At 39.3% G+C, this 72,089-nt stretch overlaps 1 protein-coding gene across 1 annotated transcript; it reads right to left on the bottom strand.

Moving 5' to 3' along the window:
- Positions 1-24,102: 24,102 nt before the first annotated feature.
- LOC104227071 (vacuolar protein sorting-associated protein 24 homolog 1) lies at positions 24,103-40,433 on the bottom strand. Its single transcript, XM_070163008.1, has 6 exons — positions 40,009-40,433; positions 39,788-39,864; positions 38,798-38,900; positions 36,553-36,674; positions 24,465-24,656; positions 24,103-24,368 (listed from the first exon to the last, which is right to left on the bottom strand). The coding sequence occupies exons 1-6, from the start codon at positions 40,118-40,120 to the stop codon at positions 24,306-24,308; spliced, it is 669 nt and encodes a 222-aa protein (XP_070019109.1). The 5' UTR covers positions 40,121-40,433; the 3' UTR covers positions 24,103-24,305.
- Positions 40,434-72,089: the final 31,656 nt, after the last annotated feature.

Raw genomic sequence — 72,089 nt, 5'->3', positions numbered from 1 at the left:
ATAAAAATTTATTCCACTTATATAATTTTATTCGATTTCACAAGTTATTATGTTTTTATTTATATACTTCCTTCTTAGTTTTTAGGCACGTAATTTATGTGTGTACCATATATCAATAAATTTTAAAAATTAATAAATAATGCATTTGGATAACAAAATAAAATTAAAAAGTGTACGTTTATGAAAATAATGAAAGTTAATTCCATTTAGCTAGCTCAATCAAGGAAGAAATATATTTCATTATGAATTTTGGCGTTGTCTCTAATTATCCCAGTTATCTTATTTTCTTTTATACTCTTAATCATTTTTTGTTATTAATTGTTGAGTGTAGTTTTCAAATTTTATACATAAAAAAATCCTTGGAGAGAAAGCTATTTTTGTGTGTGATATAAAAATTGTACAAATATAATATCAACTGAATTAGAGCCATGTTATATTATTCAAAATTCTTAGCTTTGTAAACTTTTTAATATCAAGACTAACATAGTTCGAATAAGATAAGATTTAATAAATAAGTTATTAGTTTCTATTTTTACTTTTGGATATGAAACCAATTTTGTTTCAAAACCCCTACCTTTCAACTTCTTGATATTGATGTCCAAAATATCAGGACTTTCGAATAGTTCAATACAAAAGATTTAATAAGCAATAATTCTTTATTGATAGCAAAGTATTAAATATTATAAAATAATTAAATAATAAATTAATCAACGTGTAATATATATTTAAAGGGAAAAGACGACCAATATATAGATATGGATAAATCAATATTAATCAACATGGTTGCAACATAAATTGCATTACTGTATATACATTTCGTGTTGTGGCATATGATGAAGTCATTGTGATTTTCGATATTGTTTGAGTTAAGTGTAAAATTGTGCAATAGGTCTTTTTTTGTTTTTTTGTTTATCTGATTAAAAAATTTTAAAAAATCCTATCTCTTATTTCACTCTGTTATATCGCATGCTATTTCTGAATGATTGAGTTGATCGATAACATATTTGAATAAAATATTTAATAGTATATCCACATATATTTGTTTAGTAAAGATGGTGAATTTTGACTTCAAAACTAATACATATTGATTAATAAGTTCAAATATTAAGTATACAATTATCTTTAAACTTTTAAAAAAGTGTGAATATATATAAGTAAGTAACTTGTTTCTGCAGTGAACTAAAACTAATTTAAGCTAATTTTAATCTCCTAAAGAGTCATAAAATGAACGTGAAAGATATTAATTATACTTATGTTAGTACTTCAAACAAGGAAATAATTTATACGATGTAAAACTTAATCGATTATAAATTTCTAAATATTAGGAGTTTCTACCGAGTTCAAATAAGGAAGGATTTAAGGTCCAAAATTTTAGGTGATTTCAAATTCCTAACTATAGAAAAATAATGAAATGACTATTTTATCTAGTGTGAAATTAATCTTTAAAGGGTAAAAGGCGAACGACATTGCTAAGGGCCTTCGTGCTTTTGATATAGTATAGATTCGAAAGTTGTTTTACCAACATCAACTTATAATACGTACTGCAAATGTATAAGTCGCAATAAAGAATTGCAATTTATATATTGACTACTATATCAACAAATCCAAAATTTTCATAAGTGGAATCTGGGAAGGGTACAATATATGAAGTCTTACTCTCTATCTTGAAAGGCCAGAGAGGTTATTCTGGATAGACCCTCGGCTAAAGAAAAGATAAAAAGAATTAGTTGCAACAAGTAGTAACGATTGAAGCCAAGATAACAATTAAACGATTAAGCGATAGGTAGTAATAGCAATCTATATATAAATATAAGGCGTAATGGCTTCCTAGCCACTTAAACTTGTAGGGCTTTGAAAAACCGATACATAAACTTGCACCTTTCCCATTTGAACACTTCAACTTGATGTAATAAATATTAATAAACACATTTGACCGCTGACTGTGCCTATGTGGAAGCGTCGCAGCTGACATGGCTAAATTATGTGCAAATCACGCTGCAAAAGCGCGTGGATAATATTGTTTTTATTAAAAAAAATATGAGAACTGAAATAAAATACAAATGACACAGGAAAATCCCTTTCCCCTTCTAAATTCCCCTCCCTCCCACCTCTGTCGTCTTTCCCTTCTAAATTCAAAGTCAATAAGCCAAAATTTACTGAAGAGATTACCAAACCTAGAAAGGCCAAACATGTGGATGATCAAGGGAGGTGAAGATGTCATGGATTTTGGAGAGACGCTGCTCATAATCTCGCAAATCAATGAAATTGCCTTTTTTGAAATACCTTTACGAGCACGAGTCCTTCATCGTGTTTACACAAAATTGATTTCAAAAAGCGACCTCGACCTAGAACTTCTTTAAGCACCAGATTGTATGACGACGGCAAGTCGTGGGGGTAGTACCCATCGCCGACGCTTGTGTCGTTTTCGCTATCTTATTCCCTATTTTTACTCTTTCTTCTCCCTCTTTTTTTTGTCTTTGTTTTGTTCGACAATGAGTTTCGAGTTGTTTTTAGCTATTGTCTATTGTTTTGGGGGTTTTGGCAATGGGCTTGGAGAAGAATCAGTCGGAGTTCCGGCGAGGCTACTGTGAGAATTTGGGATGAGATGTATGAGAAAGAATGTAATTTGGCTATAATTGCAGGAGGCTAATAAAATCCTTAGATAACCTAGAACATACACGTGTCAACAAAATGTGACTGAATGAATGATGTGGCTATACAAAATATAAATTAAATCCATGTCAGCATCGATTGAGCAACACACACCATCACAAGTATTTATTAGTAGTCATATTTTCAAGTAAAGATGTTCAAATGGGAAACCCAAGAGTTCATATATCGGTTTTACAAACGGATGCAAGTTTAAGTGGCCAGAAAGCCATTTCGCCTGAATATAAAGCTGGGAAAAATATCAATGACGTGGCATCATTCCTAGACCACAAAATGTGATTTATCTTTTTTGCTGTTTTTTTTCTTTTTTCTCCTATTTTGTTGTAAAAACTGCTTTATTCAACTTAAATATCCAAGAAGGAATGTGACGGTTGCAATTGTTAATGTATAGGAATGCAACGATTGCAACTCTTAATTAATGAAAATAATAGTGATAATTAAGATTACAAACATATACTACCTTACAGTTACAAGTAGCAATTAAAGTATTAACAATTGCAATACTACACTCTTCCTCTTTAAACTCCATCTTTCGCTTCGTTTTTTGTGTGTGAGAGGTAAAGCTCAATAATATACTTACACTCAGCAAAGAAGAATTCATTTAAACTTGGAATTGATCTTCAAGAGAAGTCAATGTATAATTTGGGAGTTAAACTAAGGAGGACGATGAAGATTCTTATTATGCTCTTTGTGTAAACCAAAATTTCACAGGTATTAGAATTGTAACCTTTTTTGTTTCTTCTTTCCTTTTCTCATATTGTGCCTGTTTAGTGTATTTTTATTCTTGCGATGCGAAATTCCTTGTACTAAATTAATTGGGCTATAATTTCCATTTGTTCAGTCCTTGGGGTTAAAATTTTATTCTAATTTTGACTTCAGCAAATTACTTGACATGACAAGGTACCCGATTGACAAATATGTTGATGTTTTCAACTTTTATCTACAGAGATTGAAGCACTTTGTCACGATCCAAAATCTACTAAAAGTCGTGATGACGCCGGACACCGCTGTCAGACAAGCCAACCATAAATACTTAATTAAATTCTCTTTTTAATAATTTTGAAAACTATGATTTTCATTCACTTTAACAAATAAAAGATAATCTTTACAGAATAATTAAAAATGTTTACAATTTAGAATTGAACAATCCCATAACCATCCCAAAATCTGGTGTCACAAGTGCATGAGCAGTTTTTAGGAAATAATATAATACAACAACTTTCCGGAATACAAATTGGACAAAAAAAGAAAATACAGTACAATACTCTGAAGGAGACTCTGCTGGCTGCGGGTCGTCTCGAGAGGTGCAACTCACCTAAGTCTCGGTATCAACCATGTTGCTGCGCACAACTAGGCCACTAGACATACATGTGTCTGCGCAACAAAAATGCACAACAAATGTAGTATGAGTATAAAAACAACATGTACCTAGTAAGTATCCCGTCTAACCTCGAAGAAGTAGAGATGAGAGGTCGACTTTGACACTTACTAGTGGTCCAATAATAATATATTAATAATGCGAATAATTATGGATTTATTAAAAATGGCAGTAAACTCAAGTAAGTCAAGAAACAAGTAAACATTCCTTTTTATATTTAGAAATCTCCAAATTCATAATCCATTATTTATCAATTTATCTCAGACCAGGGAGCCAATATCAATTTGTAAATCTCAAGCAAGCATTACAAGCATGCGCAAATTATGCTGAGGTCGTACGGACTGATCCAACAAATATTTAAAATGTGCACTGCCAGAGGGTCAAATGGCGCAAACCATAGATGCATCTATTTAATTTGCCGAGGTGTTCGTCCCGTTCCAAAATTAAACACACACAGATAGTCAATCAAGAAGTCATCAGGGAACAATTATCCAAGGAAATGAAAATTTCTCTTTTAACAGTTAAAAAAATGAGGTTAAACCTTTTAGAAAATTCATTTACTAATTCGATATGATTTAAGAAATTAAAATTGTCAATAAGATTATAAATATTTCAGGTATAATATGCTTTTGCGTCCTAGACTACCCGAACTTAAACATAATAGTAGCTACGCACGGACTCTCGTCACCTCGCGTGTACGTAGCCCCCACAAATAGAAGCACATAACCAATTATTTCACCTATGGGGGCAATTCCCTCTTAAAAGGTTAGAAAGGAGACTTACCTCGCTCCGAAGTTCCATAATCAGCGTTCCACGCCCTTCCGAAGGCTCAAGTCGATGCACAACGCTCCAAAACTAGCCAATAATTACGCAAACTCATTAATTTATGCTAAATTACTCATAATAATCCAATTCATAACAATTTCGAACCCCGATCAAAAATTTGACAATATTGCCCTCGTGCCCACGTGCCCGGATTCCGAAATATTTCGAAGATAATCTTTAGCCATAACCTCACGAACTCAAGTATATAATTTACTCCCAATTTCGTGCCCAAAATCGTGGTAAAAATCCAAGAATACCAAATTTTTAGGTTTTTCTTCAAAACCCCAATTTTCACTATTTCCTATGATTTTCCATGTTAAAATTTAGATATAATCTAAGTAATTAACTTGCAATAGGTGGGAATCACTTACCTTGACATGGATGATGAAAATGGAGCTCCAAAATCGCTCCTAGGTCGGCTCCCATGGAGGAAATGAGATGACATGAGCCAAATCTATTTCTTTACACTTATACACTGCCCAGACGACTCTTCTTCGCGTTCGCGAGACCCCCATCGCATTCACGAAGAAGAAAATTCCCAAAAACCATTTTTCAAACTCTTCTTAGACAGCCTCTAGTATAATGGCCATAACTTTTTGTATAAACTTTAAATGATAAATGGTTTACCTTTTTAAAAACTATAAACCAAGATCTACAACTGTAATGTTTTGGTCATCTCCCAATTCCTTATAGATTTCGAGATATAAGCCTTCAAAGTCAGCCCTATGCAACAAAAATTTCTTCTTCATCTTCTCGGACAGCCTGTAGTGTACTAGTCATAACTTTTTATGCACAAATTCAAATGCTAAATGGTTTACCTTTATGAAAATTAGACACACACGGCTACAACTTTTCTTTTTGAATCATCTCCAAATTCTTTATAGATTGTGAGATATGAGCCTCCGAAGTCAGACCTGTGCAACAGAGAATTCCTTCTTTGCGAACGCGAGGATCTCTTCGTGAACGCGAAGAAGAAAGTCCTTGAAGCCAAATCCTTCTTCGCGAACGCGAGAGGATCCTCGTGAACGCGAAGAACAACACCAGACACCAACATTAGCTATTGTAAAACAGCCTGAAATGATCCGAAACCACCCCGAAACACACCCGAGGCCCCCGGAGCCCCATCGAATCACACAAACCAGTCCCATAACATAACACGGACCTCCTCGAGGCCTCAAATCACATCAAACAACATCGAAATCATGAATCGCACTCCAATTCAAGCTTAATGAACTTTAGAATTTCAAACTTCTATATTCGATGTCGAAACCTATCAAATTACGTCCGATTGACCTCAAATTTTGCACACAAGTCATATTCGACATTACAGACCTACTCCAACTTCCAGAATTAGAATCCGACCCTGATATCAAAAAGTCCACTTCCGGTCAAATTTCTCAAAAACCTTCAAATTTCTAACTTTCGCCAAATGACCCCAAAATGACTCATGGACCTCCAAATTCACTTCCGATCGAGCTCCCAATACCAGAATCACCATACGGAGCTATTCCCAGACTCGGAATCCCAAACGAACATCGATAACACTGAAATGCACTTCAACCCAAACTTATGAAATTCTTCCATAAATGCTAACTTCCACAATAGGTGCCGAAATGCTCACGGGTCATCCAAAACCAGATCCGGACATACGCCCAAGTCCAAAATTATCATACGAACCTGTTGGAACCTTCAAATCTCGATTCCGAGGTCGTTTACTCAAAAATCAAACCTTAGTCAATTCTTTCAACTTAAAACTTCGGAAATGAAAATTTTCTTTTCAAATCAACTCTGAACTTCCCGAAATTCAATTCTGACCATGCGTGCAAGTCATAATGCGTGAAGTGAAGCTATTCATGGCCTCAAACTGCCGAACGACGCACTAGAGCTCAAAACAACCGGTCAGGTCGTTACTTTCTCTCCCACTTAAACATAAGTTCGTCCTCGAACGTGCTGAGAATTGCGATGGAGTTATCCAAAATCACTGCTTAACACCTCAAGCACATACTCGTGCTACCACGACTCAGTTGAGCACATTAGCTCGAGCAAAATCTGAAGATATTCTCTATTATTCAAGCAAACAAGCTTAAAGCCCAATTCCAACATCTGGAATTCTTTGTTAGACCTGCTTCCAACATACGAGCACCGTGTCAATCACTACACGATGCACCGAGGCATGACTGCATACCTCTTCTGAATTCACACTATGCGCTGCATAACTCATATGACCATAATAACATCCTCTGATAACAATATCTGAAATTTCCACGATTCTGATGTTCCCATTGCACTTCATGACATACATAGATGTTGTTCTAACTCTTACAATACCGCCACGATGGAAGAAACATGTAAAATTCATAACCAACTGTCGAGTCAACAATCGTTGAGTCTGTACCCCTGACAAGAACCATTACCTCATTCTTAACCAAATAATGGTATTTGCTCTTTAATACACTTCATATAGTCCGATTGCACTGATCCTAGATCCAAAAATCTTGTCTCACCTAGTACGAACTGCTCAGGCAATAAGCCGCCCCGGACATGATCAAAAGTCCCATATGATGCCATAGCGTGCTAATAGGCTACAACCTCAAACGTGATACATGAAGAAAATGAAATCTGGAAGGGACTACTCAACTCGCAACTAATATGAGCTTTCCTCAGAAAATGGGAAACAAAACACACAAAAGATAAAAAAAATATAAACTGTATTCAACATCACACTGTTGGGGCGTGCAACCCGATCCAAACAACATACCCGTGGCGGCGTGCCACCGGATCCACACATGAAATTCGCATAAGGAGATCCACATCGACCTAAATTGCTCATTATTACAAAATACTAAATATCGATCACAAGCACGCTAAGTGCATATTACCAAACCTGGAGAGACATATAGTGTCATAAGCTACAAAACTCAAGCACAACTGAGGTGCGATATATGATTTGGATCTCAAGAGCCATCCTGCTCATATGACACTATCGCTACGCGAAACCTCAATGCATAAGAAATTTATCAAGTTGTTTCACAATTCACACGGCACAATGTAATAATACATGAAATAGCTGACGACGAAACAACATCCCACGTTCGAATACTCCTTCATAAGGAACGCTATGCTAAAATGAACACATCTAGCTTGATATAGAGCCCACATTCATATTTAAATCTATCCACAGACTTCAAGCCGATTCTGATCGCACCGCACTAGCCGTCAACATTAGAAACACATATTCAATCCTGAACGATCGTACCCCACGATATCTGATAGCCGCTTCTCCAATACTTTTGCACAATAACCTGCCTCAAAGGTGAATCGTGGAAGATCATAACACCTATGAACTTAGCATATCCAATCGAGGACGATGATACCATGTCGCAGATGAAAATTCCACCATACTTGAAAACACCAGTTTCGTTACTCCATCAATCCAAATCTAAACATTCATAGGCCAACAGCTTTTTCTCTGTCGAAAATGAAATACCGAATCTCTGAATCATGTACTGAGTAGACCTCCTTCCAAGTCATTCACTGCCCTAACACATAGGTAAGTATCATTATCACGTCAATACTATGTGATAACCAATCATGAGCAATCATAGCAATCTGCGCATAACCTATAAGCTCTCAGAAGTGCAACTACCGAGCTGAAATGACAGAATATCCTTCCGCCAGGTGACGACAATAGCCCAATCCACTATGTAGGGAGTATCTTGCTGCACCACATCTTGTAGTACCACTAAAATTATTCAATTCTCGATTTATAATAAGCGCTTCGCATCGCGTAAGATTGAGTAGGAAAGAAACAAGGGCATAAGCCTCAAAGGATCAAATCGCACGATGAGGAATCAAGAAGGGAAGTACTCTTAACAGCCCTGTAGCCTCTTGAAGATAAGTACAGACGTTCCCGTACTGATCCGCAAGACTCTACTAGACTCGCTCATGACTCATGAGACCTAAGGGAACCTAGTGCTCTGATACCATGTTGTCACGATCCAAAATCCACTAAGGGCCATGATGGCATCGGACACCACTGTCAGGCAAGCCAACCATAAATACTTAATTAAATTCTCGTTTTAATAATTTTGAAAACTATGATTTTCCTTCACTTTAACAAATAAAAGGTAATTTTTACAGAATAATTAAAAATGTTTACAATTTAGAATTGAACAATCCCATAACCATCCTAGAATCCGGTGTCACAAGTGCATGAGCAGTTTCTAGGAAGTAATGTAATACAACAACTGTCCGGAATACAAATTGGATAGAAAAGAAAATACAGTACAATACTCTAAAGGAGACTATGCTGGTTGCGGTCGTCTCAAAAGGTGCAGCTCACCTAAGTCTCCGTATCAACCATGCCGTTGCGCCCAACTAGGCCACTAGACATATATGTGCCTGTGCAACAAAAATGCACAGCAAGTGTAGTATGAGTACAAAAACAACGTGTACCCAGTAAGTATCTCGTCTAACCTCGAAGAAGTAGAGACGAGAGGTCGACTTCGACACTTACTAGTGGTCCAATAATAATATATTGATAATGCGAATAATCATGGATTTATTAAAAACGACAGTAAACTCAAGTAAGACAAGAAACAAGTAAACATTCCTTTTTATGTTTAGAAGTCTCCAAATTCATAATCCATTATTTATCAATTTATCTCAGACGAGGGAGCCAATATCAATTTGTAAATCTCAAGCAAGCATTACAAACATGCGCAAATCATGTCGAGGTCGTACGGCCCGATCCAGCAAATATTTAAATTGTGCACTGCCAGAGGGTCGAATGGCGCGAACCATAGATGCATCTATTTAATTTGTCGAGGCTTTTGGCCCGTTTCAAAATTAAACACACATAGACAGTCAATCAAGAAGTCATCAGGGAACAATTATCCAAGGAAATGGAAATTTCTCTTTTAACAGTTAAGAAAATGAGGTTAAACCTTTTAGAAAATTCATTTACTAATTCGATATGATTTAAGCAATTTAAATTGTCAATAAGATTACAAATATTTCAAGTATAGCATGCTTTTGGGTCCTAGACTATCCGGACTTAAACATAATAGTAGCTACGCACGGACTCTCGTCACCTCGCGCGCACGTAGCCCCCACAAATAGAAGTACATAACCAATTATTTCACCTATGGGGGCAATTCCCTCTTACAAGGTTAGAAAGGAGACTTACCTCGCTCAGACGTTCCATAACCGGCGTTCCACACCCTTCCGAAGGCTCAAGTCGATGCACAACGCTCCAAAACTAGCCAATAATTATGCAAACCCATTAATTTATGCTAAATCACTCATAATAGTCCAATTCATAACAATTTCTAAGCCCGATCAAAAAGTTGACAAAATTGCCCTCGTGCCCACATGCCCGGATTTCGAAGTTTTTCGAAGATAATCTTTAGCCATAACCTTACGAACTCAAATATATAATTTACTCTTTCGTGCCCAAAATCGTGGTCAAAATCCAAGAATACCAAATTTCTAGGTTTTTATTCAAAACCCCTATTTTCACTAATTTCCCATGATTTTCCATGTTAAAATTTAGATATAATCCAAGTAATTAACTTGCAATAGGTGGGAATCACATACCTTGACATGGATGATGAAAATGGAGCTCCAAAATCGCTCCTAGGTCGGCTCCCATGGAGGAAATGAGATGAAATGAGCCAAATCCATTTATTTACACTTAAACACTGCGCAAACGACTCTTCTTCGCGTTCACGAGACCCCCATCGCGTTCGCGAAGAAGAAAATTCCCAAAAACTATTTTCCAATCTTTCTTAGATAGCCTCTAGTATAATGGCCATAACTCTTTGTACAAAACTCCAAATAGAAAATGGTTTAACTTTTTGAAAACTAGAAACCAAGATCTACCACTTTCTTGTTTTGGTCATCTCCCAATTCTTTATAAATTTCGAGCTATAAGCCTCCAAAGTTAGCCCTATGCAACACAAATGTTTTCTTCATCTTCTCGGATAGCTTGTAGTGTACCAATCATTACATTCTGTACACAAATCCAAATGCTAAAAGGTTTTATTTTTCTAAAAACTAGGCACAAAGGGCTACAACTTTTATTTTTGGATTATCCCCAAATTCCTTATAGATTGCGAGATATGAGCCTCCAAAGTCAGACCTCTGCAACAGAGGTTTCCTTCTTTGCGAATGCAAGGATCTCTTCGCAAACGCGAAGAATAAAGTTCCTGAAGCCAAATCCTTCTTCGCAAACGCGAGAGGATCCTCGTGAAAGAGAAGAACAACACCAGACACCAGCATCAGCTATTGCAAAACAACCTTCAATGATCTGAAACTACCCCGAAACACACTCGAGGTCCTCGGGGCCCCGTCGAATCACACAAACCAGTCCCATAACATAACACGGACCTGTTCGAGGCCTCAAATCACATCAAACAACGTCGAAATCATGTATCGCACTCCAATTTAAGCTTAATGAACTTTAGAATTTCAAACTTCTATATTCGATGCCGAAACCTATCAAATTACGTCTGATTGACCTCAAATTTTGCACACAAGTCATATTCGACATTACAGACCTACTCCAACTTCCGGAATCAAAATCTGACCCCGATATCAAAAAGTCCACTTCCGGTCAAACTTCTCAAAAACCTTCAAATTTTCTAACTTTCGCCAATTGACTCCAAAATGACTCACGGACCTCCGAATTCACTTCCAATCGCGCTCCCAATACCAGAATCACCATACGGAGCTATTCCAATACTCGGAATTCCAAACGGACATCGATAACACTGAAATGCACTTCAACCCAAACTTATGTAATTCTTCCATAAATGCTAACTTCCATAATATGTGCTGAAACGCTCACGGGTCATCCAAAACCCGATCCGGACATACGTCCAAGTCCAAAATCATCATACGAACCTGTTGGAACCTTCAAATCCCGATTCTGAGGTCGTTTACTCAAGAATCAAACCTTAGTCAATTCTTTCAACTTAAAGCTTTTCGAAATGAGAATTTTCTTTCCAAATCAACTCCGAACTTCTCGAAATTCAATTCTGACCATGCGTACAAGTCATAATGCCTGAAGTGAAGCTACTCATGGCCTCAAACTGCCGAACGACGCGCTAGCGCTCAAAATGACCGGTCGGGTCATTACATTCTCTCCCACTTAAACATACGTTCGTCCTGGAACGTGCTGAGAATTGCGCTGGAGTTGTCCGAAATTACTGTTTAACACCTCAAGCACCTACCCGTACTACTACGACTCAGTTGAGCACATTAGCTCGAGCAAAATCTGAAGATATTCTTTATTATTCAAGCAAACAAGCTTAAAGCCCAATTCCAACATCCAGAATTCTCTGTCAGTCCTGCTTCCAACACACGAACATTGTGTCAATCATTACACGATACACCGAGACATGACTACATACCTCTTCTGAATTTACACTATGCGCCGCATAAAAAAGATTAATTTTACAAGAGTCGTATGGTACAAAGCGAGAATATCTCAAAATCAGATTAAATAGTCCAACACTCCATCTTGCAGTTATATCACCCAACTCATGTAATTCACTATTAATTCATGTAACTTAGTTATTTCTCAGTTTGTTCCAAGTGAAACCACATATTCTTAAAACCACTTATAAGTTTAATTGTTATCCAATTTTAAGGGTAAACAGTTTGGCGCCCACCATGGGGCTAAGGATAATAGTGATTGCCTAGTACAACTTTTCGTGACACACACTATTTTACGCTTGTTCTTTGAAGTGTCTTTGATTACAGGATTGAAAGATTTCAAACTCTCAGTCAGCACCTCAACATATTGACAATTATCTCAGACCCCACGGCGAGAATAAGAACATTGCATAGGAAACGTTGCACTCCCTACTGGCCTCGATGGAGTTTTGGCTGCAGACCTAATCAATGTCAGTTCACATGTAGCCATCAATGAAAATGTGCCCATAGATCCCACAAGCAGTGTTCGTGGGGGTACCCGATCAACTACTCAAAATGCCCATGGCGGTGAAGATAGCGGGATTAGCCTGCGAGTAATCTTCGAAATGTTGCAGGCTCAGCAGGCAGCAATAGCTCAGCTCCAAAATCAGAACCACACATCGAGAAAGATCGAACTCGAGTCATCCCAAGAAGTTGTGCACATGGTCGAATCGACTTCGAGAAAATCGAATGAGAAGGAATCGGAGACAAATCCCGCTATCCTAAAAATGCTCGAAGAGTTGACGAAGTGAATTGAGATAAGAGAAAAGAAGATCGAGGAAAATGATAAGAAGGTAGAAACCTATAACTTCAGGGTCAACCAAATCCTGGGGGCACCACCGATATTGAAAGGGCTAGATTCTAAAAAGTTTGTGCAAAAACCCTTCCCCTCAAGTGCGGCTCAGAAGCCAATCCCCAGAAGTTCTGTATGCCCAAGATTCCTAAGTATAACGGGACGACTGATCCAAATGAACACGTCACCTCGTATACGTGTGCCATCAAACTAAATGACTTGGAAGATGACAAAATTGAATCCGTATTGCTGAAGAAATTCGGGAAGACTCTATCGAAGAGTGCCATGATATGGGATCATAATTTACCGCCCAATTCTATTGATTCGTTTGCTATACTTGCATATTCTTTTATAAAGGCACATGCCAGAGCCATTAAGGTTGCAACAAGAAAGTCAGACCTTTTCAAGGTAAGGCAGAAAGATAACGAGATGCTTAGGGATTCGTATTTTGGTTCCAAATGGAGAGAATGGATTTTCCACCGGTCACCGATGATTGGGTTATTCATGCTTTCACTCAAGGTCTCAACATTCAGAGTTCCATAGCTTCAAAGTAGTTGAAGCAAAATTTGATCGAGTATCCAGCTGTCACTTGGGCTGATGTACATAATCGATATTAGTCGAGGATCAGGGTCAAGGATGATCAACTAGGGACTCTTTCTGGGTCTGTTTATCCTAACAGGCATGTAGATAGAATCAAGAGGGATATTGATTGAGAGCCAAGGTCGAATAGAGATTGATATCAACCATACAATGGAGACCATAGAGGCAGTGAGTTCGTACAAAACTTTGCACGGGATGAGAGGAGAAATGATCGAGGTCAAATTTCACGGGGGTTCATGATCAAGGGTGGTTTTGATAGGGATGTCGGGCCCAAAGAAGTTCCATGATTGTCGGAATATAACTTCAGTGTAGATGTATCAACCATCATATCAGCCATCAGATGTATCAAGGGTACTAGATGGCCTCAACCTCTGTAGACCGATCCGGCCCAGAGAAACCCCAACCAAATATGCAAGTATCATGTCACCCATGGTCATAAAACAGAAGATTGCAAGCAGCTAAGCGAGGAAGTGTCCCAATTATTTAACGAGGGGCATCTTCGAGAATTCTTAGGCGGTCGGGCCAAGAATCACTTCAAAAATAGAGATTCCAGTAGGCAGAACGAGTAGGAGGAGCCACAACACGTGATATACATGATCATTGGAGGGGTCGATATTCCTCAAGGACCAGTATTTAAACGCACCAAGGTTTCAATCACAAGGGAAAAGCAAACTCGGGACTACTTTCCGGAAGGGACCTTGTCTTTCAATGACGAGGATGCAGAAGGGATCGAACTACCCCACAATGACGCACTGGTAATATCTGTCCTTATGAGTAAAATTCAAGTTAAAATTGTTTTGATTGATCCAGGCAGCTCAGCCAATATTATTCGATCAAGGGTCGTAGAATAGCTCGGCCTACAAGATCAAATTGTGCCCGCAGCCCGAGTACTTAACGGCTTCAACATGGCAAGTGAAACCACCAAAGGTGAAATTGTTTTACCAATAAACGTAGCCAGGACCATCTAAGAAACAAAGTTCCATGTGATCAAGGGTGACAGGAGGTACAACGCACTGCTCGGAAAGCCTTAAATCCATAACATGAGAGAAGTACACTCGACCCTCACCAAGTTTTGAAGTTCCCGACATCGGAGGGAGTCAAAATAGTATACGGGGAACAACCCACCGCCAAGGAGATGTTTGCAATCGATAAAGTGATACCGGTATCGGCACTTTCATCAGCAAAGAGATCGGTTTTAAAGGGAAAACAAGAGGCCAAATAGCAACCAGAGTCACCAGCCTCGACCCAATCGGAGGAGCAGGAAACTTACGAGGATGATGACTATATGATACCTCGATCCTTCATAATCCCCAATGATTTTGATGCCACAAAATCAATAGTCGAAGAGCTAGAACAAATCATACTGATCGAGCATCTTCCCGATCAAAAGGTATACCTGAGCACGAGGTAAACTCCCGAGCTTAGGAAAAAACTTATTCAATTTCTTAAAGCTAATATGGATTATTTTGCCTGGTCTCATCTCGATATGATAGGGATCCCACTGGAGATCACTACTCATAAACTAAGCTTGGACCCGAAGTTCCACCTGATGAACAAAATAGGAGGCCTTAGTTCGAGGTAAAACACGCTTTCATCAAAGATGAGGTAACCAAACTTCTCAAAATAGGATACATCCGGGAAGTAAAATATCTTGAATGGTTAGTGAATGTGGTAGTAGTCCCTAAAAAGGGAAACAAACTTGGGATGTGCGTAGAATACAAAGACCTAAATAAAGCATGCCCTAAGGATTGCCTAATATCGATCGCATGATCAATGCCACGGCCGGCCACAAGATTCTCAGTTTTCTCGATGCCTACTCTGGGTACAACCAAATACAAATGAACCCGAAGGACCAGGAAAAGACCTCGTTTATCACTAAGTATGGCACCTACTGTTATAATGTAATTCCATTTGGACTAAAATATGTTGGTGCGACCTATCAACGCCTAGTAAATCGAATGTTCGAATGACAAATAGGGAAATCTATGGAAGTTTATATTGATGACATGCTAGTTAAGTCCCTACGAGCAGAGGGTCATTTGAAGCATTTGCAGGAGACTTTCAATATACTGAGGAAGTATAATATGAAGATGAACCCAGAAGAGTGCACGTTCGGGGTTGGCTCGGGCAAGTTTCTCGGCTTTATGGTGTCTAATCGGGAGACCAAGATCAACCCCGATAAATCAAAGTTATCAATGATATCACGGTCGTAGATAATGTAAAGGTTGTGCAGAGGCTAACGGGGCGCATACTCGTCCTAGGGCGATTCATTTCGAGATCCTCATATAGGAGTCACCGATTCTTCTCACTGCTTAGGAAGAGAGCAATTTTGCATGGACCCCAGAATGCCAGCAGGCCTTGGAGGAACTAAAGCGGTACTTATCGAGCCCGCCACTACTTCATACCCTGAAAGTGGACGAACAACTTTACTTGTACTTGGCAATCTCGGAGATAGCGGTAAGTGAAGTCCTGGTCCGAGAAGAACAAGGTATGCAAATTCCCTGTCTATTATGGTAGTCGGACCTTAGGTGAGGCCGAAACTAGGTATCCTCATTTAGAAAAGTTAGCGCTCGCTTTGATAAGCGCCTCTAGGAAATTAAAACCATATTTTCAATGTCATCCCATATGTATTGTAACAATTTATCCCCTTTGAAATATTTTGCATAAACCCTAGCTTTTGGGGCGATTGACCAAATGGGTCATGGAACTCAGCGGGTATGATATTGAGTATCGACCCCGAACAACCATCAAGTCTCAAATCTTGGCAGACTTCATGGTTGGCTTTACGCCGGCCCTAGTACCCGAGGTTGAAAAGAATTTTTAGTCAATTCAGGTACATTTTCGGGGATCTAGACCCTCTTTACGGATGGTGCTTCGAATGCAAAGGGGTCTGGACTCGGCATCGTGCTGAAACTACCCACAGGTAACGTGGTTAGATAATCTATTAGAACTGTAAAATTGACTAACAACGAGGCTGAATATGAGGCCATGATTGCAGGCCTCGAACTAGCCAAAGGCTTGGGAGCAAAGGTGATCGAAACCAAATGTGACTCCCTTCTCATTGTGAATCAGGTTAACGGGACCTTTGAAGTTCGGGAGGAAAGAATGCAAAGATACTTTGACAAGCTACAAGTAACTCTACACCGGTTCAAAGAATGGACTTTGCAACATGTGCCTCGAGAGCAAAATAGCGAAGCCGATGCCACCTAGGCTCGTCAGTCAAAGACAACTAACTCAATTCGGCGGCTATCGTACAACTCATGAGGTCACTAGTCGAAGAAGGCCATGCCGAGATCAATTCCACAAGCTTGACTTGGGATTGGAGAAACAAGTACATAAAGTATTTGAAGAACGGAATACTTCTTTCAGATCCAAAGGAATTGAGGGCCCTGCGAATGAAGGTAGCCTGATTTAGCTTGTAAGAGAATGGAACCTTACTCAGAAGGATGTTCGATGGTCTGCTAGCGATATGTCTGGACTGGGTGATACCGAGTATGTTTTGAGGAAAGTCCACGAAGGCATGGGTGGGAACCACTCAGGCGCCGAATCACTAGTTCGAAAGGTAATCAGAGCCTGCTATTACTAGATATGGAAAAAATGCAAAAACAGTTTGTGCAAAAATATGATAAATGTCAAAGACATGCTCCGATGACTCATCAACTCGGGAAGCTACTGCATTCGGTTTTATCCTCATGGCCATTCATGAAGTGGGGGATAGACATCGTCGGCCCTCTTCCATCGTCACCAGGTAAGGCTCAGTTTGTTTTATTTATGACTGACTATTTCTCTAAGTGGGTTGAAGAGCAGGCCTACCAGAAGGTCAGGGAAAAAGAAGTCATCGACTTCATTTGGGACCATATCATATGACGATTCGGGATACCATCCGAAATTGCTTTAATGTCGATACTTTAATGTCGGGGACTTGGTACTAAGGAAGGTAACGCTAAACACCCAAAATCCAAATGAAGGAAAATTGGGTCCAAACTGGGAAGGGCCCTACCAGATTCTTGAAATCACAGGAAAAGGATCCTATAGGCTCGGAACAATGGACGGAGCTCGGCTACCAAATAATTGGAACATAACTCATCTCAAATGATATTACTACTGAGGTACGATCCCATTTCAATTCTTTCTATATTTTGACTAACACTTACAAGTTATCGAGGAGGAGCGGTATGGAGCCTTTAGGTCAGAAAGCATGTGCTGCACTCTTTTTCCTTTGAACCATTTTTGTCCCAAATGGGTTTTTCAGCAAGGTGTTTAACGAAGTAACAGTGGATTGTGCTACCTTAGAATTGAAGACTGATCACGAATCAGTATCAAAGACTGTGTTTATAGTATCACAGATTTCTCTACAATCAACCTCGAATACTGGGGGGGATTACCCTCGGATACTGAATTGTTCTACCAAGGAATTTATTTCGAAATGAAGGGGTCTCAATAGGTAGGATTTATTGTAAGGGACAAACGGTCAAAAAAAACCGTGCCCACATAGATTGCCCGAGCCCTAGTGTAAAACATGTATGCATGTGTGATTATTTTTGACAAGAATAAAGAGAAATACTTTCCTTGCAACTATTTAATATCTTGGAAAATTTTCCACTTTACAACCTCATGCTTTCGATCTATTATGAAAATGACCCCAAGGGTTGATTGCAACCGGAGTTCGGATAATCACTACAATACTCGGGGACTGTCGGCCATAAAAACTCAAACAAATCGAGCCATTGAACATCGAGGGCATAAGACCTCTTAGGCAGCCCTTGAATTTTAAAGGCCACGGCCGTACCCACTCGGGGACTATTATCTTAGGCAAGCCTGGATAACTCGGGAAAGCAAGCTCACTAGGCTACACCGAAATCAAAGGCTACGGCCAATTTAACACTATTCGGAGACGTCCGAAATTCTTAACAAAAACAAGCCTTCAAAAAAGAAAAAAATTCTTTCGCAACCGATTCAAAAGGATACCCTCGGCGGAATCTTAAACTTAAGATATTTTTGGGAAAAAATTCGGTAACATCGAACCCCGATAACGCTTAGAAAGGCAATAAAAGCAAGGTTTTGTTCGAACCCTCAAACACAACCTCATTATCTCATGCTAAGGCATCACAACCTTTGTGAACACGAATGATAAAACAAAGGAAAAAATTTGAAAGCCGAAAAGGGTAGAAAGCCTTATATGTATGTTTAAACGATCATTTTACAAAGGCAGTTCGAGCAGGTCCTCACTCGACCATTAAGCTTAGGGTTACTTTTTACTTCGAGTTTGAGAAATCATCCTCACTCGACTAGAAAGCCTAAGGGCTACCTTATTTCGAGTTCGAGCAGGTCCTCAATCGACCATTAAGCTTAAGGGCTATATAAATTCAAGTTCTAATAATCATTCGGGGTCCATCGATCAAAAATGGTTGAGGGTAAGGCTTATTATCGGTCCTTACCATCCCGAACCTTATATCCCTGAATGCAACTTCATACTAAGGCGTTTAACCCTTACAAGAGACAACAAAAAAAGGGGCAATAGATTCATAAGCCATGGACCGATTGAGAATGTTTTACAAAGGCCAATCGGCCTCAACATAAAATCAAAAACTACAAAGCCTAAGCAGCATGATCCTTATCGGAAGAAGCTTCTTCTCCCTCGGAGTCTTCTCCACTACCAGAGTCGCTCAAATCCTTGGAATCTTCCTCGGAAAAATCCTGCTTTAGAGCCTTTGCTTCCTCTGCCTTGGCAACCTCGATTTCATCAGATATATCAAAACTCTGATCACGGGCCCCTTTGAGGGCCTTCCTTCAAGCTTGCCACCTCGCATGATCCACTATGATCTTGGCCTGCGCTAAGGTGGCTTCAGGATTGGCCTTGTATTGGGTCGCATTAGCCTGAGCCTTAACAATGGTTGTGGCCGCTTCAGATCTGGTCACCTCGAGCTCTTTGGCTAAGTTGGCTAAATTGGACTGAAGCTCCTCGATTTTATTTGCTTGTACCGAGGCCTTCTCCCTTGCATCTCGAAGTTGATACTCGGCTGACTCCAACTCTGCTTGGAGGGCCTCCTTTTGTGCAGCCAAAATGTCCATGCACCCCTTGAACTCTTCAGCCTCGGCTCGTACTTTATCTATTTGCCTTTGGAGGTCCTTGATATGTTCGAGCCTCTGTCGAACCTGCAGAATCGAATCATTAGCTGTTATCTCCAACTCTTCCTCACTATTATGAAGGACTCAAAATACCTGTTCTGCCATTTTAGCATGCCCATCTCGAGCCGTCACCAAGTCTACCTAAAGCTTCTCATTGAGAAGCTTGTAAGTATCGCATTTCTTAGTGAGGTCCTGAACCTCAGCCTTACGCTCCTCTCGGATTTGAAGGAAAGCCTCGTGATGTAACACTGAAGCCTACAAGTAAGGAAGAAAATGATGAAACCATTTAGAATTCAAAGTTTTAAAGAAATAATGGAATGGCCCTCGAACTTACCCGATTCAGAGCATGTTGGGCCTTGTAGAACAAGCAAGCAACCTCCACTTCATCCATCTTGGCTTGGTCCTCTTCAGTGACCGAGATGATAAGTGATCGCTTACGCCCGGGATTGACACTGGGGGCCGGGAATTGATTGGTCAGTTTAAAGCTCGAGGAAGCCTCACTTAAGCTCTTCCTCGGTACATCCAAGTCACCCAGACAGGTGTTATCTTCCACTTCAACAAAATAACTACAGAAAGGGTCTTCTGCTTCTTGGACCCCTTCACTGTGGCAAGTCTCCAACGCCTGAGCGTCTTTGATCATCGAATCAGAGAACGAAGGCAACGAGGGGGAATCTCCAATCCATATTTCCCCAAGTAAGTCTTTTGGGGCTCCACCTTCATCTCGAGAAGCCTCGAGCATGGTTTCTACACCAGTATCGACTGCTTCCTCGGTAGCCTCTCAACTCGAGGTGAAGTGTCTTTAGCTTTTACTAGCTCGGGGACTTCGTCAAGACAAGGCAAAGCAATTTCAGCTCTCGCCGGCCCAATAGTTCTTTGAATTTCGATGCCAGTTCGCACACGGGTCACCAGCCTGGAGTCGTCTTCTTCTTCGTCCCCTTAAGCCTCATCCCTCAGCTGTTTGACTGACTTCATAGTTAGGCAGATGACGTTCCCCTTGGGTTTATGGGGCCGGTCTTTTCTTTTCCGGGCCCGGAGAGCTTAGAGCCCCTTTTCTCTTCTTCTCCTTGGTCTGCTTTGGGGTAGGTGAAGGGGAAAACGCCTCTTCTCAGCAGAGGTAGGCCTCATTGCTACGTCCTTCCCAAGGCCTACAAAGGGAAAAAGATGAGTAAGTTCAGTGCAAAGCCCGAATGAGAACTATTCTAATAAAAGAAGATTACCATGGTTACGAGCCTCCCCTTGGCCCTTCGATATTTCCATCCAAGCACACTCGGAGTATGACCTCTGCTACACTAGGCCCTTGACTCATTGCTCGAGATCAGGGATCACTTCTGGCACGTGGGCCACAACTACAACACAAAAACTTAGATGAGGAAAAAAGATGAGAAGTAAAACATCAAAAATAGATGTTCAAGGCAAAGCAATACTTACGATTCATGTTCCATTTTTCAGGAAACGGCATGTCCTCGGCAGGAATCAGGTCCGAGGTCTTTATTCGGACAAATAGGCTCATCCAACCTCGATCTCGGGTCCCATCTATGCTTGAGAACGGGGGTTTTGTGGCTCGGCGGTAAAGCTTGATCAAGCCTCCACGATAAAGCCGGGGGCTGTAGAGACGCATAAGGTGACCGAGGGTAAAAAGATGACCTTTGATCTTGCTTACAAAAAATCGAAGGAGGATCACGATCCTCCGGAATGATGGATTGGATTTGGCCAAGAGTGACATCGTACCTCTTGCAAAAGGTGACGATGATGGGGTCTAAGGGACCTATCGTGAAGGGGTAAGTATAAACACTTAGATACCCCTCCATATGAGTGGTGACAGATTCCTCGGGGGTAGGAACTACTACATCTTTGCCTACCTAGTTACACTCCTCCTTCACCTTCTGGAGGAGACCATCGGTAATTGTAAATATGTATCTCGACATTAGTTCACATCGACCCGGTGAGTAGGGTGTATTCTCCACCTTAAAATCGGCTGCAGTGGGGCACTTTGTCGGAACGAAGTCCTCTAGGGGAGGATCCACCGCGGCTACGGAACCGACAGGCTTTGATGAAGAAGCGATTTCCTTGTGTGAGACAGTTTTTAAAGTCTTAGCCATTTTTATAAATGGGGAAGAACAAAACGGAGGAGGAACGCTTGGATATTTTGTGAAGAAACAAGTAAAGAAACCCATGAAACTGAAAACACAAAGATCCGAAGAGGGCAAAGAAATTGAAAGTAAAGTTTGAAAGAATGAAGAAGGTAGTATTTATTGGTTTCGCAACGACGGTTCAACACTGGTAGTAGCCGACCGTCGACTGACGCGCATTAAATGCCTAGGAAACTGAACCGACAAGACGTTTCGATCACCTCTACCACTTGCGTCACGATGCTTACATCATGGTAAACCGAGGGGAATTTCGAAGACTCAATTCGTTTCTTGTCATTACACTCCAAAAAACGAGGGGACTATCTGTATACGGTCAGAATCAGGCTTCCCTAATTTTGTATGGCTAATCGAAACCGGGGTGGCAGACCAAGGCTCGGCCTCGCATTACATCGAACCATGGCACGAAGATGGATTGCTAAGCTCATGAGTCGATGATCGATCAAGATCGAGACCGAAGCGAGATAGAGACCAAGCGAGATTGAAGGAAGCCTGCTAAACCAAATAACAGAAAGCCGAGATATCCGTGATCGAGCAAGTAGAATTCCTCTACTATATGAAGGGGGTTCTAATCATTTTGTAATGATAATATTCACGTATAACAAAGCAATACATTACATTTTCTCTCTTAAGCTCTGTTGTTCAGTTGATACTTTCTATTAGCATTCTCTATTGGTTCGAGGGCGATCTAGCTCGAAGGCCATAACCGCTCATTATATTGGTTTGCTTTATTTTACAGTTAATTTCTAACGTTAATTCTCATATTTCTCAGTTTGTGCCAAGTGAAATCACATATCCTTAAAATCACTTATAAGTTTAATTGTTATCCAATTTTAAGGGTAAATAATTTTATTAATAATAATAATAGTAGTAGTAGTAGTAGTAATAATAATAATAATAATAATAATAATAATAATAATAATAATAATATGTATATATCATTCGTGTCTGTAGTTGTCAAGGCGGAAGCTGTGGGTTCGAGCTCGCCAGTTTCAACGGTTTTCTTTATTTTCATCCATTCTTGACCATAAAATATTATAATAGAAAGGGTGTTGTTATTCAAGTCCGTCGGATAAAAATGGAATATTTGCTTGATTTTACGTCAGGGAATGGGAATCGTGTTGGAAGTTGCTTTGTATTTTTTTTAAAAAAATTAATAATTAATGCAATAAAACAAGAAACATGCCACAACCGAAGCATGATCTAATTTCAACTGTTTGTTTTATAGAAAGCCATAATTTAGGAGGACGATCTGCTCATTTAGAAGGCGATATGATCCTTTTGTTGTTATAGTGGTTACGAAGAGGGAAAAAAACCATATACATATTTTAAGGTAATTTTATTTTCTCTTGGAAAAAATATATAATCAGTCTTATATGAAGTACTTATAAAATTTGGATTTAATTATCGACTGATTTTCTTTAAACAATTATTTCACTTAAAAGCCAGCATGTTACAGTTTACAGTGTGCGTGAGTGATAACATGAAAAAGAAGGTAAGTAACCTATTGCGATGGATCTTGCTCTAAAAATTCTTTTACTATTTACTAAATACAATAAATCAAAGTTCGACTAAGAAAAGGAATCAAGATTATGAAGAGCTTTTACACAATTACATAGTTTTATTATTAGTTGTAGCGTGTGATTAACAATATATTCGGGAGATTTAATTTTGTGGTCCATTATAAATGTTATTTTAGTTATATGAAAACTACCGAAGTATAATATGAATAGTTATGCAAAATTTGAAACATCAGAAAATTTTCTATTTTAATGGAGTAACTATTTTTCATAAAAAATAAAAGTACATTAATACAATTTAAGAGAAGAGAGCGTCCTACGTAAATACATTTTGGACAACCAATTCCACTAAATAGCAGGAAATGTTGTTAACATAGTATTTCATTTTCCATTCGAGAGAACAACAACATACCCAATGTATCCCACATAGTAGGGCCTAGGGAGGATAGTATGTACGCAGACCTTACTCCTACCTTGAGGAGATAGAGAGCATGTTTCCAATAGGCCGTAGGTTCAGAAAAGCATAAGCACAATAATAATAAAAAGAAAAACGGCCAGAAATAACATATGAAGAAAATAACTCACATCGGATAATTAATACAAGAAATCATGAGTTAACTGATTTTAAGATACAGAAGATACCCTACTATCCTCTCTTCCAGAAAGAAACTGGAGCTCGGCAGACCATAGAAGAGGTATGTGCTTCACATACAAACTTATTTTACATCGAAGCCTTAGGCATTGAAAGTCAATTTAAAAATCACTTAGGATCTAACTTTAGCGAGACGTGCCCTTAGTTCTTCTAAATCTTCCTCTTCATCAGCACCCTGCAAGAAGTAACAAATCAATGGTCGGTCAATTTAGTTTGGTTGATCATAGAGAAGATCTATGATATGTAATCGTCACAAGATGAGAGGACGTACCTCTGCATCCTCGACTGTCTGCACGGGTTGCTTTAACTTCTGCTTTCGGACTGCTTCAGGAAGTTGTGCAGTAGTCTCACCAGCAATTGCAGTCAAAACCTTGTCAACTTCTTCTTCAATCTCGTCTTCTATGTCTTCTGAATCCAGTGCACTGTCCACTGCATCATTTACCATTTCCTCCATCACACCAGCCTGCAATAAGAAGAGATCGGGTAATTTCCAGATAAAAAGAAAATGTATGTGTGTGCGTGCGTGAGTGTGTGTGAGAGAGAGAAGCTTCTTGTGGGGGAGGCAGGCAATAGGACAGTCTATCATATTGAGATCAGCTTTCATTTTTCTTTCACGAACTGTGCAACATGTGAGCGTGAGTTGCATTCAATTTGGCATACAACCAATCACTAAATAATACTTGCCCTCTAATGTTTTATTCAGCAACAAGAAGATTTTAATATAAACTTAGTATTTACATGGGTAGAACTAAAGTCTAAACTATCTTCAACAGATTTATGGAACAGCCTATTGGATACTCTTGCATCTGAGAGTATTCTCATTCATGTTAACAATAATTCATACAATATCCCAATCCACAAATAACTTGTCTCTCAGCCAAGCCCCCCCCCCCCGACCTGGAGGGTGGGGTAGGTTTGTAGAAGAAGCCAATCTAGTCACACAAGAAACACCTAGTTTCTCCATGAAACTCCTAAAGAATAAGCGCACATGCTCTCTGAATTATGAAGGAATTCATAGTCATATACTATGTTAAACAGAACCATCAAAAGCCAGCTGCATCCACATCAATCTCACACGATCTAGGTGTGGGAAAGGGATAACGTACATTATTTGGCTGACTTCATGCTTATGCTGGGTTTTCTGGTTATGATTTTCAGTTTTTATAATTATCTACATATATATTCACATAAAGTGTTCGAAAACTTTGCTATTGTACCATATATACTTATGGAATAAAATATTAGGTATTTAAAAGGACTTAATTATACTTGTTTTGGTTCAAAGACTTTTAGTTAATTACTGGAATATATACACACAACATACATATATACTCCATCCATTTCAAACAGAATGAAGAGGCTGAAAAGGAGGTCTCAAGCCTTCTCATTTACAATCTCAATCGGAACTATTTCTTCCATTTTTAAAGTAATATTTTCATACTTAGAAGGGTATAGGGGCAAGCCCATGATCAACCGAGTTTTGAACCGTGCACCTCTAGTCATTCGGGATTTCTTAGAACAAAAAAATTAATATTTTCACATCTAATAACTACATCAACAAGTAACAAAAAAATTAATACTTTCACATCTAAATTCTAATAACTACATCAACAAGTACTATAAGTCATAATTCTTTAATTAATTAAAAACATTTAAGATATGTTTGAAATGATTGTAATAAAAGATTGTTTAACTCTCAAAAGAGCAATGATGTAAAGCCCCAGAAAATTTTGCTTAGTAATTTAAGACTTCGTGGTGCCAAGGTACGCTAAATATTTTATCTTGCGTACAAATGAGGATTAAGGATATTATGGATATCAATTGGATATATTAATAAGTGTATAAGTCATATTAGAAGTGAATTGGGGTCTAAGGAGAGACCTAAGTCTAAGCCAAGTTATAAAATTTCATAATAGACGAAAGTTGCAAATGAGTGCGCACAAGACCTCACTTTGGACAATTATATCTCCAGTAATATAAGGATTTGTGTGATGCACAGCCTATCAAATAAAAGGTCTTTGAGTCTAGTTTCCAACGCTTCAAACCGTTCGTCATTCGGACATTCCTACACAAAGTTATGACCAAATTACCAAAGCATCGCAGAAATTTGAACTACCGCGGCGCTCCATGCGGCGCCCGGCGCGCCACGCCAGTAGTAATTCCAGTATGGTCCGAAATTTCATTTCCAGACACATTTTGCACAGACGACCCGTGCCCCGCGGCGCCCCACGCGGCGCGGCAGTACAAAAAAACGGGTTTTTAAGACCCGAACCCCATTTCATTTAACTCGATTGAGGTTTATTTTTGGAGAAATTTCTGGTATTCTAGAGTGAAGGGAGAGCGATTCTAGAGAGAGGAAAGGGGAAAACTAAAGATTTCACTACTCTTCCTTGAATCACACCTTGAAATCGCATCAAAGGGTTGCTAAGGCTTCAAAGAGGTAAGAATTTCTTTTCCCCAATTCTTCAACTTTGAAATCTAACTAGAAATGGGTAATTAGTAAGATGATTCTTGGATGTGAGAGTATTCATTATTCATGCATGTACAAATTAGGTTTGTGGGAAGATTGTTGAATATAAACAAGTAAAGATTGGGTTGGGAAATGAAGGGAATCTTGTAAAAGAGATTTGAAATCAAGATGCACAACTAGTAATTGATAAAATTCTCAAATGAGCTAGAATTATGAATATCTTCCTAATTTGTGTTCAAATTTTGTTATGTCTCAAAATAGATTGAAGTTGCTAGAATTTCCGGAATATCGTAGTAATTAAAGGAAAGATCAAGAAAGGTATGTATGGCTAACTTTGACCTTTGTAAAGTCACTTTGTTTGGTGTACGAATATTTGGTATGTGATATCTATGTGGATTATTTGTGGAATTCTTGTGATTGGTATGATTTGATTGATCGTGGTTAAGTCTCCCGATATAATGGTGTACGTAATTGGCAATAAACCAAATGTGTGATTGTGAATGTGTTATGTGGTAACAGTTGAGAAACAAATGATGGAAGGAAATCGTAAATGATGCAGTTGGAACAACTGTGGTAAGAACATATATGGCTTGTATTGGCAATTATTGCGGTGACATAAAATGCATATGAGTTGTTGAATATGATGGAAATAGTATTGATGGCTATAGAAATTCTTTGAGAATTATTGTTGTTGTTCTTTGTGAATTGTTGTTGTTGTTGTTGTTGTGTTGTTTGTGAATTGTGATTGTTCGGTGGGATCGGGTTGCGCGCCGCAACACGAAGTAATAAGGTGTGGGTTGTGGTGATAAGGGTGGCCGAGGTAATAAGGGTGGAAAAGTGATCGAAATCACTATTGAAATGAAAATATGAGAAAGTTGTGAAATCATTGATGTGAAAATGTTGAAGGGGAAATGGAGAGATTGTAACTTGTTTGGCTTGATGGTTTTCTTTCATGTGTATTTGATTGTTGGTTCCATGACTACTTGTTACTTGTGTATGGTTTGAGTTTACTTAGGGCAAGTTTGTTCATACATACCAGTACAATTCAAATGTGCTGACGTCCCTTTTGCCGGGGGCGCTACATTCGTGTTATGATTGTAGGTGGATCCATAGCAGGTACTCCAGTCCACCGACCGTAGCTCCCCTTCACTTTCCGCCAGAAGCATTGGTGAGCCCTTTTCCTCCCGGGGCCTTGCGTGGCTCATGCCGCTTTTTATTTCGGAGTCTTGTTTTGGTTTTTGGTGTAAGGTATAGCCGGAGCCTTGTTACCGGCAAGTATTGTATCACTCTTTTGTATCCCTAGAGGCTCCGTAGACAGGAAATGTGGGTTATGTACTTATGTATTTTGGGCAGTATAACTTGTAAACCACGCTAAGTAACTATGTATGCTATGTAAATCTCGTAAGAATGTGTTTAAATTTATAAATGGCTATTTCACTTGGTTAATGGGAAATGGAAACGCGGGGTAACACGTGGAATAGGAAAGGCACCCAGGTCCGCTTGGCTGGGGTTGCCCGGTCGAGCGCCGGTCGCGCCCCTCGGTTTTGGGGCGTGACAAACTTGGTATCAGAGCCAGGTTTTAAAAGGGTCCTAGGATGTCTCGGAGCCGTGTCTAGTAGAGTCCTTCTTATCGGTGTGTTGTCGACCACATCTATAAGTTGGAGGCTACATGGGCATTTAGGAAATTACCTTCTTCTTGGTTACTCTATAACGTGCGGTGAAGTGAAAAGTGGAAATATTTACCTCTAACTCGTGCTCTGTTCCAAATTTTCAGTAATGGCACCTAAGAAGAGAGCTAGACTCGGCCTCGGGGATAATGTCACCCCAAGTGTGGCTATGAATCATGTACCTGATGCCGTGGGTGAGAGTGACTCCCCGGTCTTGAATCTGCCTGGCCCATTTATTCCAGATCCAAGTATTCTTGTTCCAGCTGCGGCAGAGGGTGCTACCATCCCTCCCGCTGATATTCCAGATCCTGATGCAGTTCCAGCTTTCGGTCCCGGGGTTTTTGATGGGGACCTTAGAGGAGCCATCCATATGTTGACCCAGTTAGTGGCCGCTCAGGCCCAGAGATCCCATGATGCCCCTACGTCCTCCAGCGGACAGGGAGATTCCGCCAGCTCCAGAGTCAACCAGTTTCTGCGGTTGGCCCCTCCAGAGTTCACAGGCACAGACCCAGAGGCCGATCCGCAGGATTTCCTTGATGAAATGTATAAGACCCTTCGAGTGATGAAGGATACAAAGACGGGAGGGGTTGAGTTGGCTTCATACAGGTTGAGGGGAGCAGCGTATTCATGGTTCGAGATGTGGGAGGATTCCCGTGGGGAGGAAAGACCTCCAGCTAGATGGGATGAGTTTGTAGATGCATTCATGGACCACTTCCTGCCTGTCGAGACAATGGCGGCCCGTGCCACTGAGTTTGAGGTCCTCAAGCAGGGCAATATGAGTGTTTGGGAGTACCATATGGAGTTTGTGAGATTGTCCAAGTATGCTCCCCAGTTAGTGTCGACCATGGGTGATCGAGTTCGGCGATTTGTTCGGGGTCTTAGTCCCTTGGTGGTGAACGAGGCTGCTACAGCGGCCTTACACTCAGATATGAATTATGGGAAGATTGTGGGATTCGCTCAAGCCACAGAGGCTAGGAAGTTGAAAATATGGGCAGAAAGGGAGAGTAACAGCAGGGCCCGATCAGTGGGTCACTCAGGGAGACCAGTTCAGAGAAGGGGGCCATCAGGGTCATCCCAGTCATATGCTCAGTCCTCAGCAAGCGCACCGCCATCTGTGCACAGTTATCAATAGAGCAGTCACTTGAGACCAGGTTCAGATAGCAGGAGACCCCATCAGTCCGGTCGTCCAGGAGGGGGATCACAGCAGCAGGGGGAGCTCTATGCCCCAAGTGTGGGAGATTCCATACGGAGGCTTGTTATTTGGATATCCCGGTGTGTTATAGATGCGGGGTGAGAGGTCATATCCAGCGGGACTGTCATGCGCCCAGACAGGGCACGGGTAGGGGATTTGCTCAGCCATCCGGTTCTTCAGCTGCTACGTCATCCGCGCGCCCTCCAGCTCCAGCAGGGCGTGGTGCAATTAGGGGTGGAGCTCGTGGTAGAAGTGGACCTAGCCGATTTTACGCTTTGAGTGGTCGCCAGAGTGCAGAGGCTTCTCTGCAGATGTTGTCACAGGTATCTTGTCTGTTCAGGCCATTGATTGTTATGCTTTTATTGATCCGGGGTCCTCTTTGTCTTATGTCACCCCATGCATTGCTTCAAGTTTTGGGGTAGAACCCGAACAGCTTCATGAGTCGTTCTCTGTATCAACTCCGGTTGGTGATTCTATCACAGCCGCGCGAGTTTATAGGAATTGTGTTGTCACGGTATGTGGTCGTGCTATCACGGCCGATCTTATTGAGCTTGGAATGGTGGATTTTGATGTGATTATGGGAATGGACTGGCTTTATTCGTGTTTTGCTAAACTTGACTGTCGAACGAGAGTCATGAGGCTTGAGTTCCCTAATGAGCCGGTTATTGAGTGGAAGGGAAATGGTGTGGTGCCGAAAGGTAGGTTTATTTCCTACCTTAAGGCTTCAAAGATGATTAGGAAGGGGTGTATCTACCATTTGGTCCGGGTGGCGGACACCACTTCAGAAGTGTCTGCCCCCGAGTCCGTGCCAGTCGTGAATGAATTTCTTGAAGTGTTTCCGGACGAGCTTCCAGGGATCCCACCAGATAGGGAGATTGATTTCGGGATTGATGTATTGCCAGATACGCAGCCAATATCTATTCCACCATACAGGATGGCGCCGCGGAGTTAAGGAAGTTAAAGGAGCAGCTGAAGGATTTATTAGAAAGGGGTTCATACGGCCAAGTGTGTCGTCGTGGGGTGCTCCGGTTCTTTTTGTCAGGAAGAAGGATGGGTCGCTCCGGATGTGTATTGATTATCGGCAGCTTAACAAGGTCACCATCAAGAATAAATATCCTTTGCCTCGGATAGATGATTTGTTTGACCAATTGCAAGGTGCAAGGTTCTTCTCCAAAATTGATCTACGGTCCGGGTATCACCAATTGAAGATCAAAGAGCAGGATATTCCTAAGACCACTTTCAGAACTCGCTATGGTCACTTTGAATTCTTGGTCATGTCTTTTGGGCTAACCAACGCCTCGGCAGCTTTCATGGATCTTATGAATCGGGTCTTCAAGCCATTTCTAGACTCCTTTGTGATTGTTTTCATTGATGACATCCTTGTTTATTCGCGGAGCCGGGAGGATCATGCCGATCACCTCAGGGCAGTTCTGCAGACCCTTTATCAGCACCAGTTGTATGCTAAATTTTCAAAATATGAATTTTGGTTGGAGTCTGTTACCTTTCTGGGCCATGTTGTTTTCAGTGAAGGGATTCAGGTGGATCCCCAGAAGATTGCAACAGTAAAAGATTGGCCTAGACCCACGACCCCGACGGAGATCCGTAGCTTCTTGGGTTTAGCGGGGTATTATCGGAGGTTTGTGGAGGGATCTCTACCCTCGCCTCCCCTTTGACTAAGTTGACGCAGAAAGCAGTTAAATTCCAATGGTCCGATGCTTGTGAAAAGAGTTTTCAAGAATTGAAATCAAGGTTGACAACAACACCGGTATTAGCCCTGCCAGAGGATACAAAGGGATTTGTGGTGTATTGCGATGCTTCGAGAGTCGGGCTCGGGTGTGTGCTGATGCAACATGGAAAGGTTATAGCCTACGCTTCTAGGCAACTCAAGAATCATGAAAAGAACTATCCAACTCATGACTTAGAGCTTGCAGCGGTGGTGTTCGCACTAAAGATTTGGCGACATTATCTATACGGGGTCCATGTGGATGTATTCACGGACCACAAGAGCCTTCAATATATTTTCAAGCAGAATGAGTTAAATCTAAGGCAACGAAGATGGCTAGAATTACTCAAGGACTATGACATTGATATTCTCTATTACCCGGGGAAGGCTAATGTTGTGGCAGACGCTCTTAGTCGAAAATCCATGGGAAGTTTGACTCATTTGGAGGCATATCAGAGACCGTTAGCCAGGGAGGTTCATCAATTGTCCAGTTTGGGAGTTCGCCTTGCAGACTCTAATGAAGGAGGAGTAATTGTATAGAATAGGGCTGAATCATCGCTCGTGGCAGAGGTGAAAGAGAAGCAATTTAACGATCCGTTGTTAGCACAACTGAAGGAGGGGATTCATAAACACAAGACCACAGCTTTTTCCGTTGACATGAATGATGGTACCCTACGGTACCAAGACCGCCTGTGTGTTCCTGATATCGACGGTCTTCGGGAAAGGATCATGGCAGAGGCTCACACTTCCAGGTATTCCGTGCACCCAGGTTCTACAAAAATGTATCATGATCTCAAGGAAATTTATTGGTGGAACAACATGAAGAGGGATGTGGCGGATTTTGTGGCGAAATGTCCGAATTGTCAACAAGTGAAGGCCGAACATCAAAGGCCCGGTGGATTGGCTCAATGCATAGAAATTCCAACGTGGAAATGGGAGATGATTAACATGGATTTTGTGGTAGGGTTGTCGCGCACTCCGCGCAAATTCGACTCAATTTGGGTGATCGTGGATCGACTCACGAAATCAGCGCATTTCTTGCCAGTTAAATCTACCGACACAGCGGAACAGTATGCTCAGCTGTATATCAAAGAAATAGTCAGGTTGCATGGCACTCCAGTCTCAATCATTTCAGATCGCGGGGCTCAGTTTACAGCCCACTTTTGGAAGAAGTTTCAGCAAGGTTTGGGTACGCAGGTAAACCTTAGCACAGCTTTTCATCCACAAACCGATGGGCAAGCAGAGCGGACTATTCAGACGCTTGAAGACATGTTACGTGCTTGTACTATTGATTTCAAGGGTAGTTGGGATGACCATTTGCCGCTCATAGAATTTGCTTACAACAGCTTCCATGCTAGTATCCAAATGGCACCGTTCGAAGCATTGTATGGTAGGAGATGTAGGTCTCCCATCGGATGGTTCGAGGTTGGAGAAGCGGAATTGATAGGGCCGGACCTCGTGTATCAGGCCATAGAGAAAGTCAAGCTTATTAAAGAAAGGTTGAAAACTGCTCAAAGTCGCCAAAAATCCTATTTGGATGTGCGTCGCAGAGATTTGGAGTTCAAAGAAGACAATTGGGTATTCTTGAAAGTTTCCCCAATGAAGGGTATCATGCGATTTGGAAGGAAGGGAAAATTAAGTCCGAGGTATGTCGGACCATACAAAATCATTCAGAGAATTGGTCAGATGGCATACAAACTCGAGCTGCCACCCGAGATGTCATTGGTACACCCGGTCTTTCATGTGTCTATGTTAAGGAAGGTAGTAGGGGATCCGTCCACCATCGTGTCAGTCGAGACTATTGAGGTGAATGAAGAGCTATCATAAGAAGAAGTCCCAGTTGCCATTTTTGATAGGCAAGTTCGAAAACTGAGAAATAAGGAAATTGCATCAGTGAAAGTATTATGGCGGAACCAGCAAGTTGAGGAAGCCACTTGGGAAGCCGAGGAAGAAATGAGAAAGAAGTACCCACATTTGTTTGAATAGTTATATAATAGCTTTCATGCATTTGGTTCCTATAAACTCTTATCTTTTGATTTGATCTATGTTAAACTATTCCATTTTGATTATGTATGTTGCCTATGCGGCCATGGTTGGTGTTGAACAAGTTATGTTATGTCTATGGAACATGTATATGCTGTTAGGATATGTATCTGGGGCCCTCTGACAGGTGGATAGTCCTAGTTACAAAGAAAACTCTGGCGAAATTTTCGGAAATTTAAGGAGTTAGCCAAATTCGGGGCTGATGATATATTTCATAATGTGAAAAGCAGAAGTTACATAAGGATGACTAATGAATGAAACTTGATCCTCATTCGAGGACGAATGATCTTAAGCGGGGGAGAATGTAAAGCCCCAGAAAATTTTGCTTAGTAATTTAAGATTTCGTGGTGTCAAGGTAGGCTAAATTTTTTATCTTGCGTACAAATGAGGATTAAGGATATTATGGATATCAATTGGATATGTTAATAAGTGTATAAGTGTATAAGTCATATTAGAAGTGAATTGGGGTCTAAGGAGAGGCCTAAGTCTAAGCCAAGTTATAAAATTTCATAATAGACGAAAGTTGCAAATGAGTGCACACAAGACCTCACTTTGGACAATTATATCTCCAGATATATAAGGATTTGTGTGATGCACAGCCTATCAAATAAAAGGTCTTTGAGTCTAGCTTCCAACGCTTCAAACCGTTCGTCATTCGGACATTCCTACACAAAGTTATGACCAAATTACCAAAGCAGCGCAGAAATTTGAACTACCGCGGCGCCCCATGCGGCGCCCGGCGCGCCACGCCAGTAGTAATTCCAGTATGGTCCGAAATTTCATTTCCAGACACATTTTGCACAGACGCCCCGCAGCGCCCCACGCGGCGCGGCAGTACAAAAAAACGGGTTTTTAAGACCCGAACCCCATTTCATTTAACTCGATTGAGGTTTATTTTTGGAGAAATTTCTGGTATTCTAGAGTGAAGGGAGAGCGATTCTAGAGAGAGGAAAGGGGAAAACTAAAGATTTCACTACTATTCCATGAATCACACCTTGAAATCGCATCAAAGGGTTGCTAAGGCTTCAAAGAGGTAAGAATTTCTTTTCCCCAATTCTTCAACTTTGAAATCTAACTAGAAATGGGTAATTAGTAAGATGATTCTTGGATGTGAGAGTATTCATTATTCATGCATGTACAAATTAGGTTTGTGGGAAGATTGTTGAATATAAACAAGTAAAGATTGGGTTGGGAAATGAAGGGAATCTTGTAAAAGAGATTTGAAATCAAGATGCACAACTAGTAATTGATAAAATTCTCAAATGAGCTAGAATTATGAATATCTTCCTAATTTGTGTTCAAATTTTGTTATGTCTCAAAATAGATTGAAGTTGCTAGAATTTCCGGAATATCGTAGTAATTAAAGGAAAGATCAAGAAAGGTATGTATGGCTAACTTTGACCTTTGTAAAGTCACTTTGTTTGGTGTACGAATATTTGGTATGTGATATCTATGTGGATTATTTGTGGAATTCTTGTGATTGGTATGATTTGATTGATCGTAGTTAAGTCTCCCGATATAATGGTGTACGTAATTGGCAATAAACCAAATGTGTGATTGTGAATGTGTTATGTGGTAACAGTTGAGAAACAAATGATGGAAGGAAATCGTAAATGATGCAGTTGGAACAACTGTGGTAAGAACATATATGGCTTGTATTGGCAATTATCGCGGTGACATAAAATGCATATGAGTTGTTGAATATGATGGAAATAGTATTGATGGCTATAGAAATTCTTTGAGAATTGTTGTTGTTGTTCTTTGTGAATTGTTGTTGTTGTTGTTGTTGTGTTGTTTGTGAATTGTGATTGTTCGGTGGAATTGGATTGCGCGCCGCAACACGAAGTAATAAGGTGTGGGTTGTGGTGATAAGGGTGGCCGAGGTAATAAGGGTGGAAAAGTGATCGAAATCACTATTGAAATGAAAATATGAGAAAGTTGTGAAATCATTGATGTGAAAATGTTGAAGGGGAAATGGAGAGATTGTAACTTGTTTGGCTTGATGGTTTTCTTTCATGTGTATTTGATTGTTGGTTCCATGACTACTTGTTACTTGTGTATGGTTTGAGTTTACTTAGGGCAAGTTTGTTCATACATACCAGTACAATTCAAATGTGCTGACGTCCCTTTTGCCGGGGGCGCTACATTCGTGTTATGATTGTAGGTGGATCCATAGCAGGTACTCCAGTCCACCGACCGTAGCTCCCCTTCACTTTCCGCCAGAAGCATTGGTGAGCCCTTTTCCTCCCGGGGCCTTGCGTGGCTCATGCCGCTTTTTATTTCGGAGTCTTGTTTTGGTTTTTGGTGTAAGGTATAGCCGGAGCCTTGTTACCGGCAAGTATTGTATCACTCTTTTGTATCCCTAGAGGCTCCGTAGACAGGAAATGTGGGTTATGTACTTATGTATTTTGGGCAGTATAACTTGTAAACCACGCTAAGTAACTATGTATGCTATGTAAATCTCGTAAGAATGTGTTTAAATTTATAAATGGCTATTTCACTTGGTTAATGGGAAATGGAAACGCGGGGTAACACGTGGAATAGGAAAGGCACCCAGGTCCGCTTGGCTGGGGCTGCCCGATCGAGCGCCGGTCGCGCCCCTCGGTTTTGGGGCGTGACAAATGACATCATATAAAATGAAGCATAAATATTCTATACTATAAAATATTTTATTAGTCGTATCTTAGCGCCCGTACGTTTAACCCTACCATATCCCTGAATTCTAAGATTTATGTGATGACGAATCTGACTCCTAGATTTTCTTCCTTATTTTATCCCACACCCTTGTTCATGTAACATGGGTCATATGCTGTTAAATTGCATGAGAAACAAGGAAATAAAACTTGACATGTGATATCCAAATATCTTTCCCCATTTAAGAAAGACAATAATAAGCTAAAACACAAATTTCTGATCAAGTTGCACAAGATTTTGAAAAACTACAATAGGCATATTAACACGTAAAGAAGCTGAAAATAATCGAAGGGGTGCACTTGATGAGAGTATAAAATTTGGCACCTAGAAAGAGACACTAGAAAAGTTCCTTGAGAAGTAAAGGAGATAAAAGCACGGATTCCATATAGTATGAACGCTCAAAAAAATACAGCCAATAGCAAACAGAGAAACACTGATTCTGATATGTTATCTAGCATACAGCAATATTTAAGAATTGGAATCAAACTGGTTTAAAGGCGATTCGCAACCAGGAGAAAAGATCAAGAATATCATTGAAACTCAAAATGATAAAGCCAAATAGATCTATACCTTGGTCATTTCTTTACTAAATTCCTGCATTGTCATAGCCACTTCTGGAGCCTTCATAAGATTATTGACGAGCTTCATGACTTCAGCACTCTTAGACAAATGTCCCACTGTTCGAGCAATGGCTGCAAAACCAATTACAAGTCAATGGGACACTGGAAGAAGCCAACACATAAACTAACACTAAGTATAAGTCAAGAGGGTTGGCTTCAATTTGTTGTCCAACTAGCAACAGTATATGGTTGTCTAGCTACAGACATTCTAATAGATGCTACTTTCCTAGCTGCTGCTAACAACCTCGATATAGAATACAATTATCGGTTTTGCCAAAATAGCATCCAGTTATTTTATTTTATGTAAAAGGGTCATATTTGGCCCTCTACTATTGAAAATAAGCTAGATCTACCCTCCGTTTTAGTTTCTTAGTATAAGTACCCCTATCGTCATACTTTTGGATCGTATTTGCCCTCCAACTTTAAATGGTTAGGTCCCATCTTAAAAAAGACACGTGGCTGGCCCTGATTGGATAAAAAAGACATGTGGCTGGCCCTGATTGGATAAAAAAGACCCGCCCCATCTCTAATTAAAACCCACCCGATCTATACTATAATACCCCACCTCCTTCCCATTCCCGTTCCCCTCTTTCCCTCTAAGTATAAACACCCGTTTATAAAATGTAAAGCATAAACTGGAGCTTAGCATTCCCAGTTTCAGTAACTAGACCCTACTGTTGAATCCAAACTTTGCTTTGAATTCTTATCAACCAAATATTAATCCCTTTTGAACAGGCTTTGTGGGTCTTTGAACTAAGTATAGAAGAAACTAAATAATCAGTGTAGTATGAATAGTTTTATACTATTACCATGCTAATCAATCTAGCTTGATAAATCTTCTGATGATTTCTTTGTGAAAATTAGGTCTCTAGCAAATGAGAATATGAGAATGCCCCGATAGCTTTATCTTATATTAAGTATGAAGTGGAAAACTGGCCTAAACATCTTCTAATCAGCCAAAATGCTACTTCTACGCCTAATAAGTTCAAACTCCTTAAAAGATAATCTTGTACTGCACCTATGAGTGTATTCACAAGGACAGATTGATACTGGTAGCACCAGAGGAATCAAATATATATGAGAGCTTCATATAATGTTCTATGCAGATGTAAGTAACAAAGTAAATGCAACTGATAATATATAGCAGGGTAAAGGAACAAAGACATGAACTTATAAGATTCTTATTTCATATTCTCTTTTAGAGTATATCAACAAGAAAACGGAGTTTAATATGCAATCCTCAAAGAGGCTAAAGCGGGGAAAATGAAAAAAGACAAACTTATAAGTTGAAGACCGAGTTTGACATGCAATCCTCCAAAAAGCACTTTCAACAATAAACTGCTAGAACAGAAGTGCACCAGCATAACAAATTGAAATTTGGAGCACTTGGCTAGTGAGAGGATGAAAGAGGAGAATGTGAACGTGAAGGAAATGGGTGGAATGGGTTCAATTTCCTTTTTTCTTTTTTTGGAATGGGTGGATTATTTGTATGGGTCTGGTGGGTTTTAATTAGAAATGTGGCGGGTCTATTTTATCCAATTAGGGCCAGCCATGTGTCTTTTTTAATATGGGACCAAGCCATTTAACATGTGAGGGGCAAGTATGATCCAAAAGTATGACGGTAGGGGTAGTTATACTAAAAAACTGAAACAAAAGGTAGATATATCTTATTTTTGATAGTAGAGAGGCAAATATGGCCCTTTTCCATTTATTTTATCCAGTCTGTGTCTTTCTTAGCTGCTCCCTCTATTTCATACAATCAAATTGGAAAGGCAGAATTCTATATTCGGTTTTGGCAAAATTGTTTCCAGTTATCCAGTGTAAAATGAAAATATTCACCTTTTATTTAGAAAATCAAAAGTATAAGAAACTATACAATCCTGCTTCTGCATTTTCAACATCTATATAAATAATAAAATACATATTATGCATCTTCACACTCCATATATTATATGCTATGTTCTCAATGGATGCTCAGTCTCTTTTTCGATATATAATAAGAGGCATAATGCATGTATTTTTTATTATTTCTATATTGACTTTAGCAATCTTTATCAGGCTATGTTCTCAATGATTGCATACTGTTCTCCTGACAGCTTGCTCGTCAAGAAGCTTAAGAGGACCAAATGCACACTCCTGAATATAAAAGGAGGATAGACATACATACAAAAAGTGAAGCAAGACTACGATCATACCAACACTTTCTCCAAGGTGCATGGATATTGAATTCAACTGCGCCTTATTCTCGTACAATCGGTTCACAGTTCTTTTAGATCTCACAATCTCTTTTGCAAGTGACTGCGGTAAATACATCAACAGTCCGATATGAATAAGCAATAGGATACAAAAAACAACAAAAATATGCCTCATAACCATATAAAATATCAGTCTGAATTCAGCATATGCTCTTACCGTAAAAGAAAAAGAAATCTTGGATAAGTACTAAACTAACTACTTAAATAGGTGTTCCTAGAAGTCTGGAAAAAAGCATAGTGGTTTGTCCACATAAGCTGCATAAGAAAGCTCCTAAATGACATAGGACAAAGCACTTCTCAACAACCTGGAACGACCAGAACAGAATTACAATAATGCACTTCTACGCCAAGCTTTTTATGCAAAACGACTTAATGGTTCAAGTACATTGACATAGATGAAGAACATCTTCTAAAAGCAGCTCACTCATCCTTCTTCTCTTTCTCATTTCGCCAACATTTAAAAGATTTGAAAAAGAAGAATTATTCTTTCATCTCCTGATCTGAAATAACAAATTTTCAAACATCTAGTTAAGTATATTTACTACTTCTCAGTTTACCAATGTTACAGACCTAGATTATTAGCAAGACAGGGGGAAACACGCAATTATACACTTTTGATGGATCTCACGAGTCCTTTAGCAAACGCCTAAGATTGAAACCTAAAAACTAAAAATATGAACAAGCAACTAAGAGAAATAACAAAATTTCAAAGTTAACAAGTTTTCCAAAGTATCAACTTTTTTTTGTGTGTGTGGATAAAGTAAGGTTCTAAAATGACAATATTTAAAGAGCTTAATTTCAACTCTTTCTCAGTCTATCATTCTATAGTCCTTATATAAGCATCAGCGTAGAAAAATAGCAGTCATAACCCGAAAATAATTATGTGATTTTTTTTTAAATTATAGAGTTCAAGTGAGAGCAGTAAATCACCTTGGCAGAACCCATATCATTTCTCTTTGCAGCTTCTTTAATTGCTTTCTGCACATTCTTCTCCTCTCTTTGTATATCTGATCAAAAGCCCCAAAAATCCACAAACCCAAGATAAAAAATCGAACTTTACAATCACCCAAAAAAACACAGAAACAAAAAACCCTTTTCCTTCTTGACTATGAAAAATTAAGCTGAATGAGAGGAAAAAAAAAAGCTTTTACCTCGGATTTGACGTTCAATATTCCGACATTCTTGTCGGAGCCTACGTTGCCAATCCCTTAAAAGCTGTTGAGGGTTCGGTTTTGGCTTCAATATATTCATTACTTTCTCCATTTTTTTCTTTTGTGAAAACCCCTTCAAATCAAAAGGCTGCAAGAATTGATGAAGCTGAATAGATATTCTGATCAGACAAAGAACTTTTCTTTATCGCGTATTTCTTTTTCTGAATAGATATTCTGATCAAAGAATAATCTTTTCAGTTATTTCAACCGTAGATTCGCTGAATAAAAAGTTAAAAGAAAATAAGAAAAAAAAAAGTGACTGATACTTTTTTCTTTAACCCAATTGACATAGGACTGTAGCGGGTGGAGGAAGGCAAAGTTGGCCGTGTGATGGCAGGTTTCCGTTTTGTGATGTTTGGATCGGGAAATTACATCAGGTAGCCATTTTAATCATCTTTAAAATATGTTTAAAGTTTAAACCTCAGAGTTCAAATTTCGGGACATCGTATTTCAAATTCAAAAATTATATTCAAAAAATTAAATTTTATGTCCTTAATTTTAAATTAAGAATTCAAAAATTAACGACGGTTAGTCTTAACAGCTTGTTAGAATGATTGTTACCTATTGTATTATTACTTTAAATGGAATATTTGGCTTGATTGTTATTTTAATTTTATTGTATCCTATCGTTAAATCCGTCATTATATAACAACAAAAAGTGTCACTTTATGTGACTACGGATTTGGTGTGATGGCGTCGTTACTTTGCTTTTCCTTCTCATCTTGTCCTTTCTTATTATTAAATAATCATATTTTATTCTTTATCCAATTTTTTTACATAATAATTCTACATGTATTCTATTTTTTCTTAGCAGTGTTGCATGTTGGTGTGTGACATCATCAAATAATGACAAACGATACAATTTATCCCGGCATTATATTCATTAAACAATACAATATAATATGATGCATCATGGAATGACATGTAACAACCATCCAAACAAGCTGTAAATTTTAAATTAGCAGCTTAAAATTGAGAGCACTAAGTCCTTAATTCCAAATTAGCAGTTCAAAATTCAGAATACAAAAATTAGAATATTTAATCCTGAATTTTGGATGAATTAATTAATCTTTAAATATATTATAATTGTAGATATATGTTAAAAAGCAAGTTTAAAAGGGACTATTGATGCATTCCACCCTTGGATCTCACACGTTTGGTTTCAACCTTTTGTTTTACTATATAGGCCAAATACATAACATCCTCAAAAAGTTGCCACCAATTTTTATTTTATCAACATAATTAAAGTTTGCATACTAATACAACACAATTAAAGTGTGCATAATAAATATAAGTTACTAACATGAGCCATATGTCTAAAGTTTAGTCTCGCAATATGAAGCTAAATTTGAGACGGTTAAACTTTAAAAATATTATAAACTTCAATTATTCTTTAAATAAGGGTCCTAAATACGGCTATTTGTGAAAGTACTTGACACAACATCATTTTGGGTCTTTACACAATAACTGATCGAATTTATTATTTATTTTTCATACTCGGTTTATATAAATTATAAACTAATTTTATATGATTATACATATATTATATATTCGTCAGCTAATTTTAATTAAAATGACTGGGCGGACGGCTATTTAGATTTAGGAAAATTTTTGTTCCTATACCATATAGGAAACTATATTACCAAATATGTTCATAGTTTGCATATTACCCTCATGCTAATAGTATTTCTACAAAATATAGACAATGCATTAAATAAGGAATCATTGTAACTGTAGGCTTCCTTATTTAAGCGCGCTAAAATTGGGGGGATTAAATATTCTTCTAGATCTTCCACAACGCACATTAATCTTCTTCGTCAGTTTCGTTTCAAATTTAGCGTCTCTGCTTTTTTGATACATTGTGTTTCAAACTTTTTCCTGATTTCACAAATCAAAAACGACTAAATCTTCTACAATTCTTCTACATCAATTGCAATTATGTCCAAATTTCAGTAATATAAAGCAAAGGAAAAGAGAGCAACAATTCCACCATTGACAACCATTAAAAGGATTTGAAGCTTTGAATTCAAATTTGGGTTTTCAAAAATTATTATTTATTTGGATTGGGTATTGTTGCAAATAATTGGGAATATGGTTTGGATTTTATATCTCAATTTTGAGGGGTTTTGGTGAAGATTAGACTTGGTTTTGGCTGAATTTCGGATTGAAACTCGAAGAAGAAGAAGAAGAAGAAGAAGAAGAAGAAGAAGAAGAAGAAGAAGAAGAAGAAGAAGAAGAAGAAGACATGACATACATTATATTGCAGAAATTGTAGAAAAATTGTATTTTGTTGTTTATTTATTTTTCTTTTATTCATTTAACTATTGTATGAAAGTTGAACAACATTGTATAAAAATTATATTTAAGTGGTATTATATTGTAGTTGTATATAACTTAGTAGAAATAATGTACGAAAATTGTAGATAAGTTGTATAATATATAATTAGTTGTATGAAAATTATTTTTACTATGTATAACTCAGATACAAAATATACAAAAGACATATTGTAAAAAAATTGTATGTAAGCTTTATATTATTGTAGTTGTATTTCACTGGGTGGAAATAATGTGTGAAAGTTGTAGAAAATTGTAGATAAGTTGTATTCCTCTATAACGGAAGATGTTGGCATATCAAGTAACTTTAGTGTTCCAGACAAACATGCATGAAAATAAAGATAAATTTTGTTATGAACAGTTTGTAGATAATTTGTAGAAACATTGAAATTCTGTATTTTCATATTAATTTTTCAAATGATATGCAGTTTTATTGTAGAATAAATATAGAAAACAAACCATTGTGAGTCTTATTTGACTCATTCCTCACATTCAACCTATTCTACAAATTCAAGCCTCTTTGAATACAATACAACCATACTTTCTTGAATTTAAAGGTATAACAATATATATAACTTAAAAAATATCTTCTCCTCTGCACAAGTTAGCTTCAAAACAGACGAAGTGAAATAACAAGCTCCCATCAAAACTTTTAACACAAAAACGCAAAGCTCAAATTTTATGTTATTGTAGTTATATTTAACTAGGGTGGAAATAATGTGTGAAAGTTGTAGAAAATTATAGATAAGTTGTATTCCTCTATAACGGGAGATATTGGCATATCAAGTAACTTTAGTGTTCCAGATGAACATGCATGAAAATAAAGACAGATTCTGTTATGAACAGTTTGTAGATAATTTGTAGAAACATTGAAATTTTGTATTTTCATATTAATTTTTCAAATGATATGTAGTTTTGTTGTAGATTAAATGTAGAAAACAAGTCATTGTGAGTCTTATTTTACTCATTCATCACATTCAACCTATTCTACAAATTCACGCCTCTTTAAATACAATACAACCATACTTTCTTAAATTTAAAGGTATAGCAATATATATAACTTAAAAAACATCTTCTCCTCTACACAAGTTAGCTCCAAAACAGATGAAGTGGAATAACAAGCTCCCATCAAAAATTTTAACACAAAAACACAAAAGCTCAAAAATAAATAAACAACAGTCTACAATTTTTCTACAATTTATCTACAATTGATGCAATATAATGTATGTCATGTCTTCTTCTTCTTCTTCTTCTTCTTCTTCTTCTTCTTCTTCTTCTTCTTCTTCTTCTTCTTCTTCTTCTTCTTCTTCTTCTTCGAGTTTCAATATGAAATTCAGCCAAAACCAAGTCTAATCTTCACCAAAACCCCTCAAAATTGAGATATAAACTCCAAACCATATTCCCAATTATTTACAACAACACTCAATCCAAACAAATAATGATTTTTGAAAACCCAAATTCAAATTCAAAGCTTCAAATTTTTTTAATGGCTGTCAATGGTGGAATTGCTGCTTTTTCCTCTTATATTACTGAAGGAACCCGAAATCATAACCATCAAATCGACCAGGCTTGTGCTCATCTTCCCCGGGCACAAAAACATTGAGACAAGATTGCAGAGGTGCAGACAGTGCCTTGGCTATAGAAGAAATAATGGGATTTTGATACAAAAATCATGGGTGTGGGAGGGAAATGTGGGTGAAGGTGTGGGAATTGGAGAGAGAAACGTGGGGGAGTGACATTAGAAGGAATATACGGTACCATTAAATTAGGAGTGTAATTAATACCCTTAAAAATCACTAATGGTATATAATTGGTAATTATGTATACTAAATATAATTATATCAAACCTTAAACATCGAGGGTATTATAGTTTCCTATATGGCATAGGAATGTAAAAATTCCTAAGATTTATTCTTCTATTATTTTACCTGAATTTTGAATTGCAAATCCTTGATACAATTGGCCCAAACCAAATAATGTAGCAGGCCGAATTGTTAAGTGACAATCTCTACTTGAATTCGTATATATAAGGATAAAAGCCCAATGACTTGAAAACTAATTACAAACAACAGGAAGGGCTGAACAACCAAGCCCTAAAGAAACAGGGGGCTATGGACCTGAACTTCCCCCAATTGCTTCAACGGAAGAAAATTTGTTTTTCTTTTGTTTTTAGGAAAAGAAAATTTTGATTATTATAACATAATAAAAAAAAAGAGATACATATTTAACTTATATATACTTTTTGTATAATTTTTAAATATTTTAATTTTAATTTTATCATATTGAAGAAGCTCAGATGCCTCAGTAAGGAGGTGCAGTCTTTAGTAGGTAGGAGCAGAGGTAGAGAGAGGCCAAAAAAGTATTGGGGAGAAGTGTTCATGCAAGTCATGGAATGACTTCAGTTTAACGAGGACATGACCATTGATATAAGGGTGTGAAAGTTGAGAATTAGGGTAGAAGTTAGTAGGTAGTCAAATGTATTTTTGTTACCGATGGTTTTAGGGTTGTCTGGTTTCCTATTATCTTTCGCTTTGATTTTTTAGTATTTTATTGTTGCTACTGCTTATTGATATTGTTTCCTTCCATCTATTTAATGGCTCAGTGATTATTGTTACTATTTTTCAGGCACTCTCTGTTGATATTCCTTGTTTTTACTGTTTCTTTTCATCTTTCTTGAGCAGAGGGGTCTATTGAAAATAACCTTTCTATTTTTCCATGGTAGGGGTAAGATTTGGGTACATACTACTCTCCCCAAACTCTGCTTGTGGGATTCCAATAAATTGTTGTTGTCGTTAATTTTACTATATTGAATTGATCTAATCCAATTAAGAAGAATAAATTAATATTGATATTGACTGTGAAAGAATAAATGCAAACCACACAAATTGAACAGCCTTGGCCCTCGAGTTCAGTCACCCTTGAACCAATATGTATTAACTGGCATATGAACAGAACAACAAGAGAATGAAAGCTAGAAAATGACAGTGTATTGCTTTGTATTGCGTTAATATGATCTTTTTTACAAATGATGAGACTCCCCCCCTTTATATAGTAGGGGAGTCCTACTCTAAATACAATTCTATATGAGATAAGAAATCTCATGATTGTCTAATTAATCAACCTTTTCTTAATTTGTGCCAAGTTATATCACCCGTCCTTAAAATCTCGTATAAATTCAATTGTTATCCGATTTTAGGGCGAAACGGGGAACATAACAACTAAATTGGAGAGAGAGAGAGTAGCAAATTGAAGTATGACAAAAAAAGTACTTTAGGTATACACTAATTCTTAGGACGAGTGGCATTTAGCATTTTTTTTGAACCCTCTTCCAACTTCCCCAAAAAGAAATGGGGTTGTGATACAGTTACCCACAAAAATAAAACTATTTATTCTTGTCTATCCATTTATTTATTTTTACCCATAAACTAATTATATTTCCTACCCATAGTAGGTATTGTGGGGAAATTTTCTTTATTCTCCATTTTTTTTATTTCTATGTTTCTTTTCTTTTCTTTTCTTTTTTTTTCTTTTTTTTTCCTCGTTTTCTTCTAATTTTTTTCTTTTTTCCTTTTCTAATTTCATTTAACTTCTTTTTTTTTTATATTTTTTTTCTCTTCATAATCTAATTTCATTTATTGTTTTCACTATTTTTATTATTCTTTTTTTTATATTATTACTAAAGAAAAATCAAATTGTGTACCAATTAAATGTAGCTAATACAATCAAAAAAATATTAACTAATATATGATACCGGTACAGTATATAACTATACCAACAGGGTATACAATTGTACGCAAAGAGTTAATTTTTTTTAATTCAATTATTAAACTGAAATAATATCAGTTGTCAATAAAAATTTCAAAAAATTCTAAAAGGATCTAATTGTAAGAGTATACCATTCCATTATATAGCATACTATAACATATATATATATATATATATATTTGCATTTTCAATTTGCCCCTCACGCTGGGTAAAAGCTTAAAGCAAATTAAAACGGAAAAGATAAGTGAATTACGGGTAATAATTATACTATTATAGTACATTATATACTATTATAGCATATTGTTATAGTATATTGCATATTATTACAGTATATTATTGTCACACCTCCTTTTGCGCGCCCCGCCCCGAAGGGTTAAATGCGCGAGGGAGTTTTTCCAATTAAAGTGACAATATTCGAAATGAGATTATTTATTTAATTCAGAGTCGCCACTTGGAAAAGGTTTGGCTTTTGGTGTCCCAAGTCACCGGTTTATCTTGAATCCCAAATCGAGGAAATTTTCGACTTTTCCAAATGAAGTCTGCGAACCAGAAATTCTAAGTAAGGAATTCTGTTGACCTGAGGGAAGGTATTAAGCACCCTCGAATCCCGTGGTTCTAGCACGGTCGCTTAAGTTGTTATAATGGCTAAATATCTTATTTCAATACATGTTATGACTTTCGTGCTTTTATTAAACCGCTTTTATTATCATTTATTTTTATAGAATTGCAACGATGTGAAAATGCATCTCGAACCACGTCACAATCAATGCACCCGTAGTTATTAATACATTTCGACTCCGTTGAGATTTGGATTCGGGTCACATCAATGTGCACCCGAGTTTAAGAATGTAATTTAATTAAGCCGCGCCTAAAGGGCCTAACGGGTTATTATCTTTGGGGGAAGGAGTGAGCTTTTCTAGACAGTCCATCCCAAAACTTATGTATTTATTATGATCAATTGTTGAGGGCCCCGCGATGTGTGTCTTTATTTGACGAGGCTCGTCCCATTACCTTTTAAAAGGATATCCTAAAGCGACTACATTTCTATTACATTTGTCTCTAAAAATAAAAGAGAAAGATACCAAACTTACTTGTTTAAGCAACTAACATACTAAATCTCTACTATGTTTGACGAATCCGAATTTTGTTTGATTACCTAATTGGTTGTTTATGAGGTGAGAATTACCTCATGCCTTGTTTTCAAGGAGTGAATAAGCTTTGTTAATTTGTTAAGGGAGATTGCAAGCAAACTACTAACGTACACTAAATTTACATTAAACGACCTTCCAGTTTGAATTTTAAAACTAGCTCATTTGGGCTTGATAAATGAAATCAGTTGTTTATTAGGAAAACTACTATTAACTGAACTCAAAAAGTCGTTGCATTATTTCAAAACAGTAAATCTATATCGAAACCCATATCGAACCTATATAGGAACAAACAATCTAACAAGAGGGTTGGCATACATGGCCACCCTGTTAACGTAACACCACATGAGAATTAGCTTGGGGTACATTTACCTTGAAATCAAATGGAACCAAATATAACATATTTGACAGTTCAGAGGTCTGGACAAAAATACATACAAATGCTTGCCATGATTCTATGTTGTACTGTCATAACTAAATCGAAACCTAATGGTTATACATATTGAAAATACGTCTGATCTTTACAAACAATATTATCTGATATGCCAATCAGGATATGTATAATTCATACAGAGCAATTGCAGTTGGAACTAACTTAAACAAATACAGGCCAAACTACCATTCAACCTATTTTGAACACAAGTATTGTAAAGTAAACAGACGTTCATTTCTTTATTTCTGCTTCAAACTTCAAACTTTCAACAACACATGGTTTCAGAAGTTGTGTACCTGGCAGTGTTTACAATTGAAGAAGAAGGAAAATCAGCAGAGTAACAATGACAACAAATGCAGCAGCAGTAACAACAGGTAACAAATAGAACAAATCCCAGTGCAAGATGCAGTTAGAGCCGATGGAAAAATGGCAGAATGACAACAATACTCAGTAGTATGGAATCAGAATTTAGGCAGAACAAGTTCAGAAATGAACTAATGCTACACACAACCAGTAACCTCAATCAGGACTCAGAAGAAATCAGTGTGGAACAGGCAAATCCAGACCAGTGAGAATCAAGACAACGATGGAAATGCAGTTCCTATTTTCTGTGTTATGCCTCTCTCAATGAGTATCTGTATGTCCTCTCTATTTCTCTCTTCTTTTTTTTGAAATTTAGTGTCAACTTTCAGTCCCCCTTGAATCTGTCTGTCTTTTTTCCCTCCTTTTCTAATCGAAATTCCTCACTCTTATAGGCATAACATCAGCCCTTTAACAGCCTGTTAGACCAATTAGAAAACCCCTCCCATGTGCTGTTTTTCCCTTTTCAGTTTCCACTAAAACATTTAAGTATATCCCCTCTCATGATATTCCCTGACAAACATATATCTGGATGGGGCTTATTATTTCTAAATTAAAACAGGGCATGGACAGCAGGGGTGTGTTCTGACAGCACCTGTTGCCAGCTTATTTTAATCCTAAAAGGCCCCTAAATGCACATGCTGTGCAGAAGTGCACATGACCACAATTCAGATTGCAAATGAACAAAACAAATCTTTTTGATTCAAATTAATCAACTATAAGTAGCAAAAGCTCAATTCCTAATTGATTCAAACAATGATTAACAGAAGCAGGTCAATTTGTTATTGTTCAGACAACTAAAACTAATTGACGACACATGTCGACTCGACTATACTAATCATAACATGTACAATCGAAACCATGATCAGATGTCTAACAGTATCGAACACATGACTCGAATCGTACTGACTAAGCAAAATTGTACTGGGGAATCAGTTAATCAGTCAAATTTGAGGTTCAATTGATTGCACAGCACATACACATATACACATTATCAGTGAAAATAGAAGAAGGACTCAATCAAACACAGAGGTTCAGGCAAGGTGGACAAGACACAATTGGTAAAATTCAAAACACAAATTAAACAAGACATTTTGCCAACGGACAGACCTTTAATCAACACATGAACTGAATAAAGAAAAAGAAAAACAAACTCACCTTAAACCTCCGAAAAATCAGGAAGCCTTAGGTCGGATTTGCACAGACCCTTCTTGGGGTTGAACGGACTTTAATCGAAGTGTTTCTCAAATGAGAAACACTTCGATTAAGGTCCATTAGACCCTAATCACTTGGCTCAAACAGACACGGACTAGGCTTGGGGTTTCTAGGGTTCATAGATGGTAGATTTGGGATTTGGGTTTCCATGGTTAGATTCGGACCAAACCAAACATGGTTTGGTCACGAGGGAGGTCCGGAGACTATCTGGTACGAAACTGGGGTGCATCGGTGTAAGTTGAGGTTCTGCTCGAATCTTTAAATGAAGATTCGAGCAACTAGGATCTGATTCGAGGGACAAGGATAACAGATCTATGCTCAGGGTAATGAGGTGGTCCTATGGTGTCAAAGAGGGGGTCACCGGCGTCCATGCCGCCGACTTTCATGGTGAAGGTGTACAGAGGCGGCTAGGGTTTGGGGGACTGTGGTGAGGACGATGGAAGGTAGGGGTATTTGGATAGGGGGTGGGGTACGAGTGGAAGCTTATATATGGAGTGGGTGAATGGATCCTGGTCGTCGGATGAGACACGATGAAGGGCCAGGATCCTTCAGCTAACGGGAAACGGTGTCGTTTTAGACTAAAGGGGGTTGGGTCGGTCCGGGTGGAATGGGTCGGGTTTGTTCATGGGTTATGGGGAAGTGATCTTTGTCGTTGATCATTCTGCGATCAACGGCCCAGATCAAGCACGACCCAAACGACGCCGTTTGAGATAGTTAGGGGCTGAACTGGACTGGACCGGGTAATTTTGGTTTGGGCTTGTCTTATTGGACTGGCCCAATCCGAAATCCCTTTTCTTTTCAATCCCTTAATTAAAATTAAACAACCCTAATAAAACCTTAAACAAACAATTAATCACACAATAAAATATATCACTTTATATTTACACGCGACACATATATTTTGCTTTTTTTTTTGTTTTTTTTGATGAAAAATACAAAAAGAAAAGGGAAGATCACAAATAAGTACCAAAAATGCCACATAAAAATCCGAAAAATTGTGCAGCAAGACCAAACCATTATTATTTTGTTTCTTTTGGAGTGATTGTCGCGTAAAACAAAAATCACGTGCTCACAGCTGCCCCTCTTTGTTCGAAAACACGAAGAGTTTTCGTGCAAAGATAAAGTGAGCGGATATGAGCGATTTTTGCCTATAGACTACTCCGTGTGAAGCATGTTTTGAAAGATCTGACCGGATCTTTGCTTCAAAGATTTCCTACATATCTTGGGCTAAACAGGAATCAGGTCAATGTAGTTCGGAAAATTCTTGATAGCTGGGACTACCATGGGATTGCAATGCTTGCTGTTACTGCTGTTGCTGTGGTCACCGTTGCTTTACTGACCGCCTTATTACAACCAAAGAAAAATTGGAACCAAACTAAATACTTATATGCATGTCAACTGCTAGTTACAAGATTCCTATCTATGGTTCTTTTGCGACTTGATCTTGGGTCTTAGCTGATTTTGCTTGGAGACTTCGATCCGAATCTTGATGCTTGCGAGTTGTAGGTGCTTGTTTAATCTCTGGGATACTGAGTGAGACGCAACTGGCAGAGTTCAGGACCTTAATCAAATGTTGGAGTCGATCCGCCTTCCAATTACTCCGATATCTCGGGACATCTTCTTTTTGTCTTTTTCTTCTTTGATTCTGAGTTGAGACTCATCTCGTGGGTCGTTTCGATCCGTGTGGCTCGAGGCTAGACCTGCGGGAAAAAACAAACGAACGAAATTTCTGCCCCAGTTTCACTAGGAAAAATTTCGTGAATTATTCGCCAGGAAGTTCATAAAATTGATGAAAGAGGATATGAATGCTCAGTTCAGGGTTGGAGCCCTAATACCGACTAGCTGGGGAGAAGTTCAGTTTAGAGTTGAAACTCTAATGCTGATCAACTGGGGAAAAGTTCAGTTCAGGGTTGGGGCCCTAATGCTGATTGGAATGGAAAAATTCAGTTTAGGGTTTAAGACCCTAATGCTGACTAAATGGAAAAGGTTCAGTTTAGGGTTTAAAACCCTAATGCTGACTGAAGGGAAGAGTTCAGTTCAAGGTTTAAAACCCTAATGCTGACTAAATGGAAAAACTCAGTTTAGGGTTTAAAACCCTAATGCTGACTGAAGAGAAAAAGTTCAGTTTAGGGTTTAAAACCCTAATGCTGACTGAAGGGAAGAGTTTAGTTCAGGGTTTAAAACCCTAATGCTGACTAAATGGAAAAACTCAGTTTAGGGTTTAAAATCCTAATCCTGACTGAATGGAAAAAGTTCAGTTTAGGGTTTAAAACCCTAATCCTGACTAAATGGAAAAGTTCAGTATAGGGTTTAAAACCCTAATGCTGACTAAGTGGAAAAGTTCAGTTTAGGGTTTAAAACTCTAATCCTGACTAAATGGAAAAGTTCAGTATAGGGTTTAAAACCCTAATGCTGACTAAGTGGAAAAGTTCAGTTTAGGGTTTAAAACCCTAATGCTGACTGAATGGAAAAAGTTCAGTTTAGGGTTTAAAACCCTAATGCTGACTAAATGGAAAAATTCAGTTTAGGGTTTAAAACCCTAATGCTGACTGAAAGGAAAGAGTTCAGTTTAGGGTTTAAAAACCCTAATGCTGACTTAAAGGAAAAGTTCAGTTTAGGGTTTAAAACCCTAATGCTGACTGAATGGAAAAGTTCAGTTTAGGGTTTAAAACCCTAATGCTGATTAAATGAAAAGTTCCGTTTAGGGTTTAAAACCCTAATGCTAACTGAATGGAAAAGTTCAGTTTAGGGTTTAAAACCCTAATGCTGACTGAAAGGAAAAGTTCAGTTTAGGGTTTAAAACCCTAATGCTGACTAAAGGAAAGAGTTCAGTTTAGGGTTTAAAACCCTAATGCTGACTAAAGGAAAAAGTTCAGTTTAGGGTTTAAAACCCCTAATGCTGACTGAAGGAAAGACTGACTGAAGGAAAGAGTTCAGTTTAGGGTTTAAAACCCTAATGCTGACTAAAAGAAAAAGTTCAGTTTAGGGTTTAAAACCCTAATGCTGACTGAAGGAAAGAGTTCAGTTTAGGGTTTAAAACCCTAATGCTGACTGAAAAGGAAAAGTTCAGTTTAGGGTTTAAAACCCTAATGCTGACTGAATGGAAAAAGTTCAGTTTAGGGTTTAAAACCCTAATGCTGACTGAATGGAAAAAGTTCAGTTTAGGGTTTAAAACCCTAATGCTGACTGAAAGGAAAAGTTCAGTTTAGGGTTTAAAACCCTAATGCTGATTAAAGGAAAAGTTCAGTTTAGGGTTTAAAACCCTAATGCTGACTGAATGGAAAAAGTTCAGTTTAGGGTTTAAAACCCTAATGCTGACTGAAAGGAAAAGTTCAGTTTAGGGTTTAAAACCCTAATGCTGATTAAAGGAAAAGTTCAGTTTAGGGTTTAAAACCCTAATGCTGACTGAATGGAAAAAGTTCAGTTTAGGGTTTAAAACCCTAATGCTGACTGAAAGGAAAAGTTCAGTTTAGGGTTTAAAACCCTAATGCTGATTAAAGGAAAAGTTCAGTTTAGGGTTTAAAACCCTAATGCTGACTGAATGGAAAAAGTTCAGTTTAGGGTTTAAAACCCTAATGCTGACTGAAAGGAAAAGTTCAGTTTAGGGTTTAAAACCCTAATGCTGATTAAAGGAAAAGTTCAGTTTAGGGTTTAAAACCCTAATGCTGACTGAATGGAAAAAGTTCAGTTTAGGGTTTAAAACCCTAATGCTGACTGAAAGGAAAAGTTCAGTTTAGGGTTTAAAACCCTAATGCTGATTAAAGGAAAAGTTCAGTTTAGGGTTTAAAACCCTAATGCTGACTGAATGGAAAAAGTTCAGTTTAGGGTTTAAAACCCTAATGCTGACTGAAAGGAAAAGTTCAGTTTAGGGTTTAAAACCCTAATGCTGATTAAAGGAAAAGTTCAGTTTAGGGTTTAAAACCCTAATGCTGACTGAATGGAAAAAGTTCAGTTTAGGGTTTAAAACCCTAATGCTGACTGAAAGGAAAAGTTCAGTTTAGGGTTTAAAACCCTAATGCTGATTAAAGGAAAAGTTCAGTTTAGGGTTTAAAACCCTAATGCTGACTGAATGGAAAAAGTTCAGTTTAGGGTTTAAAACCCTAATGCTGACTGAAAGGAAAAGTTCAGTTTAGGGTTTAAAACCCTAATGCTGATTAAAGGAAATGTTATTGGAGGTATTCTGTGGGGATTTGTACAAAGGGAAGCTCTGTGAGGGAATATCTACAAAATGGATTCTTTGTGTGGATTTTTGTACAACAGGGACATGCTGGGGGTTTGTCTCAAGACGGACTTTCCAGGATTTGTTGGTGTAAGATTGCTGGGGGATTTTTACAAAAGGGACTCGCTGGGGATGTGCTGGGGAAATCCTTCTTTTTTTATTAGTATTAACGAAGGCAAGACCCTGTGGGGATCTGTACAAGAGAGAAAATCTATGTGGATTTCGCTGGGGCAAGCTCTTTGGGAAATATTTACGCAGTGGATTCTTTGTACGGATTTGTGCAAAGGGAAACCCTGTGGGGATTTGTACGAAGCGTACTTGCTGGGGAAATTTCTCTCTTTCTTCTTTACTTCGAACGTAGTCAAACATCATGATTCATCAGGTTTGGACGAACGTACCGATGAAACGAGGTGCTTTCTTTCTTGAAACGGAATTCCGTGAAACCAAACCCCGCCAACTGTTCTTTCCGGTATATTTGGAACTTGGGGTTAAACATGAAAGGGATTCGAAGAAAACAAAGAAAGGAGAAAACAAATTTCAGAAAAGGAGTGTCCCTTTCGGGACGAGAAAGACTTATCTAAGGAAGACAATGCTGGCTTTGAATGGACATGACATGCTCTTTGGACTGGACGCCTGACCTTCAATGAACTTGCGTTTCCCTGAACCAAAACGGATCTGTGATTCCAAACCGGTGGAACTTTGCCGAGACCTCCTTGGGTGGAGTCATTCTTTCGGCCAACAGCGCCCTTTGCGGGTTTTCGCTGGCTGACCTCTCTCATTTCTCTTCCTGTCATCGCTTGATAGCACTCTTTGTGAGTTTTTACTAAACAAGCTCTCTCATTTTGGTTTCTCTACTCCCGTCGCCTCGTGGTGCCCGAAGGTTTTCACCGACGAGACTCTCTCATTTTATCTCTCTCAATTCAGAGTGTGCCGGTCTCCATTTGTGACGCTTATTGGTTTCCCACTATCTTTGGTAATTGATCTGAAGGCTTGTGCTTGGTAAAGAGAGGTAGATGATACTAACTTCTAAACTGCTCGACGTGCCCCGGTTTCAATTTCAGGGTGAATGGGATTTTATTGTTGGTGTGACTGAACCTCAGGGAGAGGCTGCCTACGTATCCTTTCGGAATCAAGTCAAACGTAGTTCAGGCCTCAATCAAATTTTGTTTTTGTTTTCTTTGGTCGCCGAAGGGATGTGACCGGCTCAAATGGCTTGTAGAGAGAGTTGGTAGTGTTTGGGAGTAGTGGGGAATAAAACCTTCGTCATTTCAAATGTGTCAGGACCACTGGAGTATAATTCAGACGTAGTATCTCTTGACTGCATCTGCATTTACTGCTGTTTCAGGGTCATTTCCTTCGATATCACCTATATACAATGCTCCTCTCGGCAATATCTTCCTTATGATGTATGGACCTTTCCAATTTGGAGCAAATTACCCTTTCGCTTCCTGGTGATGTGGCAGAATACGCCTCAGTACCAGCTGACCTACTTCGAAATTCCTGGGTCGGACTTTCTTGTTGTAAGCACGGGCCATTCTTCGTTGGTACAACTGTCCGTGACAAACCGCGGCCATTCGCTTTTCATCGATCAAAGTCAATTTCTCTAACCGAGTCTTGACCCACTTGCTGTCTTCGATTTCTGCTTCGACAATGGTTTGAAGCGAAGGAATTTCTACCTCTGCCGGTATTACAGCCTCGGTCCCATAAACCAAAAGATAAGGAGTTGCTCCTACTGACGTGCGTACCGTAGTGCGATACCCCAACGATGCAAATGGTAACTGCTCGTGCCACTGTCGGGAACTTTGGATCGTTTTCCTCAAAATCTTCTTGATGTTTTTGTTCGCCGCTTCTACAGCACCATTGGCCTTTGGCCGATAAGGAGTAGAATTCCTATGCGTTATTTTGAATTGCTCGCATACATCTCCCATCAAGTGACTGTTCAAGTTTGCTGCGTTATCTGTAATGATAGTCGCAGGAATACCGAAACGACAGATAAGATTTGAGTGTACAAAATCCACTACAGCTTTTTTAGTGACCGACTTGAGAGTGACAACCTCTACCCATTTTGTGAAGTAATTGATGGCAACCAATATAAATCTGTGTCCATTTGAAGCCTTTGGCTCGATTGGTCCAATGACGTCCATGCCCCAGGCGACAAATGGCCAAGGTGCAGACATGGGATGCAGTTCCGTGGGAGGGCATGAATCAAATCACCGTGCACCTGACACTGATGACACTTCCGAACGAAGCTAAAGCAGTCCTTTTCCATGGTCATCCAGTAATAACCTGCTCGAAGGATTTTCTTCTCTAAGACATACCCGTTCATGTGAGGTCCGCACACACCTGCGTGTACTTCGTGCATGATCTTTCTCGCCTCCTCGACGTCGACACATCTTAGGAGGTTGAGGTCCGGGGTCCTCTTGTACAACAATTCACCGCTCAGAAATAAACCACTTGCATGTCGCCTAATGGTTCTCTTTTGATCTCCAGTAGCATGCTCGGGGTATTCTTGCGTCTTCAAGAACCTCTTGATGTCATGGTACCAAGGCTGCGTATTTGATCCCGCCTCGATTACATTGCAGTAACCGTGTCTTTCCCTGATTTAGATTTCCAAAGGATCGACGTGGGCGTTGCCCGGGTAGGGTAGCATTGAAGCCAGAGTAGCAAGTGCATCTGCCAGTTCATTGTGATACCTCGGGATATACCTGAATTCTATTGATTTAAAACGCTTGCCGAGGTCTTCCACGTGCTGTCGGTAAGGGATAAGTTTGACATCCCGAGTTTCCCATTCGCCTTGGGCTTGCCGGATAATCAGGTCAGAATCTCCCATAATCAGTAAGTCTTCGACATCCTGATCGATCGCCATATGCATGCCCATAATGCAGGCTTCATACTCAGCTGTATTGTTTGTGCAAAAGAAACGCAGTCTAGCTGTGACGGGATAATGCTGACCAGAAGGCGAAATCAAAATTGCCCCAATCCCTACACCTTTGGCATTCACAGCTCCATCAAAGAACATCTTCCAAACATGAGCGTCCTCCGAGACCACTTCTACAGTGTTTACTTCTTCATAGGGAAAGTAGGTACTCAATGGCTGGTATTCCTCATCGACCGGATTTTCGGCCAAGTGATCTGCTAGCGCCTGGGCTTTCATTGCCGTGCGAGTAACATAGACTATGTCGAATTCGGTAAGCAAGATTTGCCACTTAGCCAGTCTTCCAGTAGGCATTGGTTTCTGAAATATATACTTCAGAGGATCCAACCTGCTTATGAGGAAGGTAGTGTGAGCTTGAAGATAATGTCTCAGCTTTTGAGCAACCCATGTCAGAGCGCAACAGGTTCTTTCCAGCAGAGTGTATTTGGCCTCATAGCCAATGAATTTCTTGCTCAAGTAGTAGATTGCTTGCTCCTTCTTTCCGGTTATGTCATGTTGTCCGAGGATGCAACCGAAAGAGTTTTCCAAGACTGTCAGATACAAGAACAGCGGTCTCCCTGGCTCTAGGGGGACCAAAACTGGGGGATTCGAAAGGTATTCTTTGACTTTATCAAAGGCTTCTTGACACTCAGTTGTCCATTTGATTGCCGCATCTTTCCTTAACAGCTTGAATATGGGCTCACACGTGCTTGTCAGCTGGGCAATAAATCGACTGATGTAGTTCAATCTGCCCAACAAACTCATCACGTCTTTCTTCGTTCTCGGGGGAGGTAGATCTCTGATAGATTTTATCTTAGTTGGATCTAGTTCGATACCTCTCCTGCTTACGATGAAGCCCAAAAGTTTGCCCGACGGAACTCCGAAAGCACATTTGGCTGGGTTCAACTTCAAGTCGTACTTCCTTAGTCTCTCGAAGAACTTCCTCAAGTCTTGGATGTGATTATCCTGCGTCCTGGACTTGACTATCACGTCATCCACGTACACCTCTATTTTCTGATGCATCATGTCATGAAAAATGGCAGTCATGGCCCTCATGTAAGTAGCCCCGACATTCTTCAGACCAAATGGCATGACCCGATAACAGTAGGTGCCCCAAGGCGTGGTGAAGGCAGTTTTCTCGGCGTCCTCTTCATCCATCAATACCTGATGATACCCAGCGTAACAATCTACGAAAGACTGTATTTCGTGTTTGGCGCAATTATCAACGAGGATGTGGATGTTGGGCAGTGGGAAATTATCTTTGAGACTTGCTCTATTCAGATCTTGGTAATCTACACATACCCGAGTTTTCTCGTCCTTTTTCGGTACTGGAACCACATTTGCCAACCACGTCGTATACTGGACTACCCGAATCACTCCCGTTTTCAGTTGTTTGGTGATCTCCTCTTTAATCTTGTCACTGACCTCAGTTTTGAACTTTCGTTGCTTTTGTTGAACTGGAGGACAATCAGGATGAATCGGCAATTTATGAACCACTAGATCAACACCTAGTCCCGGCATGTCATCATATGACCAAGCAAACACATCTTTAAATTCAAAAAGAAGTTGAATTATCGCATCTCGCGTTTTCTTGTCCGTGTGAATGCTTATTTTGGTCTCCCGGATTTCTTCAGGAGTTCCTAAATTAACCGGTTCAGTGTCATTCAGATTTGGCTTAGGTTTATTCTCAAAATGTTCCAACTCTCGGTTTATTTCCCTAAAAGCTTCTTCTTCATCATATTCTGGTTCTGGGTTCATTAATTCACAATTAAATAGCTCGTTGTGATCTGGGCATGAAGTCCGCAAGCATGTCATATTTAAAGCCGCATTATTATAACTGAAAGGAAAGATAAAAGGAAAAATAACAAAAATCAGAACAAAAGAAAGAATGGGAAAGCAATGATGATTTTTTTTATTTTCTTTGGGAAGTTGGAAGACAACAATGTTTACAACTTAGGAATTCAAAACAACAATTGAAAGGAAGAAAACGTTCAAGTTATGTCCTGGAGATAACTTGTGACACAGGAAAGGTGGCAGGACAGGTCTACCCGGACTTCCGTCTAGTTGGGAATGACGTGGCATCCCAGTTTCGACGTTTGGCGTTCGGCCCCACGTATAGCATCTCAGCAGTGCTTGTACCTTCACCTGGTTGAACCATGTGAGTCTCGTAGAGCATTTCTCTCATTGCCCCACATATCTCCTCGATTTCCTCAGCCGTGAAGACCTTATCGTCTTCTTCTTCGGTGTATCTTGGCCTGATGAAGGTTTCATATAAATCCGGCAATGGTCGAGGTAACTTCCAACCCTCATTTTTCCTTTTCTTTGCCCACTCTTCATCTCCTGGAGTGGGTTTGAAACCCAGTCCAAAAGGTTTTTTGGTGGTCGGCAAGGTGATAGGTTCTGTTATTCCCTGCAGGGTTCATCCAAGCCCTTTCCCTGGCCTAAATCCATGCCGGATCATCTCTTTGGCCACCATAACCGAGGCGTTAGACAAGAAAGGATGGGGGCAGGGTATTCCCTCTTCATGCTTCTCTATCAGTACAATCTCGAAAGCTTGATAGACCGTATGTTCGCTCCCTTCTCTTGGTTCAAGATATGGGATGGATGGGTCCCGATAAATAGCATGCTCATCTTCTCCATGGACCACGATCTCTCGGTCTTCATACTCAAACTTTACCATCTGGTGAAGAGTGGAAGGCACAGCTCCTACCGCATGGATCCAAGGTCTGCCGAGGAGAAAATTGTAGGATGTATCCATGTCGAGCACTTGGAAGGTTACTTCAAACTCGACTGGTCCTATGACCAACAACATGTCTATTTCCCCCATGGTATCTCTCTTGATGCCGTCGAAAGCCCTTACGCAGACATTATTGGGTCGGATTCTTCTGATCCCAATTTCCATTCTTTGTAGCGTGGAGAGCGGGCAAATGTCAACACCTGAGCCCCCATCCAACATTACCCGCTTGACATAGTAGTCCTCGCATTTAACTGTTAGATGCAAGGCCTTGTTGTGTGCCGCTCCTCTGGGGGTAAATCGTTCTTGCTGAAAGAGATTTGGTTGACGGCGAAGAATCTTTCTGTCATCCGCTCCAGTTGTTCAACCGAGGTTTCAACTGGCACGTATGCTTCATTCAGGGTCTTCAGTAAGATCTTTTGATGCTCGGCCGACCTCATCAACAATGACATCATGGACACTTGCTCGGGGCACTTACGCAGTTGATCTATCACTTCGTAATCCGGCATTTTCATTTGTTGGAAGAACACTTCCGCTTCTTCAACGCTTACAGGCTTCTTTGGTGGGAAGCGCCTTTGTGTGGCGTTGTTCAGCTCTTGGGTATTTGAATACCTTCCAATGAAAGTATTTTCTGGAAGTTCTCCCATGACCTCTTTACCTTTGTACATTACCAAAGTCTTTTGATAATTCCACGGCACTGTGGACGGGTTGGTCATTGGCTTTTGTGGCACGCGTCCGATAACCACTGGCTCATTCGGCCGAGGTGGTTGAATCGTCCCCCGGACCACATAGGCCCCTTTTGGCACGTACATAGGTTTTGTCTTTTTGATTCCGAAGTTCTGCGTCTTCTCAGCTTGACCTCGTGGTATGTAAAGAACTCCATCCTTTACCGGTACCACTTTCTTCTCCACCTTCTTTTCAGGCACTTTCTTTATAGCTTTGGCCTTTTCCCCTTTTTCTGGTTTCTGTGCTGTTTCGGGCTTTTCCTTTGCGTCAACAATGGCGATTATAGCTTTCAAAGCAGGGTCAAATTCTTTGTCTTCGCAAATCATTCCGATCAGCGACCCATTATTGTGAGCAGGCAATGGATTGTTAGTCACATTTGGGACCTCCTCGTCCCTTAGCACTATTTTCCCTTGCTCTATCAAATTCTCGACCACTCTTTTCAACGACCAGCAGTCATTCGTATCGTGCCCCTCGGCCCCTGAATGATAGGCGCATCTGACTCCAGCTTTGTAAGAAGGTGACGTCGGGTTTTGCCTCGTTTGAGGGATTGGTTGCAAGAAACCCAACTGGACTAGCTTCGAGAACAAAGTAGAGTATGGTTCACCGATGGGCATTAAAGTCCGCCTTCTAGGTGGCTCATGAGGGCGGAAGTTATTCTGCGGAGGTTGTGGGTTATAGTGGTTGTGGTTAGGAGGCTGATTTCTGGGAGGTGGAGCTTGGCCTCGGTTGGCTTGTTGCGGCGGATGGGCATTCATGACCATATAGGGTTGATGAGCATATGCCAGATTTGAGTGGGGATAGTAGTGTTGTAGGGTTCTTTCCGGAAAACGGGGCCTGGGATGACGATATTCCCTTGCTTCCGAGGCTGCCATGGTCGTTTATTCCTTTTTCTTCCCTCTTGCCATTCCTCCGGACCCGCTTTGGACGGCTTGGGAGGTCGCCCTTATGGCTGCTTGACTCAGAATCCTACCTGTTTTCAGACCATTCTCCACCATCTCTCCAATCTTAATCGCTTCCGCGAATGGCTTTCCCATGGATGACATCATGTTTTGGAAATAATCGGACTCTTGAGCCTGGAGAAAAGTAGTGACCATTTCTACCTCATCCATGGGAGGCTTCACCTTCGACGCCTGCTCACGCCACTTAATAGCATATTCTCTGAAGCTTTCTGAAGGTTTCTTCTTCAAATTCGACAGAGAATTTCGGTCTGGTGCAATGTCGATGTTATACTGGAATTGTTTCACAAAATCTCTGGCGAGATCATCCCATATATGCCATCGGGACATTTCCTGGTCCATATACCATTCCGAGGCTATCCCTACTAGACTTTCCCCAAAATATGCCATTAGCAGTTCTTCTTTTCCGCCGGCTCCCCGCAATTGGTTGCAGTATTTCTTAAGATGTGCAATGGGGTCACCGTGCCCATCGTATTTCTCAAACTTTGGGGTCTTGAAACCCACTGGCAGGTGTACGTGAGGGAACATGCATAGGTCGGCATAAGAGACGCTCTTCTGTCCGCTCAAACCTTGCATATTCTTCAAACTTTGTTCAAGGCTTCTCATTCTTTTGGCCATCTCATTTTGTTCTGCAATTCTGGGGTTCTGATCCTGCCCGGGTGCAAGCTCACACTGAGGCGATGGAGGATTAGTGTTGGTAGCGAACCTAGTTGGTTCCATTGAGAATGAGGGTGCTTGGAATGTAAAAGAGGATGAGTCAAAGCTTGGCTTGTACGTAGCAGGCTGTGCCGTAATCGGGTAGTGCAGTGCAGTAAAGATGTTCATGATTGCATCGGTGGCTGACATTCGGGGATGAGGCTCAGAAGGCGATCCAGCAGAGAAGGCTGAAGTGGCTGGGTACCCGAATGGGGTAGCGGGATAATTTATGGGGACATTAGAAGTCCCGCTTGACCTGGAGAATAACTCAGGGAATCCGGGGACGACACTTGGCGGTTCTTTTCCGTTATTCCAGTCGTCCAACATTTCCAACATACGGAGTCGTAGGATTCTATTTTCTTCCGCAGTTGCGGATTAAGGTGTGAGGACGGCTGAGATCGAGCTCTCCTCGGAAACAGGGATTGTTTGTAACGGAATTTCTGAAGACATTTCCACACTTCCTTTTAACCTGGTGAAGTAAGTGTGAGTACTGCTTCCGGACTTAACAACAGGTAGTTGAACACTTCTCTTTGACCTCGTGAAGTATGAGTGCGAGGCCAGACTTTCACCAAACCAACCGTCTTTTCCAAAAACCTGGAAGAACTCAACGACACACGAGTGGTTAAATCGAAATAAATAACAGATAGGCAACCTCACGTTGAACATGATGCACCTATACAGTTAAGTGAATTCTACATGTTTGCGACGAAAGCATGCGTCATTCTGGCATTCTTTTTAGGCTTCCCTTTCCTTATCATTTTCTCTTCTCTTTTTGTTTTTCTTTTATGTTTTTATTTTGCGGAAAAAATGCGACCGGATCCGATGAGGATTGCCTACGTATCACGACGCCACGTGAATCAGATCATTACGTAGTTCAAAAACACTAATGAGCGTAAAAGAAACACACCTTTTATTGTTGAAACGGTCTATTACAAACTACATTTTGCAAAAGAAAGAGCAAACTTTGAAAATAAACCTAGATTCAAAAATAGACTAAAATCACTCTGATGGGAAAAACAGGCAGAAGATGCTAAGATACAGACTTGACTTATGAGTACATTATGGTTTTGAAAACTGGTGCCCGCGGGGCATCGTTCGGCCTCGCCGCGGTCCTAGGTGTGAGATCCCTCTCAAGCTGCTCCAGTTCATGCATGGTCTGCTTGACATAACCCATCACTGCCGAGAGGACGGTAACACTGGTCATGTTCTCGCATCGTAGACATCGTCTGGTGATGGCATGGGGAATGACCTTGATCCTATCTCTGGTTTGCTTCTTCTCTATGAGTAGGCGTTTTATCTGATCGCTACACATCTTGAATACCTGAGCATCCTGTATATGTTGATTCTTCAGTTGCCGTACTTCTGACTTCATCTGGGCCAACAAGTCGTACCAGTATCTGCTCTCAATTTGGAAATCCTTAGCCTGATTAACTGCTTTGGTCTCAAGTGCAGCCATCTCTCTCTTTATTTTAGCAACTGTTTTTTCGTGGTCGCTTTTCAATTGATTTAAGTATCGGCGATGCTTATCTGCTCTTGTATCCCACTGGGACCTGAGCTCTGCTATGGCGTTTTTAGATTTCTCTGAACCTTCTTGCCATTCCCTGATTTCACTTTTTAACCTTTTTATCAGCTGCTCGTCTGATCGACGCCTTGGCTGTTTATCTGCATCCACCCTTATCTGTTTGATCTGGGCTCTGAGCATTTCGTTTTCCTGAATTAACCTGTTCCGCTCTCCCAGATTGGTAGCAGCTTGCACGTTGTGCTCATATTTCAAGCCTTCTACTTGTTGCTTTAACCTGCTGATTTCGGCGCAATAGCCTCTTTCCTTTGCTAACCAATCCCACTGCCTTTGCGATGATTCGGTGAAATTCCGGATGTGGGGTCTCTTAGCCGGCCTTTCATGCTCAAATTCCCTTCTATACCATGCAAGGTAACCTGGCGCTGTCTCTCCTTTGGCTCGATCCCGCACGCAAGTATCTGATTTCAAATATTGACACTCACTCCAGATTTGGCGAATCTTTGCTTCTGGGAATTGTCCGTTAGGACTTATCTCAATTGCTTGAGTGCTAAGATCTTCCTCATGAGGTACTGTCTGGCATCTTCCGAACTGTCTCAAAACTCGGCAGGGTGCGTAAGGTTGAATGCTCTTAAGCCCCATCAGTAAGAAATAAGTTTTAGCTGCCGACATATATAGGATCTCATCAACAGGCAACCATCCTAGCGTCCATTGTATTTGGCTGGCAGTAAGAGCTTGAAAGAACGAGGTCCATGCCAGGACTCCTTTGGGCAAACTGATCTCTTTGGTTCTCGTGTAAAATTCTTCTATGCAAGTCTTTTCCGGGGAACCATGGCTCAAAATCTCGGAACGATGGCAGAGGTGCTCGGTCATCCACATTTGTAGGAGCAAGTTACAACCTTCGAAGAAATTTCCCCCAGCTTTACAAGCTGTGAGAGCTCGAAAAATGTCAGATACCACCATAGGCGCGAGAGTACTGTCACTTTGCGTGAGTAAAGTGCTGACGACCCCGGATATCTTCAAATCAATGTTTCCGTCTTTCCTTGGAAATACCAGAAGGCCCAGGAACATCATCATGAAGGCTACCCGTCTGTGTTTGTCCCACTTCTGACGAATACCTTTGCTGCACAGTTTGTTGATTGGATTATTGAATCCCTCTTCATGACCGTACCTATCATATATGAAGCATGGAGTGCAAAAACCGGCAGCCAGATCCGGGTTGTGGACCGTTCTGGGTATCTTCAGTGAATCTAGTAACCGATGCACCGTGACAGCTCTTGGGGCGACCAAGTATTTTTGCTTTAACGGAAGTTCAGCATTTCCGATGTACCCAGCCATTTCTTCCAAAGTCGGGGTGAGTTCAAAATCAGAGAAATGGAAAACATTGTGCGCCGGGTCCCAGTAGGTAACCAAAGCTCTTATGATATCTCCCCGAGGCTGGATTTCCAACAAACCCACGAGACCTTTCAGATATTTCTTGACCTCATCTTGTCCTTCAGCACCTAGATCATTCCACCATAGCCGTAACTTGACAGGGATTTTGGTCATTATTGAAAAATGTTCATTTTGCATTGTGCTCATCCTGCACATTTATTAAGGCGTTTTTAACGAAAATAACTTGACTCAAAATATTTTACAAGGAGGCAAGTTTTCGAACACGGCCTTTCAGCACTTCGGGGATAAAGATTTTGAGGCTGTGTGGGTCAATTGGATGAAAATCCTAAAAAATGACCCGAAGGTGGTTATTTATACAAAGTCAGCCTTCCGGCGTCCCTTTCGGGAACATTCGGCTATTTATGACAAAGCAGCATCACCTGATTTATTCGTGACAGAATCAAAATTTTGACAAGTTTTTTTTTCTTTATTATTATTATTACTATTTGTTCGTTTTTTCTAGTAAAAGGTGGGGTTGAACCCGATGGGGGTTGCCTACGTATCTCACATCCGGTGAGAATCAAACCGGCGTAGTTCGGTACATCATGAATAGAGAAAATCAATTAAACCCAGAAAGCAAGAATATTTTTTTATTATTATTTTCTTTCGAAAAGAGATAAAGACTAAAGAAAATTTTTTTTTTTATATATATATATATATATATATATATTTTAAGGAAATATTTGGACTATTAGTCTGAATTTAGAAAGGAGGTACTACGAAAGAAACAACATTTTTTTTTTGAATTATGAATTTTCCGTTTTTTTTCTTTTTGCTTTTAAATAAATACCCTTTTTTTTATTTTGAAAGTGATAAAAAGAAAAAAAAATTATATGTTTTTTTTAATAAATCAAACTAGAAGACAATTTTTTTTTTAGGAAAATTGCGGCGAGGTTTTGACACTACTTGGACATTGGTTTTATTTTTCCAAAATAAGTAATTATCTCCCTACGCTGCTATTTTTCCCCCCTTTTAGAAACCGGTCAGCATGCGGAACCGAAGCAAATAAATGCGCAAAACAAATAGAATACAGCAGGATGGTCTTTTCATTTCAGGTTGCCTGTCCTAGACGGACCCAACCCCTGTGTTGAGCCCCCTAAGTCAAATGCAACATGATGCAAATAAACGTTCCTACTAGGGATCCGGCATGAAGTTTCGTTATACTAGGTTTATAACCTGGGCATTTGTTCTAGACTGTGTACCCGAGCGGACAACTCGAGTCGAGGAGGGGCTACGTACCGGGGACCCGCGAGATCGTCCGGCTTTGTAACTTGTCCGACCTCTTTCTTATTTTAGGTATCGACACTAACAGAATAGGGAGTCTCGACCAGCGAGCTTCTCCCCGGAGGTAAGAAGAGAAGGGTTTCGGCACAGTTTATATGTACAGTTCAGATAATATCAAAGCGGTAAAGGACAACATTTAGCACGTTATGCAAAAACATGTAATAAAGATCAGATAATAAAGCCAAATATAACAATTATTCTAAGCTCGAATTCTTGAACCCTGAACCAGTGGTTCTGGGTTATATATCCCCAGCAGAGTCGCCAGAACTGTCACACCTCCTTTTGCGCGCCCCGCCCCGAAGGGTTAAATGCGCGAGGGGAGTTTTTCCAATTAAAGTGACAATATTCGAAATGGGATTATTTATTTAATTCAGAGTCGCCACTTGGAAAAAGGTTTGGCTTTTGGTGTCCCAAGTCACCGGTTTATCTTGAATCCCAAATCGAGGAAATTTTCGACTTTTCCAAATGAAGTCTGCGAACCAGAAATTCTAAGTAAGGAATTCTGTTGACCCGAGGGAAGGTATTAGGCACCCTCGAATCCCGTGGTTCTAGCATGGTCGCTTAAATTGTTATAATGGCTAAATATCTTATTTCAATACATGTTATGACTTTCGTGCTTTTATTAAACCGCTTTTATTATCATTTATTTTTATAGAATTGCAACGTTGTGAAAATGCATCTCGAACCACGTCACAATCAATGCACCCGTAGTTATTAATACATTTCGACTCCGTTGAGATTTGGATTCGGGTCACATCAATGTGCACCCGAGTTTAAGAATGTAATTTAATTAAGCCGCGCCTAAAGGGCCTAACGCGTTATTATCTTTGGGGGAAGGAGTGAACTTTTCTAGACAGTCCATCCCAAAACTTATGTATTTATTATGATCAATTGTTGAGGGCCCCGCGATGTGTGTCTTTATTTGACGAGGCTCGTCCCATTACCTTTTAAAAGGATATCCTAAAGCGACTACATTTCTATTACATTTGTCTCTAAAAATAAAAGAGAAAGATACCAAACTTACTTGTTTAAGCAACTAACATACTAAATCTCTACTATGTTTGACGAATCCGAATTTTGTTTGATTACCTAATTGGTTGATTATGAGGTGAGAATTACCTCATGCCTTGTTTTCAAGGAGTGAATAAGCTTTGTTAATTTGTTAAGGGAGATTGCAAGCAAACTACTAACGTACACTAAATTTACATTAAACGACCTTCCAGTTTGAATTTTAAAACTAGCTCATTTGGGCTTGATAAATGAAATCAGTTGTTTATTAGGAAAACTACTATTAACTGAACTCAAAAAGTCGTTGCATTATTTCGAAACAGTAAATCTATATCGAAACCTATATCGAACCTATATAGGAACAAACAATCTAACAAGAGGGTTGGCATACATGGCCACCCTGTTAACGTAACACCACATGAGAATTAGCTTGGGGTACATTTACCTTGAAATCAAATGGAACCAAATATAACATATTTGACAGTTCAAAGGTCTAGACAAAAATACATACAAATGCTTGCCATGATTCTATGTTGTACTGTCATAACTAAATCGAAACCTAATGGTTATACATATTGAAAATACGTCTGATCTTTACAAACAATATTATCTGATATGCCAATCAGGATATGTATAATTCATACAGAGCAATTGCAGTTGGAACTAACTTAAACAAATACAGGCCAAACTACCATTCAACCTATTTTGAACACAAGTATTGTAAAGTAAACAGACGTTCATTTCTTTATTTCTGCTTCAAACTTCAAACTTTCAACAACACATGGTTTCAGAAGTTGTGTACCTGGCAGTGTTTACAATTGAAGAAGAAGGGAAATCAGCAGAGTAACAATGACAACAAATGCAGCAACAGTAACAGCAGGTAACAAATAGAACAAATCCCAGTGCAAGATGCAGTTAGAGCCGATGGAAAAATGGCAGAATGACAGCAATACTCAGTAGTATGGAATCAGAATTTAAGCAGAACAAGTCCAGAAATGAACTAATGCTACACACAACCAGTAACCTCAATCAGGACTCAGAAGAAATCAGTGTGGAACAGGCAAATCCAGACCAGTGAGAATCAAGACAACGATGGAAATGCAGTTCCTATTTTCTGTGTTATGCCTCTCTCAATGAGTATCTGTATGTCCTCTCTATTTCTCTCTTCTTTTTTTTGAAATTTAGTGTCAACTTTCAGTCCCCCTTGAATCTGTCTGTCTTTTTTTCCTCCTTTTCTAATCGAAATTCCTCACTCTTATAGGCCTAACATCAGCCCTTTAACAGCCTGTTAGACCAATTAGAAAACCCCTCCCATGTGCTGTTTTTCCCTTTTCAGTTTCCACTAAAACATTTAAGTATATCCCCTCTCATGATATTCCCTGACAAACATATATCTGGATGGGGCTTATTATTTCTAAATTAAAACAGGGCATGGACAGCAAGGGTGTGTTCTGACAGCACCTGTTGCCAGCTTATTTTAATCCTAAAAGGCCCCTAAATGCACATGCTGTGCAGAAGTGCACATGACCACAATTCAGATTGCAAATGAACAAAACAAATCTTTTTGATTCAAATTAATCAACTATAAGTAGCAAAAGCTCAATTCCTAATTGATTCAAACAATGCTTAACAGAAGCAGGTCAATTTGTTATTGTTCAGACAACTAAAACTAATTGACGACACATGTCGACTCGACTATACTAATCATAACATGTACAATCGAAACCATGATCAGATGTCTAACAGTATCGAACACATGACTCGAATCGTACTGACTAAGCAAAATTGTACTGGGGAATCAGTTAATCAGTCAAATTTGAGGTTCAATTGATTGCACAGCACATACACATATACACATTATCAGTGAAAATAGAAGAAGGACTCAATCAAACACAGAGGTTCAGGCAAGGTGGACAGGACACAGTTGGTAAAATTCAAAACACAAATTAAACAAGACATTTTGCCAACGGACATACCTTTAATCAACACATGAACTGAATAAAGAAAAAGGAAAAACAAACTCACCTTAAACCTCCAAAAAATCAGGAAGCCTTAGGTCGGATTTGCACAGACCCTTCTTGGGGTTGAACGGACTTTAATCGAAGTGTTTCTCAAATGAGAAACACTTCGATTAAGGTCCATTAGACCCTAATCACTTGGCTCAAACAGACACGGACCAGGCTTGGGGTTTCTAGGGTTCATAGATGGTAGATTTGGGATTTGGGTTTCCATGGTTAGATTCGGACCAAACCAAACATGGTTTGGTCACGAGGGAGGTCCGGGGACTATCTGGTACGAAACTGGGGTGCATCGGTGTAAGTTGAGGTTCTGCTCGAATCTTTAAATGAAGATTCGAGCAACTAGGATCTGATTCGAGGGACAAGGATAACAGATCTATGCTCAGGGTAATGAGGTGGTCCTATGGTGTCAAAGAGGGGGTCACCGGCGTCCATGCCGCCGGCTTTCATGGTGAAGGTGTACAGAGGCGGCTAGGGTTTGGGGGACTGTGGTGAGGACGATGGAAGGTAGGGGTATTTGGATAGGGGGTGGGGTACGAGTGGAAGCTTATATATGGAGTGGGTGAATGGATCCTGGCCGTCGGATGAGACACGATGAAGGGCCAGGATCCTTCAGCTAACGGGAAACGGTGTCGTTTTTGACTAAAGGGGTTGGGTCGGTCCGGGTGGAATGGGTCGGGTTTGTTCATGGGTTATGGGGAAGTGATCTTGGCCGTTGATCATTCTGCGATCAACGGCCCAGATCAAGCACGACCCAAACGACGCCGTTTGAGATAGTTAGGGGCTGAACTGGACTGGACCGGGTAATTTTGGTTTGGGCTTGTCTTATTGGACTGGCCCAATCCGAAATCCCTTTTCTTTTCAATCCCTTAATTAAAATTAAACAACCCTAATAAAACCTTAAACAAACAATTAATCACACAATAAAATATATCACTTTATATTTACACGCGACACATATATTTTGCTTTTTTTTTTTTTTTTGATGAAAAATACAAAAAGAAAAGGGAAGATCACAAATAAGTACCGAAAATGCCACATAAAAATCCGAAAAATTGTGCAGCAAGACCAAACCATTATTATTTTGTTTCTTTTGGAGTGATTGTCGCGTAAAACAAAAATCACGTGCTCACAGCTATAACAATATATTGTATACTACAATAGTATACTGTTACAGTATAATTATATACTCCTATAATATATTGTATACTATAGCGATATACTGTTAGGTAACTGTGTTCTTCTTCGATTATGACAATATACCATTGCAGTATATTGTAAGCTATAATAGTATACTGTTGCAGTATAGCTATATACTCCTACAACATATTGTATATTGTAGCGGTATACCGTAACTGTGTTCTTATTCGATTTTAAACTGAAAATTTCGATCTCAATCACCTCAAATCAGCTCCAAATGCTATCAAATTTCAGTATGAACTTCCAGAAGGTACTATAAGTAATATTTAACAGCACCCACTTTGAATCAAAACAGAAATCTTCAAAAATAAAATTGAGTTTCAAGCGCAACAATGGTGGATATTCAAATACACATAAAAATTTAGATCTGGGAAGCTTACTCGAAGATACTATAAGCAATATTTTATAGCACCACATCAAATCAAACAATAAATCTTCAAAATAATAGCACCACTTCAACAAAGCAATCATGAAAGAAGACTGGAATTTTTGTGGATAGACAAGGGTCGCTAATTATACGTGGATTCTTGGAGTCTTCCTATTTCGTTTTATTTAGTTTTTCATCAATTGAGGGGTCTGGATTGCAGATGAACCTTATTTCTTTGATATTATTCATCGCTTTCATCTTTGGCCAAGCAACGACTAGAATTAGCGGGTAAATAGTTTGGGCCGCATGAGTAGGAATAGTAAATAGTTTGGGCTTGGGCATTAAAGAGTAAATAGTTTAGAATTAATGGGTATAAAGTGAGATTTTCTCAAAAGAAAAATCTAAGAGAAAGACAAAACTGAAAACTAAGAAAACTTATGATCAATTACTAAATTTCAGTTGGTTAGAGCATCATCTTTTGCTTTTTTTTTCCTTTCTGATCTCATGTCACTTTTTAATTCTAGCAGCAAACATGCTCCTTTCTATTCCTTCATTTGGTATTTGTTTATAGACTTCTCCTCTTCATGTTAAAAGAAGAAGAATAAAAAGGAAATTACAAACCCTCTACCGACAAAAAAAACTACCCAAAAAATACATCTAATTCCTTATTTAATCCTTTTCTTGTCAGCAAAAAAAGAAAATGAAGAAACTTTTCTTAGCAACTTTTTTCGACTTCCATCTCTCAATATGCATGTTGCCATGCATTTAAAGAGAATCTTTTGATATCTTATTCATTATATCATCGAAAGTCAAATGATGTTTTTCCAAGTTATTGAATTCGTATGTACCACATATTTTCTATGCGTGGGTCCTATGGTATTCCGTCGACATCTTATTTAAAATGAAAAATAAAATCATATGAGAGCGCAAAAATAATAAATTCAGTGAAATAAACGGGTAACAGATAAATCCGATCCTAGTAGGTATAGAAGGTTGACTGGAAAGTTGAACTTTCTGCAACACACAAGGCATGCCATCTCTTTCTTTGTTCAACATCTTAGTCAATTTCTTCAACACCCTCAAGTTCCACACATGTTGGCTGCCCTTCATGTCTTAAGATATCTCATGAATAGCCCTACACAGGGTATCCTGCTTTTCAGTTCTGCTGACATGTCTCTTATGGGTTTCTCTGATTTTGATTGGGGTTCTTGTACTATTTCTCGGAAGTCTATCAGTGGTTATTATATTACACTTGGTGGCAGTTGATCATGCCTAACTATGCCTTATAAAAAAGGACAAAGTAGTCGCTGCAAATATATTCCGGTTAACAAGTCCGGAGTCGAATTCCACAGGGAATTAATCTATCAATCACAACTATTGAACTTACACAAATCCACGTATTCAATCTTCAAAAATATTTGAGTAATAGATTAGAGGTTTACTAACTAAAGATTATGTAATGACAATGCAAGAATTAAGAACTAACTATGAATGGGTTGTAGACAAGAGTTGGAATGATCTAAGGTTCTGATTTCCCCTATTGTCTGAATCTTTTCCGTTACGTTTGCTATAAATTTGCCTAAGTCTTCTCTATCGATCATGAGGACTCTGACTGTCGTAACTCTCTCCTGAGTAATTATAACAATATACTAGACATATTCTCCCGAATTACGCTAGCTACCCTTAAGTATAAC

Source organism: Nicotiana sylvestris, chromosome 11 (assembly GCF_000393655.2).
Source record: "Nicotiana sylvestris chromosome 11, ASM39365v2, whole genome shotgun sequence".
NCBI classification, from domain to species: domain Eukaryota; kingdom Viridiplantae; phylum Streptophyta; class Magnoliopsida; order Solanales; family Solanaceae; genus Nicotiana; species Nicotiana sylvestris.
This window is presented reverse-complemented; position numbering and strand designations above follow the sequence as displayed.

What these genes read in the sequence shown, in the direction of transcription:
- LOC104227071 (XM_070163008.1), bottom strand. Translation starts at nt 40,120, where the DNA reads ATGGAGAAAGTAATGAATATATTGAAGCCAAAACCGAACCCTCAACAG. An exon ending in GCACCTTGGAGAAAGTGTTG is followed by an intron (nt 36,675 to 38,797) that starts GTATGATCGTAG and finishes TTGGTTTTGCAG; the next exon opens with CCATTGCTCGAACAGTGGGA. An exon ending in TTAGTAAAGAAATGACCAAG is followed by an intron (nt 24,657 to 36,552) that starts GTATAGATCTAT and finishes TTCTTATTGCAG; the next exon opens with GCTGGTGTGATGGAGGAAAT.